General features: G+C 39.7%; 1 protein-coding gene across 1 annotated transcript; it reads right to left on the bottom strand.

Moving 5' to 3' along the window:
- Positions 1 to 6,944: 6,944 nt before the first annotated feature.
- TSNAX (translin associated factor X) lies at positions 6,945 to 41,065 on the bottom strand. Its single transcript, XM_080822691.1, has 6 exons — positions 40,877 to 41,065; positions 40,296 to 40,400; positions 37,872 to 37,986; positions 34,363 to 34,493; positions 12,535 to 12,662; positions 6,945 to 8,801 (listed from the first exon to the last, which is right to left on the bottom strand). Exons 1-6 carry the CDS (start codon positions 40,890 to 40,892, stop codon positions 8,424 to 8,426), a joined length of 873 nt encoding a protein of 290 aa, XP_080678817.1. The 5' UTR covers positions 40,893 to 41,065; the 3' UTR covers positions 6,945 to 8,423.
- Positions 41,066 to 67,198: the final 26,133 nt, after the last annotated feature.

The following is a 67,198-nucleotide window of genomic DNA, read 5'->3' as shown; positions in this document are numbered from 1 at the left end:
TACACAAAGACTAACAACTAACTATACATCATGGCGATTATAGCTTATAATATTGTTTCATATACTTAAATGTTGCTAGAAGAGATCTTAAAAGATCCACAAAAAAGAAATGGTGTGTAACCATGTATGATAATGGATGTAAAAAAAAAAAATAGGTAACTGTGACGGGATGGAAGTGGTAGCTTATGCTATGGTGGTAATAATTTTGCAATTTATAAATGTATCAAGTCAACTTCGTACACCTTAAAATTACAGTGTTGCCTGTCAATTATATATCAAGTAGGATAATATCAAATAATAAATGTAAAAACAAAAGGGAAAACTTTTACCCTAAAATTGGAAGATGACTGAAAATTAACTATGTATATTACTTTATTCCACAAAAGCAAAAAACCTTTCTCTTGAGACACAAATTATATGAACATAAGGAACAGTCATAATAGGTAATAATGCCTGACTTAAAATATCAATGTGATTCTACAAATAAGAACTTTTAATAGGGGACAGCTTTGGGACATTTATACAACAAAACTTCATTTATTGTTTAAAAACAAAGGACTGGGGTGACTGGGTGGTTTAGTTGGTTAAGCATCTGCCTTCAGCTCAGGTCATGACCCAGGGTCCTGGAATGGAGTCCCAAATCAGGCTACCTGCTCAGTGGGGAATTTGTTTCTCCCTCTCCCTCTGCCCCTTCCCCCACCTTGTGCGCTCTCTCTCTAGCTCTGCTCTCCCTCAAATAAATAAAGAAAATCTTTTTTAAAAATTTAAAAAATAAATAAATAAAAACAAATGACCAAAAGGAAATCTCGTTATTTCCTAATTCCTAAGCAACCCAAGGCTGGTAGAGGTTTAGGCTGGCCCAAGCATAAGGTGGGCCCAGTGCCTAGGCCCTGCCCACCCCTCCACAAGTAAATTGCTAGGGGCTCTGGGGATGAGGGCCCCAGAGGAAGGGCAGAGGCCAAGGACCAAGGGAGTGCAGGCCTATGGAGACGAGGTCACGACCCTCCCACCCCTGTGGTCCTCAAAGTCCCTCTTTCCCTCCCATCGCACCTCCCTCCCCACTGCTGGATTGGGTATGGGTGATGTGGCTACAAGGCTGAAGGGCTGGGATGTGGCTATAGTTTTCTGAATAGGCTTTTGAAAAGACTGTATGGATACTAAGAGGACTGATTTCAAGCTTTACTACAAAGCTGTGATCACCAAGACAGCATGGTTCTGGCATAAAAACAGACACATGGACCAGTGGAACAGAGTAGAGGGCCCAGATATGGACCCTCAACTCTATGGTCAACTAATCTTCGACAAAGCAGGAAAAAATATACAGTGGAAAAAAGACAGTCTCTTCAATAAATGGTGCTGGGAAAGTTCGACAGCTATGTGTAGAAGAATGAAACTCGACCACTCTCTTACACCATACACAAAGATAAACTCGAAATGGATAACAGACCTCAACGTGAGGCAGGAATCTATCAGAATCCTAGAGGAGAACATAGGCAGTAACCTCTTTGACATCGGCCACAGCAACTTCTTTCAAGATATGTCTCCAAAGGCAAAGGAAACAAAAGCGAAAATGAATTTTTGGGACTTCATCAAGATCAAAAGCTTCTGCACAGCAAAGGAAATAGTCAACAAAACAAAGAGGCAACCCACGGAATGAGAGAAGATATTTGCAAATGACACTACAGACAAAGGGCTGATATCCAGGATCTATAAAGAACTCCTCAAACTCAACACACACAAAACAGATAATCACGTCGTAAGTGGGCAGAAGACATGAACAGACACTTCTTGAATGAAGACATACAAATGGCTATAAGACACATGAAAAAATGTTCATCACCATTAGCCATCAGGGAGATTCAAATTAAAACCACATGGAGATACCACCTTACACCAGTTAGAATGGCCAAAATTAACAAGACAATAAACAACGTGTGTTGGAGAGGATGTGGAGAAAGGGGAACCCTCTTACACTGTTGGTGAGAATTCAAGTTGGTACAGCCACTTTGGAAAACAGTGTGGAGATTCCTTAAGAAATTAAAAATAGAGCTACCCTATGACCCTGCAATTGCACTCCTGGGTATTTACCCCAAACATACAGATGTAGTGAAAAGAAGGGCCATCTGTACCCCAATGTTCATAGCAACAATGGCCACAGTAGCCAAACTGTGGCAAGAACCAAGATGCCCTTCAACGGATGAATGGATAAGGAAGATGTGGTCCATATACAGTATGGAGTATTATGCTCCATCAGAAATGATGAATACCCAACTTTTGTATCAACATGGATGGGACTGGAAGAGATGATGCTGAGTGAAATAAGTCAAGCAGAGAGAGTCAATTATCATATGGTTTTGCTTATCTGTGGACTATAAGGAGTAACACGGAGGACATGGGGAGATGGAGAGGAGAAGGGAGTTGGGGGAAATTGGAGGGGGAGATGAACCATGAGAGACTGTGGAGTCTGAAAAACAATCTGAGGGTTTTGGAGGGGCGGGGGGTGAGAAGTTGGGTGAGCCTGGTGGTGGGTATTATGGAGGGCACGTATTGCATGAAGCACTGGGTATGGTGCGTAAACAATGAATTCTGGAACACTGAAAAGAAATTTTAAAAATAAATAAAAAATTTAAAGTAAATAAATAAATAAAATGGGGAGAAAAACGATAAACATCAGCCAACAGAAGGTAATCAGGCAACTACCTAGTTCCCAAATGGGAGAGGAGACATTTAGACCTCTAAAACTAGGAGATCCGGTGGACCAATCCAGGACTATAAAGAAAGTAGACTAGTCAAGCACTATATCTTACTAATAAGCATTCCAAGAACATTTATTGATACAAATTTAAAAAACCAATGTTCAAGACTCAGAGAAAAAAATTTTTAAAAACCTAAAGAAGAATGTAAAAAATACTATAATCAATATTAGAACATAAACCCAAAGAAAATAAATAATGAGAGTATAAATCAAGGAAACAGAAAACAGACTATGAAAAGCAAAGCCAATCTTCAACAAACGGAGCTGGGAAAACTGGACAGCTACATGCAAAAGAATGAAACTGGACCACTTTCTTACACCATATGCAAAAATACACAGATTAAGGACCTAAATGTGAAACCTAAAACATAAAAATCCTAGAAGAGAGTACAGATAGTAATTTCTCTGAGAGGCAGGGGAAATAAAAGCAAAAAGAAACTATTGTTACATCAAAATAAAAAGCTTCTGCACAGCAAAAGAAACAATCAACAACCTAAAAAACAACCTACTGAATGGGAGAAGATATTTATAAGACATACCTGAAAAAGGGTCAGTAATATATATATATATATAAACATATAATATATAATAATATAATATAAATATATAAAGAACTCCTACAACTCAATACCAAAAAAACAATTCAATTTAAAAATGGGCAGAACACATGAACAGACACTTCTCCGGAGACACCCAGATGGCCAACAGACACATGAAAAGATGCTCAACATCACTCCTCATCAGAGAAATGCACATCAATGAGATAACACCTTACACCTGTCAGATGGCTAAAATCAAAACCACAAGGAACAACGCGTGTTGGCAAGGATGTGGATGAAAAAAGAATCCTCCTGCATTGTTGGTGGGAATGCAAACTGGTGAGCCACTGTGGACAAACAGTATGGAGGTTCCTCAAAAAATTAAAAACAGGGAGGTAGGAAAAGAAAAAATGAAAAGATGGGATTGGGAGGGAGACAAACCATAAAAGACTCAATCTCAAAAAACAGACTGAGGGCTGCTGGAGGGAGGGGGGACGGGAGAGGGTGGTGGGGAAATGGACATCGGGGAGGGTATGTGCTATGATGAGTGCTGTGAAATGTGTAAACCTGGCGATTCACAGACCTGTACCCCTGGGGATAAAAATACATTATGTGTTTATTAAAATAAAAATAAAGAAAAAAAATTAAAAATAGAATTACCATATGATCCCAGCAATTTCAGTACTGGGTACTTACCCAAGAAATATGAAAACACTAATTCAAAAAGCTATGTGCACCCCCTATGTTTATTGCAGCATTACTTACAACAGCCAAAGTATGGAAGTGGCCCAAGTGTCCATCGATAGATGAATGGAAAAACAGTATTATTCAGTCATTAAAAAGAATGAACTCTTGCCATTTGACACAACATGGATGGATCTGGAGAGTATAATGCTGAAATAAGTCAGAGAAAAACAAATACCACGTGATTTCACTCGTATGTACAATTTAAAAAACAAAACAAATGAGCAAAGAAAAAGGAGATAAACCAAAAAAAACTCTTACCTATAGAGAACAGATGGTTACCAGAGGAGCGGAGGAAGGGAGGACAGGGGAGATAGGTGATGGGGATTAAGAGTATATTTATCACGATGAGCACTGAGAAATGTGTAGAATTGCTGAATCACTGTACTGTACACCTGAAACTAATATTAACTGTATGTTAACCATACGGAAATTGAAATTTAAAAAAAAGAAAAATTAAAAAGCCAAAGGTAACTCTTTGAAAAGACTAACATAATGGAGATACATCTGGCAAAACGGACTAAGAAAAATGGATACAGAGAGACAACACAAATATATAATATGAATACAGATATAGCCAGGAGATAGATGTAATAATACTAACAACACTTTGTATCAAAAAATTTGAAAAGATAAAATGGACTAATCCTGAGAAAAATATACCTTATTGAAACTTACCATTAAGAAATGATAGAAGCTTGAATAGTCCTACACAATTAAAGACACTGCACAAATTGTTTTAGAAAAAAATCCTCCCACAAGCAAAGTATTATACCCAGTTTCACATTGCTAGGAAATGGTAGGAAATTGCTAAGCAATTTCTAGCCAAAATTTCAACAAAGCAATCAATCTACTTTTACAAAGCATTAAAAAGCTAATACAAAGATTCAATTCATAAAACATAAATTTCACCATCTTAAAGTGTACAATTCAATGGGTATTAACATATTCACATGGTTGTGCAACCATTCCCACTAATTTCTATCACCTCAACAATAAATCACATACTTGCTAGCAGTCACTCCCAATCCCTACCTCCAATCTGCTAACTCGGTTGATCGTTTCAAAGAACCATTTTTTTGGTCTGATGGCCTCTGTTTTCCTGTTTCCTTCTTCATTTACTTGTACTCAAATATTTGTTATTTCCTCTTTCTAAATTGTTTTGTAGTTTAGCTTACTATTGTCTAGTTTCTTGAAGGCAGATGTTTAGTTATCGACTTGACTTCATTCTTTTTAAATGTAGGGATTTGAGGGGCACCTAGGTCGTTCAGGTCACGATCCCAGGATCCCGGGATGGAGCCCCACATCGGGCTCCCTGCTCAGTGGAAAGCCTGCTTCTCCCTCTGCTTCTGCTGCTCTCCCTGCTTGTGCTCTCTCTCTCGCTGTCTCTGTCAAATAAATAAAATCTTCAAACAAAAAAATGTACAGATCTGAGCTATAAAGATATTCCCTCTGAGTACCGCTTTTGTCGCATCCCGTTAGTTGTATATTTTTCATTCCCCTTGAAATATTTTCTAATTTCCCTGTGATTACATCCTTTGATCCACTGGTTACCCAGAAATATGTTGCTTAATTTGCACCTATTTATGAATTTTCTGCACTTAATTCTGATATTAATTTCTAATTTCATTCCATTTGTGGTCACATACTTTGTATGGTTTCAGTCTTTTCGAATGTATTGAGACTGGTTTTGTAACCTGACATTTTGTAGATTATGTTCCACACGCACTTGAGAAAACTGTGTCTTCTGTTCGTGGCTGGAGTGCTCTGTGTGAGTCGAAGTCCAACTGGTCTATAGCGCTCTCCAAGTTCTCGATTTCGTTCCTCATCGGTCTTATCCTTCCAGCTATCACTGAAAGTGAGGTATGGAAGCCTCCAACTACTACTGTTGAATTGTCTGTTTCTCCTTGGAGTTCTGTCAGATGTGGCTTCATGTATTCTGGGGCTCTGTGGTTAATATGTGTGTGTGTGTGTGTTTGTAATTGCCATATATTCTCGATAGAGTGAGCCTTTAACCATTACAGGTTGTTCATGTCCCCAGCAAAAACGAAAAATTAGCCTTAAAGTCTATGTTGTGTACCTCTTTTTGGTTACTATTTGTATGAAATATCTTATTCTATTCTTTTAATCTATTTGTATATTTAAACCTAAGGTGAATCTATAGAGTGCAAAGAGTTTGAATCAAGTCTTTAAACACTTTCTGCCAAATCACTCATTTACATAGCCAGCATCTTCTTTGAGGCACCCTCAGAAAGCCTTGAGGCTCTGTAGTGTGGATAATGAAACCCACTGATTTAATACATGCAGGAATTACTTATGAAGGAAATAACCCAATTTTATTTCAGAATTCTGCCAGTAACTTGCCATGTAATCTAGAACCAGTCTTTTTATAATAAAGATGAAAAACATTACAATAGATGATGCTATCAGACGAGCTATTTTAGAACTGAGGGACATTCAGGATATACTTCGAGATGCTCTACTATGAGTGGTCCAAGACCCACTATATTAGTTTAAGATGCAATGTGGCAGTTTATCAACAGCAATGGCACCAATCCACCTGTGGTAAATACTGCGGACTGCCTACCCAAAGGCCATTTGCCTCTCCTCCTATGATGACAATGCCCTAACTCGGTTTCTTGTGTCTCTCCTCCTCTCAGAAAAAAGGTATGTTGGCCTATCAAAGTGATCTCCTTCTTTCCACTAACTGGTTTAGAAAGATGAGAATGGTACCCAGTTTGGTCAATGATTGAAGAGATGTCCTTCCTGAAACTCTATCTCTGGACTTATTTTAAGAAATAATAAATCTCCACATTAAGCTAGTCTACATTAGGTTTCCTATTTAGGCCAAAAATTCTACAACAATTTGATTAAGTATTTCTCAATATGATCAAAAAATAAGCTTAACTTTTATCTTTTAATATTTTATTTAAAGACTTCAGTTTTAAACATCTGTAAGACATTCATCAATCCATTTATTATTTTATTTTTAACATTATAAATTTAACTTTAAGTGGCAAAAGAAAAAAAATATGTAATGAAACTATATTTTAGCAATGTCCTCAAGTAGGAAAACCAAAAAACTTATTACCACCAAAGCAAACCAACCAACCTAATTTATTGGGCATGTCTACATCTCATTTTCCTTTACATGATATATATATATTTGTTTGGGGGAAAATTTCACTTTCAAAGAATCAGCCCTTGCAAACAGAGCAGCTAGTCTTTCCACAAATAAAATCCAGTATCTAGATTCTCAAAACTCACAAAACCGAATGGAAACGTCTGGTTGTCAGCCAGTAGTGTCATGCTCAAATCAGTTTCACATCACAGGGAATAAGCTATAACTAATTCCAGAAGGCAAATTCCAATTCTAAATATTACTAGAGACTACCACTGTTAATCTCAACTGTGTTGACAATTGTCTTATTGCTGAATTGTACATGATAAATTTTCTTTGGCAACTTTTTATACTATCAAGTAACACAACTGGACAACTATAAAGGTTTGAATTAACTCAGTATTTCAAAAATTTCAAACTTCATTATAATTACTTAAATGTAATTTCTTATAGATGCATCTATAAGAAACATGCCTAATGTAATACAATGACAACGAAAGAATTGCTAAATAATCATTACTGAAAGATTTTCAGATGTATGTACAATTATATAATTGAACTCAAAACACCAGTGAAGATATTAAAACGTTAGCTCCAATTCACTATCAGACTTTCCGTGACAAAGGAGAAAAACTAGATGTAAAAACTAAAAACTGGATGTCTTGTCACTTTTCTGGAAGGCTTTCAAATGGATTCAAAATGGCCTAAAAACTGGCCAGAATATAATATGAATTTTCACTACTATACCTCATAAAATTAAGTCTATTGATAACTTAATAATTTTTCATTCTTGTCCTATAGAATAAGCCTATAGTGGAGGCTTGACAAAATATTACCAAGAAATTTAAACAGGAAGCTCAAGCCCAGACGTGTAACTAAGAAATCTTTTCTATATATAACAAAATCATCACTTAAATTATAAATGGCTTCCACTAAATATCATCACGCCAAACTTCACACACTGTAAATTAAAACAGGTATGGCAGAAAGTGCACTCTGACGCATGTTCACATTACAAAGATAAATGATGAAATTTTGCCAGCAAAAATTCAAATAGGCATATATGCAAACATCTGTATGCAAACTTTCATGAGTAAGGTAAAGAAATGATTCGTCTCGATAATTTATGTACAGGTTGTTTACAATTTAAAACAAGTACAACTGAAAACATTTCTATGTAAAAGCCACAATAAAGTCAAACGAAATACTAAATAACAGTCTTACAAACTGGTCTCTCAAGAGAATAACAACCAAGTAGGGTATCCTAAGAAATGCCCTCTTCTTGATCAATCATTTCTGTTTTAACTGAAAAGACATCTGCCAGCATATGTTTTGGAATTTCTGAACCTCTGACTTTCAAGGCATAACAAGCATTCTCCACTTTGGCCAGACTTTGTTTCAGAGTATACAACTTTTTAGAAACCTCGTAAGGTCCAGTATTGCCAATGAATGAGAACCCATCATAAACCTGACGTAAAAACTGGCTCACTTCAAAGGGGGTGTCAATGTCCCCATTCCCCACACTGTTAATACACATCCGCATCAACTCTCCAGTTAAATCAGCCACTCCCAGCAGGTAATCAACAGGTGTGATTTTCAGTCTCCAAGTACCAAACTGCTTATCCTGTGCATCAGAGGAGGGCTGGTAAAGAAAACACACACACACACAAAGAAAATACAATGTGAAAAAGAGTGAATATGCAGGTATCGCATTTATTATAAGGTACAAAATCAAGAGCAGATGAGTCATACTAGTCTGAGTAAAAAGGTCTTTTTTGTTTAATGACCATTTGGGATGTTACAAGAATGCATGCCCTGGGTAGAAAGTTGAAGTACGTGACTTCAGATAATTTTGTGATCCAATACTGTATCATTCTAAAATCAACTATTCCCAACTTCACTTGACATATGAAGTAAAATGAAAACATTCTTAAACGAAGCCTGATGACTTCATGGCATGACAGTCACTTACTTATTTAAATGACAAATCATAAAGCCCTCCAGGTTTGTGATCCACTCATGTTTTCCTAAGTCGCTTAGTCCCTTTCTGGCCTCTTCTATGCCCACGTAGCACTGACCATCGTGATTTCTCTCTTTCACTATATCCTCCTCAGTTCCTTTAGACTCCTTTGTTGTTTTTTTTCTCCACCGGCCCAACAGAGACACAACCCTGAATCGATATTAGAATCTACTCATGCTAGTGCTTTATTCAAGTGGCTGAGTACCACTGGACTAAAAAAAAAGTAATCACAACTATACAGAGTTGGTACTGCTACAAATACTCACCAATCCTTTTTACCTACTCCTATAAGTTCTCTCTCTGGTCTCTTCCGACACTATTCCAAACCTTCACCACTCTCCTCAGCCCCCTACACAAGCCCAAACCTCTCCACTGCCAGCAGACAATCTTGTCTACTTTCACTGGCCTGACCATTTGCCAGATCACCTGGCATAAGCTCTCTCAATGACCTTATCCTACAAAACAAAACAAAATAAAAAGCTCATTTATGTCCCCATCCATCTTTACCTTCTATCCTCCAGTCTCAGATGATGAGTTGTCCCTCCTCTTGTTTGAGGTTAACTCTTCCAAATGACCTTGACCCATCTCCTCCCACCTCTTCCAGGACCTTGCTTCATAAGGTGTATGCCCTTGGGCAAGTTATTTCATCTCTCTAAACCTCAGTTTCCTCATCTGTAAAATGGGATAACAGTACCTACCTCAGAGGTTTATTTTAAGGATGAGATAACATTTACCAAGCTCTTGGCACAATGCCCAACACAAAGTAAATACTCAATAAATGTTAACTGCTACCACCGCCACCATCACATCCCTCTCCTCTCTCCACGTCCACTTTTCCCTCTCTCTATTGGAACCTTTCTGGAAGCGGAGAGGCCTACATTATTATTAAAAATCTGTATGAGACATAGCTGAGTGAGGTTGCAGTCATACTGGAGGACACCTGAGGCAGAGAGAACTGCAAAGGTGTGCAGGTGAGGGCTGTGTTATGTATTGGAGGCACTCATGAGGTATTTCCTTGGGTAAAGTTTAAAGTGAGTAGTAGTACAGGACGACTACGGAAAGAAAGTCACATTAAGGAATGTGAATTTCACCTGTGAGTAACAGACAGTCACTGAGAATTAAGCAAGGAAATGAAAGACTCCAAGTTATGTTTTTATTAACATCACTCGATATCACTGGACTCTTCAGAGACCGTCTGGGCCAATCCTTTCAAGGCAGATATAAAAAGTGAGGTCCAAGAAATGCAATACGTAATAGAGCTAGTTAATGACATAACCAGATAAGTACCCAAAGTCATAATTTCCTAATTTTTCTGATGCCTCTGAAACAACATCATGACATAAAACTACCTGTTATGTTTTGTTTCTATTAACTGTTAGAACTGGCATCTTTTGAGAAAGGGTAGATTATGGGAGGGGAAGGAGGAAGGACCGCATTTTATAGTTTATATTGTTTATAAAAATAACTTTGGCTTAAGCAAATATTAATGTTCTTTGTTCCTATCATTAGATGGAAAGAGTTCCCTGGTTATGACTAAGAAGTTATTTTAGAGAAACAAGCATGTTAAAAATTTAACAAATTTCAACTAATTACCAAGGAAATAAATTCTGCTTTACTGATAATGTATATTAGAAACTAGAGAAAAGAAAATTTCTCAAAATGTAATTTTTCAAGATGTGTCTAAAGTATGTAGGGGTGAAATATCATGGCATCTATAATTTACTTTAAAGTAGTTTAGTGAAAAGTATCTCGATAGAGCAAATATGATAAAATAGTAACAATTACTGAGTCCAGGTAGTAGGTACATGGGTGTCCATATGCTACTATTCTCTCTACTTTACTGTATGTTTGAAATTTTTCTGGTAAAACATTTTTAAAAATTTAAATGGTTTTGACAGTATTCTCAGTAGGCAAGTCAGAACAAAATGCCCTCCCCTATCAAAACCCCAGAATTTTCAACACCAAGAATCTTGAGTACTACAAGGAAAAATTATTTATGAATGTGGTCTTAATTTGAAAAGTACATATGAATTATTATGATACCATAGTCATAGAATAATTTACTACCTAAATCCTGAAAATAATGCATTACTCTCAGTTTTTCTTTACATTTTTGCCCTGATTATTTACATTCTGAATTAGAAAGAACTTGAAAGAGGATGTGGTAACTGCTCTAATATATTTAAGAAGCAGGATCAAATAGGCTTACTTTATTCTTTCCATAATTCAATCTTCACTAAATAAAAAAATCTAAAGGAATTTTACTTCTCAAAATTGAATGTCCTCCTTAATAAACCTCATATAATTTTAAAAACTGAGAATATACATGGCTTCCTTAAAGTTATATTTGTCATGCCAAATTAAATCTGACCTTTCAATGTTAACATTTTAGTTAATATTCAAGAAAACATTATTTCTACAGCTTCCTCCAACTTCTGCCTGACCATCCTGGCTGAGTAATGTTTAAAAAGTAATAAAAAATTATGAAAAACTAAGATAGGAAAAAACTGTTTAATTGTATCCTTAAGTGAACTGGTATCTCAGGAAGTATCAAATCTCCCCTTTCGTTGCCTGCATATGACATACTGAAACCCAGGGGAAACACAGTATTTATTTAAAAGTCAAAGTGCAAAAATGTCTCTTTTCTAATTTTCAGATACAAGCTTTATGAATTTAGTAAGTGATTAACAGCTCTCCTATACAGTAACAATTTTGTATTAACTTTTATAATGACCACTAGTGAGCACTTATGTGTCATATACTGAACACGGCCTAATTGAAAACCTTGCAATCAAATCCTATAAAACACTCCTTTGAGGCAGATAACTTGGTGCAGGGGTTTCTGTAGCACATTTTGAGAAATAACTGGCAGAGTGGGCAAGGGCACTGGCTTAGATTTCAAAACACCTGGTTTCCAAGTTTAGCTCCGTCACACTTTATTAGCTGTGTGGCTTTTGATAAGTTATTTCAACTCTCTAAAGCCCGTTTCCTACTTTGTAAAATGAGGATGATAATTCTTACCTCATTCAGTTAATAACAAAATTAAATGAGATAGTGCTTACAAAGGGCACATCATAAATAACAGTAAAATCAAAAGTGGACTTAACAGTAATCACTTGGCAGTGCTTTAGATAAATAGCATTATTCTCCCCAACACAGCCACAGCTGCCCTTGTTCCAGCTACGAGCAAAAATTTTCAAAAGGCCATTTCCTTAACTGGGTATCTCTGAAACCACACTTTAGAAGGAACGCTGCTATCTCAATATTCTTAGCACTGCAAGCCAGCAAATCTCCCAACATCACTACACTGTTATATAAATTACATAATAAGTGTGAAATGATTTTAAATTCTTACGGTCTTATTTTCTTTTCCATATTCTTCTGTTGTAAATATCAATTGTTTATTAATTTCATCCATACTGATAAGTGATCGTGTTTTGATGAAGTGTTGAAAAGAGACAGCCTCCACATATTCCTGCAGTCCTGAAAGACCAACCAAGAAAATTACTAAGAAACAACCACTGAATTAGTCAGACTGTCATCAATAAAGAACTTCAAATTGCTCATCACCTAGTTCAACAAGAGCTTAATGGGGGGCAGCTGGGTGTCTTAGTCAGTTAAGTATCTGACTCTTGGTTTAGGCTCAGGTCATGATCTCACAGTTGTGAGATGAAGCCCTGCATCAGGCTCTGCGCTCAGTGTGGAATCTGCTTCAGATTCTCTCTTCTTCTCCCTCCCACTTGCTCTCCCTCTCTCTCTCAAATAAATAAAATCTTTAAAAAAAAAAAAAGCTTAAAGGATGCGGACTCTAATGGTAACACTAGATTCAATACTTAGACTACAAAGAATTACTTGAGATAGATGGTAGGTGTTAGTACTGAACACACGAAACATTTCTGACACTGAACTTTACAGACCACTCAAATATAAATGTACTCAAGCTCTTTCTACTTCACGGGTCTTTATAGTCTTAAAAATCTACACTCCTTCTACAGAGACACGTTAAAGATACTTAGAAAAAAAAAACTGTTTAAAGAATTTAAGAAAATGCTATTATAAAAATTCTTTAAGCTGTAACAGAAACTACACACTGGATTATTTTTTGCTCCCTGAAGCAGCAAAACAGATAATGTTTTAATCAAACGAGGCATAAAATCAAACATACTTTGGATCTTTCTTGAAATTTTAATAGGCAAAAAACACTAAATAATACAGAATTAAGTGTCAAAATACTGGTTTTTTCCCTCCTACTCCAAAATGGATCTAAGAACAGATAACTCTTTTCTGCTTTAGTAATTTAAGTTTAAAAAAACAAACAAAAAACCTAATGAGCAATACAATTTTGTACCAGATCTAAGTTCTACAAAAGTAACACTGAAATAAAAACAAATTTTGGTAAAGGTCAAAAAAACAGTATTATAAATACTTTCTTCTAGTGTTCTTAAAAAACTAAATTCTCTACCTACAATTTTCAATGTTATTTTATTATAGCATAATCTATAAAGTGGTATTTACAGGGAAAAAGTAATGACTGTCATTACTGTTAAGAAACTGTCTTAGTATTCTTTGTAAAAGCTTTGTTGTAGGGGCGCCTGGGTGGCTCAGTCATTAAGCATCTGTCTTTGGTTGGGGTGAGGATCCCAGGGTCCTGGGATCGAGCCCCACATCAGGCTCCCTGCTCTGTGGGAAGCCTGCTTCTCCCTCTCCCACTCCTCCTGCTTATGTTCCCTCTCTTGCTATCTCTCTGTCAGATAAATAAATAAAATCTTTAAAAAAAAAAAAAGGGCTTTGTTGTAAGAACAAAAAGAGAATTAATTCTTACTACAGAAAGAAAACTCAGAACTGAGTAGAATCATCGCATTCCAGCTGTGTCTCTAACACTTCTTGTGAAGAGTCCTCCCAGCGCCGACACTTAAAAGTCAGGCTTGGCAGCAACGTTATTAAGACTCCCCCCACTGGGTATCATCACATCAAATGCCACGTAAGGGTCAAAGAAACAAAGGGAAGTGGATGACCTGGTTTTGATAGCAGTAAGAGGAAACTACTAAATGAAAATATCCTGATTCATTCTGAGCCACAAGTGATGTTAAAGCAAGGTCAGAGACTGGTGCCTTCAGCTGACAGAACAGGACACAGAATAGGACACGGTTTCATAAACCATAACATGCTGAGAAATGAAACAATAAAGTTAAGTTTAACAGAACAGATAACATCTTTTACATTTACAATAAAAAATATTTGTGTAAAATTTTCGTTTTCAGAATAGGTGACCGCCCAATTCTCTTTCCCAAAGACAATCTGTACTTCTCATTTCCTTCCAGAAATAACTTCGCGCACACAAAAGGGAAGAACAAAACCTAAGGACCACTCGTAGCATCTCTAAATAAGCTCTACTATGGTCAGCTCTTAAGAGTGAGCTAAACAGAAAATATGTGCACGAAGATTTACATACAAGGATATTCATCATTATCATTACAGCAAAAAAGGAGAGAAAGTTTAAAAGATCAATCATCGATGTCACTTGTCCATTTACTGTCTCTCAGCTCCACTACTTCAGATAATGGAGGTGGACCCTAAAACATGTCAGCTGACACAGTATTAAACTCTGCTGGTAGAGAGCACTGGAAGGAAAGCAAAGGATGGGAAAGCTCTCTTCCCGGTTCTCATGTGTCCCTCCTAGCAGCCTTCTCCACGTGAGGCAACCAGCTGCTTGAGGTGGCCAGCAGCACACGGCATTTCCTTGAGAGCAGCTTCCCAATGAGCCACCACTTTGGGCAAGGAGTTTGAGAATTCTGGAAATTCTGGAAATCAGCTCAACACCTCAGCAGACTTCTCTGCCATCCAATGGGCCACGTCTTCAAGGGGTGAGGGAGGGTGGGGGTGAGAGGTATACCCTTCTAGATTTGCTTCTTTCTTGAATGCCCTGCCTTAGCTCTGGGGTAGTGGCTGCCCCCTCTAAGATTCCTATACTTTTTAGAACAGACTTTTGCTCTTATCAGGTAATCCCCTGCACAGTTCATTCTTTATATTAAACTTGCCCTATTCAAATTACTGTGCAGCTTGTTTCCTGTTTGGACCCTGGTGAATATAATAGGGAATTAGGAAAATAAAGAATGGTATTATTTCTCCTTTACCCCCCTCACTACAGAGGAGGTATTCTATCTTTTGAGGCCAGTCGCTGTCTCTACGATCAGGATAAAGATGCAGTCCCAGCAAGAAGCTTAAAACGGATTCTCCCTTCAATGTTCCACCTTGTGTTTTCTATCAGATGCTAATGGTCAGTATTCAAACATGCTCAGATCTCTCCTACCATTGGACTTCTTTCCTTCCAACTACCGCCGCATCTCTCTTCTCCCCTTCAGAGCTAAATTTCTTGAAGTAGCTGGATACAACATTCCTCAATAACCTCACCTCACACTTCTCAGCCTACCTCATCCTACCCTGAGCCCGTCTCTACACACCAGCTATCATGAAGATTGTACTATTTAATAAGGTTAAGGGACATTTTCTCAGTCTCAATCTTAGCGGCAGTCAGCATTTTGACCACTTTAAAGGAGGAATTCTTTGAGTTTTGTTTTTGTTTTTTAAGATTGTATTTATTTATTTGAGAGACAGAGAGAAAGCAAGGGGAGAGGGGCAAAACAGACTCTGCACTGAGCAGGGAGCCCCACAGAGAAACTGATCCCAGCACCCAGGGATCATGACCTGAGCACCCAGATCATGACACGACCCCACACCCCAAGAGGAATTCTTTAAACAAGTTTCTATTTGGTCCCTCTGATAGCATCATCTGCTAATTTCTATTTTTTCTACCTCTCTGGCCAGATCCTCTTACTTTCTGCATCTATTAGTCCCAGGCTCTCTCAAATTCACCTACACCTGGCTTCAATGACTCCTGCCATCCCTCAACTTTACATCTCCGGCTTAGAGTCCCATATATCCAAATACATACTTGACAATCTCATCAGAGGGACTTCAAAATCACAATCTTCCTTCCAAAGGCAGTCCCCCTCTATGTTTTGCCAATTCTGAGGCCTTCCCTTCATCCATTTTTTGACCTGTCATCCATTCTCATACCACTGAATGTTTGTCTTTTTAATAAAGAACAGTCACCACATCACTTCCCTGCTTAACGCCCAAACAGCTTTCCATGGCTCTGAGAATACAGAGCAAATTCATTAACACGGCTCAGTAAGACGCTGCTCAATTTCACCCCCCCACCAACCCCGCGCCTCTATCAGCCTCAACTCGTGTCACAGGCAAGTTATAACTCGTAAAAGGTTAAATTTCAAAGATGGGTACACAAACCCATATTTGTAAAATGTCAGAATTGTTTTTAAAATCCTTAAAAAAATTCAACAAATGCACAAGACTTACATGTATTCTGTAATATGAATTTTCCCTACAGTTAGTATAAATCACTACACTTCAATATTTCTCGGTAAAAGCTGTCCCCAAATTCCTAGGGTTGGCTTACACTTCGGGGCCATGTTAAGCAAAAATAGCAGTACTTTCAACGTCAGAATCAAACACAAGCGGCAAGGTTCTTATTCTACACATGTTTACTGATAGGGATGGGAGAGAGCATAAGAACTGTGACTATAACATGCATCAGTTGAAGGTGGCAACATAAATTTTCCTGAACCTTCAAGCTAAGGCTCTCAATGACATTGCCGAGCAATCATTATCTCAGATGAATGGGTGTAAGTCAATGTAAACTTGACGATGGGGGACAATCACATCTATACACCTATAAACCTCGAGCAGGTTTGCGGTCAAGATATGAATTCCTATGTGCAACTCAAGGTAGAAGATATCAGAAGTGAGGTTATCACTTAAACTGAACCAGCCTCTTCTCTATTCTATGGCAATACTGTATGTAGTGGTTAATCTTATATGCCAATTTGGCTCACTATGCTGATCACCTGCCTGGTCAAACATCAGTCCAGATGTGGCTGTGAAATATTTTTTAGATGTGATTAATATTTAAATCAATAAGACTCTGAGTAAAGCAGATCACCCTCCATAATAGGGGTGAGGAGAGGCTGTTCATCCAGTCAGTTGAAGGCCTTAAGAACAAAGATTAAGTTTTTCCAAAGCAGCAGCAATTCTGCCCCAAAACTGCAACAGAGAAACCTCGCCTATATTTCCAGACTGCAGAGTTCAGATTCGAGACTGCAACACCGGTTCATTACTGACATTCCAGTCTGCCAGTCTATTCTGGAAATTTCGTATTTGCTAACCCCTACAATCACAAGAGCCAATTCTTTAAAATATATAAATCGATTCCTTACTCGCTCTCTCTCCTGCTTCTCTGGAGAATCTCTACTGTGAAATGGTAGAATGGCATACCCGGTAAGGCAGAATGCTTCACCTGAATGCACATAACGTAAATGTGTACAGAGTACAAATTAAGTATAAATTAATTAAAAATTAAATATAAGTATAAATTTTAAAAAGTGTAAGTATAAATTAAAAATTTATATTTTTAAGTATAAATTTAAAAAAAAAAACACCAATGGAAAATAGGGAAAACGTGGTACTTAAAACAGCTTCAAAAGGATTCTAACCCCCTAAGCTCTCTAAGCAAAGTGGCTTAAATCATTCTAATGGGAACGAATATTGCTGTATTGCACTATTTTGCTTATAAACACTGGCAAGGGCAAATCCTGTCTAAGAACTTGACCCCGTTCAAGACTGAAATTCCAGGACCTACTTCATGATGCGTAAGGATAGCATCCCAAAGTAGATGTCCCTTTGTTTAAGATTCCTTTAAGGACTGTTGGGACACGCAAGGGTAGAAATGGAGCTAAATGCAGAACAGGGACCATAGAGCTGAAATGCCTTGCATAATCAGAGAGAAATAATTTTAAGTTCCAGAGTTCAGCTATGGAGGGAGAGGGGGACAAACAGTGAATACAGCAAACCAGTATTATAAAAATTATTCCTGATTCTTAATGAACTTTATTTAATCAAGATGCTATCTACAGGAGACTATATGGTAAAACAACACTCCTCTGTGAATGGAAAAAAATATTTGGCTGAATTCATTAGTTGTCCAATTGTTTTATCCAGTTGAGCCAATCAAAAGCATGGAAAATGGTTCCAGTGAATACATTCTTTTTTTTTTTTTTTTAATTTCTTTTCAGCGTAACAGTATTCATTGTTTTTTCACCATACCCAGTGCTCCATGCAATCCAGTGAATACATTCTTAAAATGATTTGTAGTTAGCAAAATCAACTAAGTACAACAAACCTCCATGCCTGCCCTTTAGTTGTAAAACAGAAGTACTAGACACAATGATCCCTATGGTAATTTTCAGATTCAGAATGGTAGGAACTATTCTTCCTACTAAAATGTCAAAAACAACAACAACAACACACACACACACACACACACACACACACACAAAACCTGTTTAGTAAAACTAAATGATATGGCAATTAAATAGAACCGTCATTTGCTTCTGGAACAAAGCACTGCTGAATGACATAGAAATTAGCAGCGTGCTGTTGCTCAAGTGTTTGCATTCTTACACATAAATGCATATGAAATAGTATTAAACTCACCCAATAGGATAAAAACATAAAACTTCCCATTTTAAGTGGGTACTTTTAAGTGCATAGTTCCATGGCAGTCATTCACACTGCTGTACAACCATCACCACCATTTCCAGAACTGTTTTCTTACGAAACTGAAGCTCTATACCTGCTTTTAAGATTTTTTTTTTTTTAATTTATTTGACAGAGAGAGAGATCACAAGTAGGCAGAGAGGCAGGCAGAGGTGGGGGGGGGAAGCAGGCTCCCCACCGAGCAAAGAGCCCGATGTGAGGCTCGACCCCAGGACCCTGAGATCATGACCTGAGCCAAACGCAGAGGCTTCACCCACTGAGACACCCAGGCGCCCATGCAACTCTATACCTGTTAAACAACTCTCAATCCCCTTTCCCTCAAGCCCCTAACAACCATCATTCTATTTCCTATCTCTGGATTGGCCTACTCTATGTACCTCACAGAAGGGAAATCGTAAAGTATTTATGCTTTTGTAATGGGGTTGCTTCAGTTAGCACAATGCCCTCAGGGTTCATCCATGTGGTAGATTGTGTCAGCATTTTCTTCCTTTTTAAGGCTGTATAGCATTCCACGGGACGGCCAGGGGACGTTTTGTTTACCCACTCATCCATCAATGGACACTTAGGTCACTTCCACTTTTGGGGTACTGCAAATAATGCTGCCATGAACATGAGCGTACAAATATCTGCCTGAGTCCCTGCTTTTAATTGTTTGGGGTGTATACCAGAAGCCTCCAAAAAGACTTTTTAAAAATATAAATAAAGTATGAGTAGTAGCTTACTAAGTACCGAGGGTCAGTTATTGTAAGCTAACATATCCGGTATTTATATCCATCTTTTTCATGTACATTATAGCCTCACGTGACTATACTATTATGCTTCCTTTAAAGATAAACTGAGGCTCACAGAAGTTAAAAAATTAAGAAATTCACCCATGTCACAAAGTAAAAAAAAAAATCTAATTCAAAAGTTCATATCCTTCCCACCACCTTAACTGCTTCTTTACAGTCAATTCCATATAAAACCTAATGAATTTTTTTTCACTTTTTCTCCCACTAAATCCCCAGGTCAACTATTCTCCATGCTCTGCTCAACATTATTCTCTAGTCTCTCACACCACATACTTTCATGACTCCATGCTATTCTGTACCTAGGCTGCCTTCTCTCAAATCCTTTTTACCTATTTAAAAAAAAAAAAAAAAAGGTTTAAATGTTCTGATATGCCCAGTCAAGGAAGCATTCATTTCTTCATACCATTTGCATAAAACTTACACTTCAGCTAAAAGTTTCAGCCAGCTCTGAGTTATGAACACCTATTTTTGCACCACAGAGTTTTGAAGGAAAGAATGACACCTTTACAAACTTCTCCTTTCCCCACTCCCAAAGGTACCTTGAGAAGAGACTCAAATGTTTAGAAAATTCTTTAAAATCATTTCTCCCTGGTTCTTCCTCACTAGTTTGATGGAACTGTAAGTGCTATAACAAAAATATTTTAAAATCTGGTGTTCAAATGTTCAGAATAATCTAATTATACTTAATTTACAGTACTTTGGATTTAAGTCCCTAGTGGAAAGAAATATTCTTACAAGATTGAAGTTCAAACTGATGAAGTTCAGAATTAGAGGTCTTAAAGTTATCTGATTTCTTTTTTATGGGAAAAAAGAAAGGAGGGTATAGACCAACAGCCTTCAAAATTCATCTGTGGTGTCAATCTACATAAATATGGATGGCTGTCAAACATTACATTTTCAAGTATATCTAAAGTCATTATTTAAGTTGTCCTTGGAATGTGTTTGATTAAAGTTACTTCAGAGATGAGGTGGCCATTTCTGCTGCATGGTAAGTAGGTTTCATGATATAACACACAGAAAGTTCAAGGACATCTGGCCCCAAACACTAAAAAGCAGTTTTGGTCACATCTAGGTAAAAGGATGTTTAAATAAGTTATGTTTCAACTTGATGAAAAGGACATCCGCTATTTTCAGTGAATAATCCCCAAGGTGAAAAATTTCAACCTACTGCCATATTCCATCAAACAATGTCTTCCCCTTCTGCTTTTACCTTGGATGAAATCCAATTAGAATTATTTACAGACTCAGCTGCCAGTAAGAGAGAAGTCTGTAGGTTGCTTTTATGTAATTTGTTATTTTTCTTTTTGTTCCCCTATTAGAACATATACAAGGAAACCCAATTAAAGACTTCTGATTATTTTTACTTATTCTTATAATATTTAAGCAATATACATCCAGTCCAAATCTCCATCAAAAATCATATATAAAGGTAAACAGACAAGACAGAGGTTTCATTCTAAATTCAAATTTTGTACTCAACTACTTTTTCCAGCTTTCAGTGTTTTAAAAAATTGCTTGCCATATGACCCAGCAATCCCACTCCTTGCTATATCCCCAAGAAACTGAAAGTAGAGGCTCACACAAAGACTTGTAGACAAATGCAGTACTGTTCACAGTAACCCAAGAGTAGAAACAACCCAAATGTGGGGCGCCTGGGTGGCTCAGTGAGTTAAAGCCTCTGCCTTCGGCTCGGGTCATGATTCCAGGGTCCTGGGATCAAGCCCCACATGGGGCTCTCTGCTCAGCAGGGAGCCTGCTTCCCCCTCTCTCTGCCTGCCTCTCTGCCTACTTGTGATCTCTATCTGTCAAATATATAAATTAAAAAAAAAAAAAAAAGAAAGAAACAACCCAAATGTCCATCAGCTGATGAATGGATAAACAAAATGCGGTATATACGTAATGGAATATTATTTAATCTTAAAAAAGAATAAAGTTTTTTTTTTTAAGATAGCTCTATTTATTTATTTATTTGTCAGAGAGAGAGAGAGAGAGAGAGAGAGAGCACACACACACACACTAACAGGGGGAGTGGCAGGCAGAGGGAGAAGCAGGCTCCCTGCTGAGCAGGCAGCCGGATGCGGGACTCAAACCCAGGACCCTGAGATCATGACCTGAGCCAAAGGCAGACGCTTAACTGAGCCACCCAGGCATCCCAAGAACAAAGTTCTGATACATGCTACAACATATATGAGAGCCTTGAAAACATTACGGTAAGTGACCAAAGCAAGACACAAAAGGCCACATACCGTATGCTTCTATTTTTTTTTTAAGGTTTTATTTATTTATTTGACACAGAGAGATCACAAGTAGGCAGAGAGGCAGGCAGAGATAGAAGGGAAAGCAGGCTCCCCGCTGAGCAGAGAGCCCAATGCGGGGCTTGATCCCAGGACCCTGAGATCATGACATGAGCCGAAGGCAGAGGCTTAACCCACTGAGCCACCCAGGTGCCCCTGTATGCTTCTATTTATATGAAATATTCAGAAGAGACAAATCCATGGAGACAGAAAGTAAATTAGTGGTTATCTAGGCTTGGGTGTATTGGCATGGGAGAAGGAAGATGGGGAGTGATGGCGAATGGGTAAGGGGTATCCCTTGGGATGCTGAAAACACTCTGGAATTAGACAATGGTAACAGCTGTACAACTGTGATTACAGTAAAAACCACTGCATTATACAATTTAAGTGGGTTAATTTTATGATGTATAAATCGTATGTCAACTTGTAAAACTGCATTTATAACTATTTTTAAGAACACCACTTGAATTTTTTCAGAAGTTAGCTCTATTAGATCACTGAAATGTTAAAGTCAGATCCAGGTTTGAGTCACATGCCACTCTGCTAAAATAAATCTACCTGCAAATACATAAATTATACACTGAAAATACATCCATAAGCCTTGGCTTTGTAAAATACACGCAATTATACTACCAACAATAAAACTTAAGCACAATTTCACTAATTCGGATTTTGTCTAATTTGGATATCGTCCATTTGCGCACGGCTTTTACTTTAAAACTGAAGAGTGTACGCTGAAAAAGTATGACTGAGTTCTTAACCCAAAATGAAAATGAATTTTAAAATTTAGCATACTGTGGGGCACCTGGGTGGCTCAGTGGGTTAAAGCCTCTGCCTTCGGCTCAGGTCATGATCTCAGGGTCCTGGGATCGAGCCCCGCATCGGGCTCTGCTAGGCGGGGAGCCTGCTTCCCCTCGCCTCTCTGCCTGCCTCTCTGCCTGCTTATGATCTCTTGTCTGTCAAATAAATACATAAAATCTTTAAAATTTAGCATACTGTTACAGATTAATTCTGCTAAATTCCAGAAGGGAAGAGATTAAACATTTGTTAACAGTTACATGCCAAACAAAATAGGAAATGCTTTCCATAAACATACCTCATTTAGTTTTCAATACAACCCATGAGGCAGCTATTCCTGTCCCCACATACAGGCGAGGAAGCTGAAATTCAGACAGGTTGTATACTGTGCTCCAAGGTTACAAATCTAAGGAGTATCAGAGCGAACACATAAACCCAGGTGTGTCTGACAGCAGACGCTCTCTTTCTACCTCACTTCAGTGAGTAAATTTTATCTGTTTAAATAACAAACCTGAATGAGTTGAAAAGTTAATAGTAATCTGGGGATCTTCTAAATCCCTCCAAGCTGACTCTGCTAGTACCAAAGGATCATGGTCTCTTCCTATGTCACTTAATCACTATAGTAATCCCTTAAACGCCTCCTGTCAGCATTTTCAACTCCTTTGTTCCTTGCAGTGATGTTCAAGATATTTTAACAGGAACATAAATTATTATATAAATCCATATTAATACCAAATTCTAAATAGACTCTTTTATTGTCTTACTACATTAAGCTATATTTATTATAAAACTGCTTACCAAGTGCTGTAAGACAGAAGTATAAGTTACTTACCAAATCATTTCTTGATTTTTAGATGCTGGTTGAAAGGTCTTTTTAATCTTTCTCTAGCTAAATGAAGCCACTGAGGCAAGATGTGATATTGGGAACATCATCAAACTCTTCCCATGACTTTCTCCGTTTCAATGAGTCATTCAGTGACTGGGGATCCTGCCTATGTGGGGATTCACAGGCCTGCCTCTACCTCTACTCTCTCCACTACTCATCAAATCTCTGTTCCTCTCTCATCATCCTCGCTCTAGCCACTGAGATATAAATAAAGAGGGTAGAAGGGAAAAAAGAGAAAGGTTTGGAAGTCACTTATTGGGTGGGAGAGGTGTGCTGTCCTTCAGTCATTCGATAAGACCCAGATTCCTGGGGCAGATTCCTTCCCCCAGATCCCTCCCCCAGTGCAGAGCCGCTCCCCTCACCATCAGGGGGTATGTCTCAGCTAAAGCAAAGCTCCCCTGAACCTACCTCAAAGACTCTTACTGCAACCTGAGGAAATATGATTTGCATGAAACACCTGTTCACATCCCTGCTTCCCGGCAGACTTCCCCAATGCTATCCACTGTCCCTTAGGGCATTTCTGCGGAGGTTTACAGAAAGTGGCCACAGCTCAGCTGCACAGCACAAGTCCCCCCAGCTGCACCTCTGGACTTAGCCCAGAGCAACTCCCCCGTCTCCCCACCCCGGAGTAACATTAATTTCGCAGCTTGCCCCCTAGCTGCACTGCACAAAACCAGAAAGCAGGTCATGGGCTAAACTATGTACATCCCCCAAATTTATCTGATGAAGCCCTAACCCTAGTAACTCAGATGATTAATTCAACCTGACTGGTGTCCTTGTAAGAAGAGGAGATTAGCACACTGAGACAAACACCAAGGATGCCCGTGCGTGGAGGAGAGACCATGTGAGGACACAGAAAGACAGGAGCCATCTTCAAACCAGAGAAAGGCCTCAGAAAAACAACAACAATCGTGCCTATTGGACTTCAAGGCTCCAGAAATGTGGAGAAGTAAATTCCTACTGTTTAAGCCGCCCAGTCTGTGGTGCTTTACGATAGCAGCCCTAACAAACTACTATAGTATCTTGGATCTATACTGTTTGGCTTATGAGATAACGCCAGACATGCGGAAATATGTATTATTTACTGACTTTGCTACTCACCACAGTTGGTAATACACTACTTACCAAGAGACACAGAAGTATTCTTTTAACAACCAAAATGGCCATAGTCTATTGAGCTGAGTATCTTGTCCTACTACTCCCACTGTCATCTGCTCCAACTAATTAGCAAAACCCTAACCACAAATTAAATTTTTACCTCATTCACGTCTATCGCTATATAGAAAAGATCAAATTTACTCATCAAGTAAACTTTCAGAAATGATTAACAATCACGATAAATGTCTCTGGTTAAGGTCCCACTCCCATTCCCCTCACAGTCCTTCTTTTATCTTCAGTCTCCCATCAATTCCAAACCACCGCCCCAACTCCCATCCCTTCTCTCTTAGCACACAACTGTCTCCCTCTACACCCACCCTTAACTGCCCATCTCTGAAGAGGTGGCTGTCCTCTCCTTTAAGGCTTGTCAATTCACCTAAGCTCTGGATCTCACCCTCTCCTGGTTCTTCTGGGATCCGATTCCGTCAAATATTCTATCCCCTTTAGTTAAAGTTCCACAGGACCCAGTCTTTGACTTTCTTCCCACCCTATACTCTCCTTGAACAATTTTATTCATGTCTGTAAACCCAACAACAGCTTATAAGCCGATGACTCTGAGGCTGAAACTGAAGATCAGTCCTACACTGTATCATCAGCTCTCTAGACCCTATATCCAATTGCCTATTAGGCAACAACCTGAATGCCCCATAATTTCCAAGTAATCATCCAAAACCCATTCCACATTCCAGTTTTCTTCTCTTAAATAACATCCTCAACCAAACAGCCCAACCAGAAACCTAAAGGTGGTCCTGAGACTATTTCCTTCCTCTGGCACATTTAAAAAACCGTATGCTAAAAGTATGCTCCTTCCTTTCCATCCCCATGGCTAACACCAGCCAGGGGGCTCTGTTCATTTCACACCTAGAATGACCACCACAGCCTCCTTACTCACCTCCCCGCCTCTAGCCTTCCTCCAAATAAAATAGGAGGATGGCATAAAAGAAAGGCACAGGCCTGAAATGAGGCTCACAAGCTTACTCAGTCTCATTAGCTATGTGAACAAAAGTCATTTATGAACTTTACTGCACTTCAATTTCGTATCTGTGAAGAACAGACATCTACCTACACTGCAGGCTTTATATGGAATAATGCATCAGTATCGGGACAAGGGCCCTCTGAAACTGCTGAATTAAACTGAAGCGAGAATAACTAAAATAAGAATGAGGGCATTATCTTTGGAAAAATAAAGCTCATAATATATCTTCCATCATTTATCTTAAAAAAAAAAGAATGAAGGTGATTAATTTTTGTTAGACAACATTTTCTAACTTCTTTAAAGAAGTCAGTGGTTTTTCTGCTACCGTTTTCTTTGCAGTGTATTAACTCGTATTAAAATTCTTTTGAAATGTTACCCTAGCCCAACATGCACTATAATTCTAAGTAATGGCAAATTATATTAATGGAACACGACTGTTTATCCTACTAAGGCATATTAAATTAAAATAGTTTGTCATGGAATAAGAAGCTCTTTGACTTGGTGCAGTCACACAGAACTAAGAGAGAAGCTGTCTGTCTCTTCCATGCTCCCTCCTTAGCTCCCTCCTTATCAACTGACAGACCTCAGCTCAAAAAAGGAGCTTTCTCAAACAGGATTTCAGAAAAGCAATAGGAATGTTCAAAGGTGAAAAGAGGAACTAGGCTAAAAGACCTCGTACTTGGACAGTCTAAGTTGTAGGAACCAGACATTTATCTAGAAGAATGTTTACAAACAGAGTTTCTGTAACCAAGAAAATACCTCATGGTCATACTATTCACCACAGGGGTCTGCACTACGATATACACACTTACTAAACTGTGATTTCATTTTAAAACATTTTATTCACCCATTTGACAGTGAGAGAGAGAGAGAGCGCACAAGCAGGCGGAGCGGCAGGCAGAGGGAGAGGGAGAAGCAGGCTCCACGGAGAGCAGGGGAGCTCAATCCCTAGAATCGTGACCAGAGCTGAAGGCAGATGCTTAGCTGACTTAGCCATGCAGGTGCCCCTAAATTGTGATTTAAATAGTCAGGAAAATGGATACTGAACCATCTCACATTTAAATGCAAATTTAAACTGTATCCATTTTACTTACACGTACAGGTAAAATTAAAGGAAGTACCAGTATCTTTACCCAGATATAGGATCTGAGATAGTCAAGTAAAAGCCTTCGGCTTTGGAAAAAACAATTATAGTAGATAATTAGTAGTATTATTATATTAGAGTATTATTAGTATTATAGTAGTATTATTATAGTAGATTATTATAGTAATACTAGCTATCAGAGAAGAGGTGGTCTAGCAGAAAATGTATCAGAGCAGATAAATCAGATTTCAATTCCAATACCATCACTAAGCTCATTTAGAAAATAAGGTAGCAGGACTAGGTATCCTCTAACCACTCTTTCAGTTATAAAATTATTCTCAAATTAGGTAAATGAATGTTTGCAAAGAAAATTAAAATATATTCAGAAAAAATTTTTAAATCCATCATCATGCATATACCTGGATTTTCCACTAAACCAAATGGACATCAAATAGCCATACTGGGCAGGAAAAAAAACAGACTATTCACCAAACACATTTCATTACCCTGGCATAGGAAGAGATCATATTTCTCATTCTCCCTTGAAGTTAGATGTGGCCATGTGACCCGCCAAGAAAATGTGGGCAGACGTGAACTATCTTTTGCAGGATAAAAAACTCAGGGATCACCCTGCGCCCTTCTTTCCCACAACCCACAGGCTTTATTTGGATGCCCTAGCTCATCTTGGAAACCATGTATTGATAATACCAGAGCCCCATGATCCTGGGTCCCTGAATGACTAAGCTGGCAGAGCTCATGCAAACCACCACCACAAAGCCTGGACTTTACAGTGAGAAAGAAACAATTTCTGCTTTGTTAAACCACCAAAACGTCATGGTTTATTCATCTATTTCAGTTATTAGCTTTATCTTAACTAACATCTCTGGTATAATGAATCTCATGTATAAACAGATAAATTCAATTTTCAGCTATATCTTTCCCTTCACTAAATTCTTCTTACTATCATTCCAAAGGCTTACGACTCTTTGTATCCTAGTTCATTTTCTCAGTGAGCCTTCTGAATTTTGCTAAGAGGCTGAACCTGTATCAAATTTCTCTGTACTGATAAAACAAGGTTAGAATTTCCTGAATATTAATACCGATCCTATTTCTACTATCATTTGTAGGTAATAGCCACTGGAAACAGGTTTTCTTTTGGAAGAAACAAGAAAAGTCAAGGAAAAATTTGCAGAAGTAAATCATCAGATAAAGGATCTGGTTGAACAAAAAAAGAAAAGCCCTTTTAAAATGGTTTTGTTCTTCACTCTGTCAACTTTTATCAAAACCTGTTATTAAACTTTTATAAAAATTAACTTTTTAGAAAAAATTTTATATAAAAATTTTTATAAAATATTATTTTTATTAAAAAAACTTCCATAAAAATTAAATTAAACTTTTATAAAAACCTGTTGTTTGGGGGCGCCTGGGTGGCTCAGTGGGTTAAAGCCTCTGCCTTCGGCTCAGGTCATGATCCCGGGGTCCTGGGATAGAGCCCCACATTGGCCTCTCGGCTCAGCAGGGAGCCTGCATCCCCCTCTCTCTCTGTCTGCCTCTCTGCCTCCTTGTGATCTCTGTCTCTGTCAAATAAATAAATAAAATCTTAAAAAAAAAAAAACTAAACCTGTTGTTTTTATTGAAACCTGTTGTTCACACCAGTGAACAACAACAAAATCTGTAGAGACGTGTGGAGTCCACTTTCTAATACAGGAAAGAGAGACACTATAATATAAAAAGAAACTTCATAGTATGTCAGAAGGTTTTAAGTGCCATGGACAAAAAAGAGCAACATAAGAGCTATAATGTGTGCTGGATTGGTAAGGAAAACCCTAACACTGGGGGGAAGGGGACTTAAAGCAAGATTAAGACTTTACTAGGAGTGAGGTTCTAAAGCCAATAGATAAATTAAATCCATATGGTTAAGAAACCAATGGTACCACTTACTAGCTTATCTTGAGCAAGTTGCTTAACTCCTACGTAACTCAATTCTCCCACCTATTTAGCAGTAAGAATAACATCTATAACTTAGGGATACTGCAAAGGTCATAAAGAACAACAGCTTAAAAAAAATGTCTAAGTGGCCCAAAATATCCACTTTACCCATCTTTCACATTCCTGAACAGGAGAACTAAAATATTAGCTAGGGTCTGAACTTAGTTATGTGCACCAAAACATCTCAAAATTAAGTAACAATTTTTATCATTATCGGAGTGATATAAACTAAACAAAAAAAATTTTTTTTTCTTTGAGATGGAGAACATTTTCCCCCAACTGTTAATTTTTCAACAAGAGAAAAACACAAAACAAAAACATGACAGAACCCAACATTTTTTTAAGTGACTTATTTCAAGCAACTAATTATTCGTTCATTTGTTTAACCATCCCTTGGGACAATCTGTAATCTACTCCGATAAGAAATGTGTAGAAAACAGACCTAACTTTTTGTTGTTGTTCAATTATTAGGAGGATACTCAACGTTTGAGCTCACACAAGTATCCCTCAGGGAAATGCTCTGCGTGCCATTAGCACTATTCTTAATGAGGAAAAGCACAGAACTCCTTTAGTTCAATGCCAGAATTGTTTTATCTTCAAGTCAAAAGAACAACTATTTGGAGTAACACCAAAACAAGCATTTAACAATTACAAGCAGCAAGCTATTCATAAACATCATATTGTTAATGCTACTCTAATTATAAGTAACCTTATTTTACCAAATAAAATACCTGTCAGCAAAATTTTAAATCCCAGATACCTCTTTATCTAACTGCTTTATTCCTTAACTTTAAGAAAAAAAAACCAACAATTTTATTGTTTAGGTTCAAAGAATCTCATTTTATTTTAAGGACTTAACTAGAGAAAAGTGAGATACAGGGAATCCTTAAATTTTTAAAACATGAATAAGCAATCTTCATAAAACCTTACAAAAAATAGATAAAAGCCTAAAATAGAACTGGTGCTTCCAACAATCCTCAATGATACACTGAAGAGGGAAAATCTGAAAACTGCTTCCATTTTATTAATGCCCTATCTAACCTCTTTCCAACAGTGCAATGTCTCCTTCCTAAGTGATATGCTATTGACTCAATGAAATGTTCCTTTGTCTTTTTGATTCATTTCTCCATCGTGTTCTAAAAGCCAAGAGCAGCTTTCTAGGTTTCTTTTTATGTCACTACCCATATGGTCCTTGGTCTTGTTTAAAGTCTTTCCTTACCCTTTACTCACTGACGAAGAACATACAAAATAGATTACTGGGAGAAATAAAGCAAATCTACACTGTCCCGTCAGAACTTTAAGTTATGAGGATTGGTAGCGCTTAACCTCGAACTAATACGGCATTGAGACGTTTAATCTAGACACATCATATGACGAAGCACCAACATTGCAAGGAACATATACCCAGTTTTTCCAGAAGTACGAAAGTTTTTAAAAATGGACTGAAGTCAAAAGTGAAGACTACTACAGCCACCTTTTACTGTATGTACCACACTGTCATGAAGTTTTTATAAGATAAGCTTATTGCATGGTGTGACAGAAAAACGATCAAGCTATGCAAGTTACTCAAACTCTTGCCTTTAGTTACCCAAGTTGATGGGATACTTAGAAGCCACAGAATGTGATTTGTTCACTTTGACGCAGTAAGACATTTAGACCATACTGCTCTTCAGATCAAGGACTTTCTAGAAACTGGGAGACCCAACTTGCTCCCCACCACCAACTCCACCACCCAGTGGCCCTTTGGATTACCCATGCATACGCAGTCATACGTAGCAGGACCACTCTGACTGAAATTAAGTCTGCCACCCATCTGTCTCTAGTGTGGTTCAAGCTACCTGCAGCTCCTGGGGAGTAACAGCAGCAAAGTCACCGGCATTCCTCATGGCAGTGTAATACTCACGTATCAAGAAATGATAACACCACTGCTCCTACTTATTGATTTTTTTTTTTTTAAAGTAATCTCTACTCCCAACATAGAGCTTGAACTCAGGAGCCTGAGATCAACAGTCACATGCTTTTCTGAAAGAGCCTACAGGAACCCCAATGCCACCACTCCTGATCTATACCCCTGAGAAGATCTATAACATACCTGCAGCCTAGAAATGCCACTTTTGGATTCCACTCAACCCTGAGAACTAACAAGGGGAAATGGCTGGATGTTCAAGCTTACCTCCTTCCCAATCCACTTCCACTAGAAGAGGCAGATAAACATTTCAGATCAGGGGCACCTGGGTGGCTCAGTGGGTTAAAAACTCTGCCTTCGGCTCAGGTCATCATCCCAGGGTCCTGGGATCAAGCCCTGCAAATCAGCCTCCCTGCTCAGCTCAGCCAGAACCTGCTTCTCCCTCTCCCTCTGCCTGACACTCCCATTATTTGTGCGCACGCTCTCGCTCTGTCAAATACATACACAAAATCTTAAAAAAAAAAAAAAAAACTCCCCTAACAAGTGGAAATGTCAGGTTACCCAAGAGAAACCTCACCAAAAGGATTCTGACAGAGAATATCATCAATACGAATGACATAGCTGTTTTCACTGAACATGGCATTTATTTTCACCATAAGACTGCCACAAAGAGATTTTTTTTTTAAGTTTTATTTATTTAACTAGTCTCTACACACAACACGGGGCTCGAAGTCACAACCCCAAGATCAAGAATCACATGCTCTTCTAAGACAGCCAGGCACCCCTATCCCATAAAGAGATTATTGATATGATCTCTTGATACAAAGAACGGGTCTGGGAAAAGGAACTCAGAATTTGTCAATAGTGACTTTGTTTTTAAAAAAAAAAAAAAGGGGGGGTTTAATTTATGTAAAGTATATAAATCTTACATGTGTAACTCAGTGAATTTTTAAGTATGTGTACACTCTGAATGTCACCCAGCTAAAAATACAAAATACTTCTATCACTCCAGAAGGTTTCCTCATGCCTCTAATCAATAACCCCTGGCCCCAACCTCCACTCCCAGGTAACCACTATCCTGCCTTTTGGCTCCTTAGATTAATTTTGCCTCTTTTTCAACTTCACTTAAATGGAATTATACAGTAGATACTCCTTTGTGCCTGCTTATTTTGCCCAACTGAACATATGTGAGATTCATATTTGCTGGTATGCATGTTTATAATTTTTTATTGCTTTATAGCTATTACACTGTACAAATATACCGTAATGTATTTATCCTTCCTCCTGTTGATGGACATCTTGGGTCATTTTTCAGTTTTAGGATATTATCACTACAGCTGTTACCAGCTTTCTGGCATGTCCTTTGGTGACATAAGCCTCATTTTTATTGTGTACATACCCAGAAGGGATCATGCAGTAGACACATATTTTTAGCTAGATACTGCCAAAGCTTTTTAAAGTGGTACTGTCAGTCTTTATAATCTAATCTTGCAGATGAGTAAATGGTATCTCATTTGGCTTTACTTTGCATGACTCTAGTGAATAATGTTCAGCACCTTTTCATATGCTTTTTAGCCAGATGAATATTCATTTTGAGGCCCACTGATGTTTTTTGTCCATTTTTTTCTAAAGTAATCTCCACACCCAACTGGAGTTTGAACTCATGACCCAGAGATAAAGAATCACAAGCTCTACCCACTGAGCCAGCCAGGCACCCCTGTCCAATTTTTAAAATTGCCTGTTTTCTTGGTGAGCTGTAGGAATTCTTCATAAGTTCTCTACGTGAGTCCTTTATCCAAGGTATGCACGTGTCTTCTCTCAGACTTAGGCTTGTCCTTTCACTTTAATGATGTCTTCGGATAAATGACGTCTTAATTGTAATGAAATCCAATTGCTCCATTTTTCCTTTACCAGTTAATGCTTGTGTCCTTCCAAAAAAAATCTTTTCTACTACAAGATCATGCCTATATTCTCAGGGTTTCTTCAAGAGGCTTGTTTTAGCTTTCCCTTCACCCTTCTCAATGGCAGTTACACCTTCTCTCCCAACCCTGCCAAACCTGTCATGTCCAAGGGTTTGCCACGTGACAGCACAAACTGAGTTCATTAAACCTTGTTTATTCTGTGCGCTATTACTTAAAAAAACAAATCTCTGATAATAAATAACAAATGATGATGGGAATGGATCTCTTTTGGGAATGTACCAGAATGACTCTTCATACAACTGAGTTTTCACTTTAGTTTCTAATAATACACTCCAGCCTTAACTTGCTCTTACTGATTAAAAAACACATTTTAGGTGGTTGTGGAAGGTGGGCAAAAGTGGGATGTAATGCACAGCACGGCAACTATAGTTGATAACAATAATAACAGATCTTAAAAGTTCATCATAAAAATACAATTCTGTAACTATGTATAGTGATGGATGTTAACTAGACTTCTTGTGGTGATCATTTCACAATATATACAATGTACACCTAGAACTAATATAACTTTGTAAGTAAGTTATATCTCAGCAAAAAAATAAATACACACACACACACACACAAAAAATAACAGGTGACCCAGACCACCACAGGTTTGAACTGCAATAATCCACGTATATGTCAATTTTTTTGATATAGTTTAGTACTATAAATATATTTTCTCTTCCTTATAATTTTAGGAACATTTTCTTTTACTTTACCGTTAAGAATACAGTAAATACACTTAATATACAAAATACGTGTTAACAGACTGTTCATATTATCAGTACCACTTCCAGTCAATAGGAGGTCATTGGCAGTTAAGTTTTGGAAGAGTCAAAAGTTTTATGTACAATTTTGGCTGTGGGAGGAGTCGGCACCCCTAACCTTAACCCATTGTTCAAGAGTCAACTGTATATATAATTACTAAGCAACAACAAAAGACATCTGAATATTCTACAGGTTGACATTTCTGAAAAACAAGTTGAAATTATAAATGTTCACACTAAAACTGGACACACTGAGCAGGTATCACATAAATTCATTTCTCATGATGAAATGTCCAGAGTTCAATGGAATCAGCTATTTGATAGCAACAGAGAACTTTCATATACTTCTATAAATATGAATCAACCTTTGACTTTATCTTTTTGAATTATCTGGTATCTCTTCTGTCAATGAACTCACATTAAGAAAAGGATGAAAAGAACCAAGCACTTTAAATATTTATGTGACTGATTTGTACATATATAAAGTGATTTGTATTTATATAAACCCAGTACTATCCTAAAATTCCAGTATGGAGTCACACCATGAGATGTTTGGTCCACCTGGCTAGGCAATACATTCTCTTCTATGAGCCTGATTAAACAGAATCTCAGAGTCACCAGTGAGATATACCCACACTGAGAAGTGAGATGTGCCCTGTGTGAATACGACCTACACGCTCAAGAATAAAGTTCCTTCTGTTAGGTCTGTTTTTCCAATGACTTTATTAAAATCTATCAATGACTATTCTACATAACTGGAAAAATAAAGCCAATTAATGTTTCTAGGTTATCTTTATATTATTATTCCGAAGTCCCAATTTTTAAAGCCAGTAACCTTCCACCAAGTGTCAATTAAAATTCATGCAACTCACACATAAATCATGTAACAGTGTCTTTGTTTCTTTTAATGTTACCACTGAAGTGAACCGACACTTACCTGTAGTAATGGCTCTATGAAATTGATGCATGTCTTCTCCTGAGAGCTCTTGGGCTACTTGCAATATCTTTTGTCTAACACCATCCAATTTAATTTCTGATTCAGTCAGTATCTCTTCCATATCAGGAGCACTATAATCAAAATATTGGCACTTTCAGAATATCAGCCAGATGCTTTGTTAGTGAAAAACTTGAAATAATCTGGGGCACCTGGGTGGCTCAGTGGGTTAAGCCTCTGCCTTCGGCCCAGGTCATGACCTCAGGGTCCTGGGATAGGAGCCCCACATTGGAGCCCCGCATTGCACTGCATGCATCACCATCACCAGGCTTTCTGCTCAGCATGGAGCCTGCTTCCCCCTCTCTCTCTCTGCCTGCCTCTCTGCCTCCTCGTGATCTCTGTCAAATAAATAAATAAAATCTTTAAAAAAAAAGACGGAAATAATCTAAGTATCAATGAACACAGAGCTAAATAAATATTGTATCTGGATGCTTCTAACTTAAAACCACAATTCTATTTTATTAAAAATATGTAAAATCAGGGGTGCCTGGCTGGCTTAGTTGGTAGAGCATACAACTCTTGATTTCAGGGTCATGAGTTTAAGCCCCACACTGGGCACAGAGCTTTAAAAAAAATTTTTTTAAATATACATATATACACACACACACACACACAAAATTTGTGTATGAAATATGGAATCTGCTGACGGTACCTATCTTTCGGTATTGTGACTGACTTCTTTCATTCAGTATCTTTACTTTTATACAATTTATTATTTTCCTAAAAATTACTACTAAGTTTACTATAATACCAATGTACATTTTTGGTTTAGAAATACTTACAAGATGACTTCATACAATAATATGTTTTTTTCTAAAATATTAAGATCTCCTGTCACAGCTCTATTATTTCTTTAAACTGCTGAATACTGATGTCAGTTCTTTCAAAATTGCAATTTTTATTGAAAAAGTGTTCATAATTAGTCAAAACAGTGTTGCTTCTTTCCATAATACAAACTCAAGTTCAAGAATTACTTAAAATCTTTCAGTAATGTAAGCTGAGAACTCATTTAAAAAACAAGCAAAAACTAATTTTAGAGTCAGGTGATAATACAAAGTTTACAGCCCCACATTCCAATAAATCTATGTATGGCAAATACACTTCCACTTAATAGAATAAAATAAATAAAACAATAAAAATTAAGCCACTACGGGGCACCTGGGTGGCTCAGTGGGTTAAGCCTCTGCCTTTGGCTCAGGTCGTGATCCCAGGGTCCTGGGATCGAGCCCCGCATCGGGCTCTCTGCTCAGCAGGGAGCCTGCTTCCCTTCCTCTCTGCCTGCCTCTCTGCCTAATTGTGATCTCTGTCAAATAAATAAATAAAGTTTAAAAAAAAAATTAAGCCACTAGTATGTTATCTTAAAAACTGTAAATGAGGGGCGCCTGGGTGGCTCAGGGGTTGGGGCCTCTGCCTTCGGCTCGGGTCATGATCCCAGGGTCCTGGGATCGAGCCCCGAATCGGGCTCTCTGCTCTGTGGAGCTCTCTCTCTGCCTGCCTCTCTGCCTACTTGTGATCTCTGTCTGTCAAATAAATAAATAAAATCTTTAAAAACAAAAAAACTGTAAATGAAAAAAACTGTAAATGAGTGACTAGAATACTTCAGCAATATTTTTTTAAAGATTTTATTTATTCATTTGACAGAGAGAGAGAGAGCGCGCACGAGAGAGCACAAGCAGGGGGAGCAGCAGAGGGACAGGAAGAAGCAGGCTCCCCTCTGAGCAAGGAGGCAGATGCGGGGCTGGATCCCAGAACCCTGGGATCATAACCTGAGCCGAAGGCAGACGCTTCACTGACTAAGCAACGCAGGCACCCCCAGTAATATTTTTAATAATAAAAAGACCATAAATTATATCTGGACTTACTTAAACACTTTATAAAATACATACTGTAAATCCTTCTAGAGGCATTTGTAATTTTTTTTTTTTTAAAGATTTTTTATTTATTTATTTGTCAGAGAGAGTGAGCACAGGCAGACAGAGAGACAGGCAGAGGCAGAGGGAGAAGCAGGCTCCCTGCTGAGCAAGGAGCCCGATGTGGGACTCGATCCCAGGACGCTGGGATCATGACCTGAGCCCAAGGCAGCCGCTCAACCAACCGAGCCACCCAGGCATCCTGAGGCATTTGTAATTTTTAACAAGAGTCTCTCTTGGGGAGCTACCGGGTGGGCACTTCTTAACCTCATGTAAAACAGAGAAGCAAAGAAAGCCAATTAAATGAAATAGGAAGAAAATAATGAGGCAAAGATGGAAGAGAGCAATACCTAGCTGCATTCACAAGCTACTCCTGAATCTTTATAATTTGTCTCCCTCTTCTGCTTAGGGTTGTTTAAGCTGGTTTCTTTTTCTTTCTTTCTTTCCTTTCATTCATTCATTTGAGAGAGAACACACATGCACGTGACCAGCAGAGGAGTGGTGGGCAGAGGGAGAGGGAAAGGATCTCAAGCCGACTCCACACTGAGTGCAGACCCAACATAGGGCATGATCTCTTGACCCTGAGAGCATAACCTAAGCCGAAACCAGGAGTAGGATACTTAACCAACTGAGCCACACAGGCGCCTCATAAGCTGGTTTCTTTTGTTTGCAACCAAGGAATCCAGGATATATACAGAGACTACCTAGAAAAATAAAATGAAATATTCTTACAGAAAGAAATTTCAAAGACAAGATGCCTCAGAGTTGAAGGAAAAGGAAGTTCCAAAAAAAACAATTAAGCAGTCGATGGGATCATATGCTACAAAAATGTAGAATAAGTAGAGTATGTACTAGATTCAGTAATATGAGGGTAACAGGTCAACTACAATAGTTGTGAGGCAGAAAAGCAGATTGCAATGACTTGAACAATGAATGGGAAGATAAAGCAGATTTCAACACCGATCTAATATTAAAATTTCGCGTGTATCATCCAAAGAAAGCTTTAATGTAGCAGGCTCTAATAAACCATTAGAAATTAAGTATTTTCACAAATAACATCTACATCACTGAGGGATCTTAACACAAAACCCCTAGCTACTCTGAAAATAAGAACTTTCCCTTACTATAGTGATTCAAATATTTATTCTTAAAATCTACTTGCTAGTGCGATGCGTAGGTGGCTCAGTCCATTGTGTCTGACTCTTGATTTTGGCTCAGGTCATGATCTCAGGGTTGTGGGATTAAGCCCCACATTAGCTCCATGATGTGCATGAAGCCTGCTTAAGATTCTCTCTCCGTCTCCCTTTCCCCTCTCCCCCTCAGCTCACAATGGCTCACTCTCTTGGAAAAAAACAAAAAACAAAAAACAAGAAAAACAAACTACTTCCTGCTAACCTCTTCTGATCCCAGGTTCACAGAATAAATCACAGAATAGTCTAACAGATAGTTACTGTCTACTAAGGTATAAAGAATTACAAAATACTATTATAATACATATCAAACTGTATGCAACTGTAACAAATTTTAAATATATTTACTCACCTTGTAATCCTATGGAGGAGAAAAATTGTCCTTTTACTTTCAACAGTTATATCCCGACTAAGTTTCACAAGTCTCTCATATTTGTCATGTCTTGCATCAAGTTCCTGCTGAAATGCTAACACATTATTACAACCATAAGAATGCATATTCTATGCTTCAAGCCTATAAAACAACACCATTATGCACAATAAAGCAACTATTATTTACTCTGTAAAAATGAGGAGCATACCATCTCATTCATTTTTAAAGTACTGGAAATCAGAGACTACTAGTAACCAAAATACTATTTCTTTAAACACAGGTATGCTTTAACTGGGTTTTACCACTCACAGCCTCACAATAAGTTGTACATATTGTAAAAAAACAAACAAAAAAACCTCATCTAGTAAACATGAGATCGTTATCACAGGAGACTTACAAAAATTACTTCCAACTACCTAAGTTACATAACTATTTTTTAAAATCACCCTACCACATGCAATATTACCTCCCCCCACAAAAATCTGGATTTTCTTTGAATTAAAAGTTTATAACTTTTAAGGACACCAACTTCCTGAATTTCCAAGCCCCAGTCACTGAAATACCCACAAACCACTTAACCCTTAATCACCACTTTATTTCAGAAGCATTGCCATGCCAAAGACCTAGCAAACTGCCTATCCTGTAGGGAGCACAGAGATGTATTTTGCATAAATTAGAAAAACCCCAGAACTTAAATAAACTATTAATCAAATTAACAGGTTGACAAGGACCAAATACATCTGCTCTTTTATTATTGAGATAATAATTAAGCTGGTATTTTGTCTAATATATCAAGATAATCAAAAGCTTTCATTATTTATTGTAAATACTAATGATCACTGTGAATTAGGTACTATAAATACAAAGTAAAATAAGACAATTCCTATCTTCAAGGAGCTTAGTCCAGTAAAAGATAAAGATGTAAACAAATTAAAAAAATACATAATAAATATACGTAAAGGTGCAGGAAAGCACGAACCATATTTTTCTTGTTCACTACTAACACAGGCTAGTAAGAGTAGATGCGCAATAAATATTTCATAACTAAACAGATGAATGGATAATGAATAAATGCAACGTCTCTCTATAAATTTGCTTGAGAAAAAAAATCAAAAAGGCTTCCAAGGAAGATCCCTTGAGCTACGTCGTGAAAACCACAGTTCACCAGATGAACAATGGGGAGGCAAATCAGAAACAATTTCAAGCTTAAAGAACTATGTGTGAAAAGTCAGACAGAAACATAACAAAAGCAACATAAGCTTGGAAACAAGCAGCTCCGTATAGGATGTCAAAGTGTAAACATGGGGAATATGCGACCCACTGCAGTTTTTTCACTGTGTGTGGCGTTTTTATCAACGTGCTCTCTACTCAATCACAAGTTGTCTTATACCTCCCAGTATCCCTGTAGATGCCGTGTTGGTTTTAAAATATGCCCCGAAATTATGCTGAGACTCCCTTCAAAAGGTGAAACCTAATTCCCCTTCCCTTTAAACATGAAGCAGTTTTTAAACTGCCTCATTTCTCACAAACAGAATGTAGCAAAAATGACTGCACGGTCATCAGGACATGAGGAGATTGTGGTTTCCTCCTCCCTCTGACTGGGGAAGCCAGATGCTGTAACGTTAGGACACCTGAGTAGCACCACGGGGGGCCTCCCTGTGAAGACTGAGTGCTGGCTGCTGGCAGAAGGCCTAACTTGTCAATTGCTTCGCATCCTCCAGCTCCGATCGAGCCTTCAGATAAGTGGAAGTTAGAGTCTATAGCTCAGGCCCTCTCGGGTTCCTGAACCGCAGAAACCATAAGGTACAGGAGGGTGGATCCAGGATGGCAGGAAGGAGAATTTTATGCTCATCTGTTCTGAAAGGAGGAGCAACTTGACCCAGTCAAAAAGACTGCGAATAACCTATATACATGCACTGACACATTATATACCTATGGCATCTGCGTACCAGATAGATGATTTACTGACAGATTAGTTCCCACTCTGCGCAAAGTGTTACGGTCAAAACAAAAACGTACTCCTTGTCTTCAAAAGTCTCATGGAGGAAACAAAACCAACACATGCTTAAAAGTGAACTAATTAAATATGTGTGTGTATTTATACACCTGACTTACATACAGTGGATACGTATTTGTACGTCGGGTTTCTGATGTGAATTAATTAACGTTTACCTGTAGAACTGTAATGCGGGGGGGGGGGGGGAGGTCAACACTTGAGCGATCACGACTTTAATGGCAGACCCAGCATCACAGCAAACCTCCAGGAAAAGTTAAAAAAAAAAGCCACACAGGCACCTCTTCCCTTCTGACGGCTGTTTCTGTGTGTGCACAACACGTCTAAGCCAACCTGCTACACCCGCTCCGTGCTCTTCCCCTCGCTAACTTCCATCCCAGGGAACTTACATTTGAAGGCCAACATCACGGGTGAAGATGAGTTAACATCCTTCCCTTCTCTTCTCTGGTTATGTGGGAAATTGTCATGCTTCCTTTTCCTGAACCCTCCTGAGCCTTACGTAGAGAAGGAGAAAGAAGTTGGAGAGGGCTCTCCCACCACCAAGAGCGGACGCACGTCCGGGTCTGCTAGCCCCTTCCTTCCAAACGGGCGGCCGCGGGGCCCTGGCCTCCGAGGCTTTCTCGGCGGACTGCAGAACATCAGCCCTGCCTTTCTTCCCCCAAACCTGGGGCTCAACTCACCCGGGCCTCCACCAATGGCTTCCCTGGTCTGGCACAAGGTGGAGCAATTACTGAACTAAGATTTAAAAACACAACTCGAGGATTTAAAAAAAAAAAAAAAAAGGGGGCGAGGTGTGAACAGGGCCATGTGGCCGGGAAATCACCGGGGCCGCCCCCCCGCCCCCCGCCCCCCCGAGCGTGCAAAGGGAGCGGGCATCCCTCAAGGGTGAAGAGCGGTGGAAAATCCGACAGGAAGGATGGAGGTTCTCCCCCTTGGAATAAATAACGCCCCGCGCCGCTGGGGACGCCACCTTCTTTGCTGCTCATGTCGTCAAGGCCTACGGCGAGATGAGCGGAGACTGAGCGCCTCGGAGCCAGAGGGGTGCGTAAGGTGCTAGCCGGAGAGCCCGCCGAGAACCCCTTCGCAGCCGGCCGACGTCGACGCCCTGGCCGGAAGCGCGCGCTCGCAACCACTCACGCCTCTCCCTCCGCCCTCGCACACTTCCGGCCTGCGTCCCGGCCCGGCCGCCCCTGGCTCCGCCCCGCGCGCGGCCCGAGGACCTCGCGCCCGCGCGCCGCGGTCATGCCTGCCCTCGGCTGTGCCTGAAGACAGAGCGACTCTATACGGTTCACTGCACAGTGTGTTAATAAAACAGATGATGGAGGCGAGGCCAGTGTGCAGGTAGAAAAGCGGCGGAAGATGTACTTTTTTTTTTTTTTTCTCTCAAGGCACCTTTGGAATACCCCCACGTTCCCGCACCGTGGACCCAGCCTTCCGCGCGGGGAGTCATGGGGGTTGTAGTTCGCCTGCAGGAGCCGGCCCTCCGGCTCCCCGACCAGGCTGAGGAAGGAGCGAGCCCTCGGTCGCCTATGGGAAGGTCTTCTTCGGCTCGAGGCCGAACCCTACGGAGCTGGGAGTTTAAACTTCCCATTCCTGGCGGTGACGCTAGCAGGTAAAGGAATGGGGATATGCAAATCAGTAGGTGGATGGCATTAGCGGCGTTCTGACGAAGGTAAAGCCCGCCCTCTCCTCCTCCCCCTGCCCCCCGCACCCCTGCTCTCCCTTGCCCCCCCCTCAGCCGGCGTTCCCCCTTCGGCGCCTCCTCCTCCGCCGGGTCTCGCGTTCCTCTGTTCCTCCTGGCTCCGTCACGGCCTGGGTGGGCGACCTTGAGGACAGTTGACGTCTGTCCTCGGTTTCCTGATCTGTGAAATAGGGATAGAAGACCTGCGTCCTAGGCTTATTCGAGGACCAAGTGAGTTAATACTGAGGCTCCCTGAAGAGTGTCCTTTGGCAAAGTAAATGCTCAATGAAATAGTAGCTTTCGGGGTCCCTGGGGGGCTCAGTGGGTTAAGCCTCTGCCTTCGGCTCAGGTCATGATCCCAGAGTCCTGGGATCGAGCCCCGCATCGGGCTCTCCGCTCAGCGGGGAGCCTGCTTCCCCCCGCCCCCCCCCGCCTGCCTCTCTGCCTACTTGTGATCTCTCTCTGTCAAATTAAAAAAAAAAAAAAAAAAAATAGCTTTCATAGCCTTCTCCCAGCGTCGCGCTCCAAAAAAAGAAGAGCGAGAGGTCGGTAACAACAGGTATGCGGCACCAAGTTGTGAGCTTTTTATTTGGGGCAGGTACCGCCGTATCTTACTAGACTTCCTACTTTTTATAGGCCGTCCCCCCCCGCAGCCGCACCCCCCGCCCCGAACCCGTAGCGCTTGCAAGATTCCATAAGTGTTTCTCGAAGAATGAGGCTGATGGGTAACTAAGTAGCCATCCGACATCTAGATACAGACTCAGGGTAAGGCTTGGTGGTTGGGTGGCCTAGGCCTAGTGGGGAAAACGAGTACATTTTATTACACTGTCTCTGAATACTCTCCGTGTTGTGGGCACGTGTGGTACACGCCGTCCTTGTTTATTCCTCCTTGTTATAATTTAGGGACAAAGGACTAGTAAATGAGACGGTTTGGCTAGGATACGGCGGTATTTTCAAGCCGGAGACAGGTGTGTCCCAGGAAGGTTTTCTGCTCTGGCTGATCTCCGGAGTCTCTCCCGACTCGGAAGCAAGAAGGTAGCCACCACCCGCCCGTTTCTTTGCAGCTCTTCCAATACGTGAACTGATTAAACAAATTCCTTCTGTATGAAATAGGCTGCTCAGGACTCTTGCTTTGTAGATTTGGGGCAAATAATTCTGAGTTTATGGGAAGCCTGTGCTGACATCCACCAGTATCCCCCTTTATTGGTTAAATTGAGGGGGGGAAATCCTCTGGTATAAATAGAATCATTTTCGTGTGACTCCCTCTAGGTCCAAAGAAGCCAGTAACTTATGAACATCTTTAGAGTTAATATTTATTTTATCACAGTCTGAGAAAAGGGTATTTTTTTTCTAATTCTACTGGAATAGCAGCTCCGAAGACCTCAACTGTCCAAAACCTAGCTCAGCCCTATTTCTTTCTCCAGCCACCACTCGCTGTTCAAGTGTTGAATTACAGCCGTGTTACTTGAACTGCTTTTCACTGCTTCCCATACCTGTTAGGATTAGAACACAAAGTTTCATAACCCGTAATGACTTCTTAAAGTAACCAAATGAGGTGAATCCCGGGGACACTTTCCCGACACTTATTTGCATACGCAGTTTCGGCAGGTGACCCATCTGTAGCTGCTCCCTTGTCAGGAAATACCTTTCAACCTCTGGTAACCTGCGGAAAGCATCTCCACCTTGTCTCCTTGTTTTGTGACTTCAGAGGCGCTCACATAGTTTTGGTATTTGGCAAAACATATTTTTGTTTGTTTTTAAAGGAAAACTACTTCCCATGTTGGGAAACGGAAGGTAAAAAGTAAAGTCCTTACTTTTTAGAAAGGTTCTCCTTCCTCCTCTTGTTGCATTCTAATTGCCCACATTTGACTCTGAATAAAGCTGTAAGCTTTCCAGGCACCTGTTTTTATAAATCCTCACACTTACCACCTTTATAGGAAAAAAAAATCTGATATCAAAATTGGATTGAGGTTTTAAAAAAGCATATAATCAACCAAGAGAAGAAATACAGCTTCTCAAGATATTTTCTGTTTTAGCCTTTACCTTAGTACATAGTTGTTAAATAAATCCTGGTTGGGGGGGGGGGGGTCTTATGGGAAATTGTCAGAATCTTGAGTGACCATTTTAAAAATAAACATAATATTTAGAAGCTATCTATAGGGTCTGAAGTAGTATTGTGAAGTGTATACATACCAACTCACAGATTTATCTTTCAAGCAATTCTAGGATGTAGTAGGAGAAAATAATTTTCCTTCTGATTCTTTACTGGAGAGGGGACTGGTATTTGAGGGAATAAAAAGCGATGGGCAAAACCACAACGAGATACCACTTCACAATCAGGAGGATGGCTATAATTAAAAAAAAATTTTTTTTAAGTAAGTAACAAGTGGTAGAGGAGATATGAAGAAAATGGAACTCTCATTGATGGTAGGAATGTAATATGGTGCATTCACTGTAAGAAGACAGTTTGGCAGTCTCAGTAATTTAAACATGGAATTAGCACATGACCTAGTAATTCCACTAATAGGTATATACTTGTACATGAAGGTTCCCAGCAGCACTACCTACGATAATGAAGAGATTGGAATCCTGGAAACCAGCTAAATGTCCAGCAACAAAGGAAAACAAAATGTGGTAAAGAAATAGGTAAAATAAATGTAAAATGTATTTTACATAAATTTAAAATAAAATAGGTAAACAAAATGTGGACCATCTCTATAATAGAATACTATTTAGCAATAAAAAGGAATAAGATACTATCCATGCTACAATATGAATGAACCTTGAAAACATACTAAGTGAAATAAGCCCATCACAAAAGATCACGTACTATATGATTCCATTTATTTGGAATGTTTCAAATAGACAGATCTGTACAAAGTAGATTTACAGTTCCTTGGGTTGAGAGGCATGGGGTGGGGGAAGGAATGGATAGCTCAAGTATATAGGGTTTCTTTTTTAGGTGATAAAGATGTTCTAGAATCGTGATGATGGTTGCATGTATCTGTGAATATATTTAAAACTATTGAATTTGTCACTTTAAATGAATGAATTGTAAATAAGTGAATTTTGTCTCAATAAAGCTGTTAAGAAAATTTTTTGGAAGACTGTTGGGAAACATTCATTTCAAATCCTGTAGGTATATACATGTAGATACATAGACATACTTAAGTGTCATTGAGGAAGAACATGAAACAACGTGGCTTAAACTTACTTTTAATAATCTATAATTAAAAAGATGTAAAGTACTTTAACCTTACAGATCTGATAATCTTCAACAAACATTTCCATGCCTAATTTATGCCTGGCAATGTGATTTGTGCCATAGAGGACCCAACCGTTTTCTTAATGATTCAACAAATATTTATTGAGCACCAGTCATGTCACAGGTACTGTTCTAAGAATTGTGCATCCTTGTTCACATAAAGTTTATTTTCTAGTGAGATGAGACAGACAAGGACAAAAAAAGTATACAGCATTAGAAAGTAATTGTTGTTGGGGGCTCCTGGGTGGCTCAGTGAGTTAAAGCCTCTGCCTTCAGCTTGGGTCATGGTCTCAGGATCCTGGGATCGAGCCCCACATGGGGCTCTCTGCTCAGCAGGGAGCCTGCTTCCTCCTCTCTCTCTGCCTGCTTGTGATCTGTCTGTCAAATAAATAAATAAATAATCTTAAAATATAATTTTAAAAAAAGAAAGTGATCATTGCTATTGAGAAAAACAAAATGAGGGAAAGAAAAAGGTGAAGGATAGGGTTGCCAGGGGTGAGAGTGAGTTGCCCTTGAAATAGGGCAATTGGAAGATACCTCACTGAGAAGGGGACGTGTGGCCATAGATCTAATGGAAGTGGACAAGTGGGCCATACAAGTAGCTGGGGCATTTTCTCTTCTGTGTATGCTAGTAATTCTCCCCTTTCTCTTCTATATTATTATTATTGTTATTGTTATTATTTTTTTTCTTCTGCTCTCTACTGTATCATTCCCATCACCATACAAACTTGCTGTCATATCATCCATCTTAAGAGTCTCCTGACCACTTCCACCTCCCAACCTACCTACCATTTCTCCACCGCTTTGCAGTAAAACCTTTATACTACCTGTATTCCCACTCTTCCGGTCTATCTCGAATCAGGCTATGGCTGCTTAGAAATTGCTGCTACCACTATCACTAATGACTTCCACATTGCTAAATCTGGTGATCAATACTTATTCCTCATCTCACAACCTATAAGCAGCATTTAACAGTTATTCCTGGTGCCGCGTCCAGACACCACGTTCTCTCGGCCTCCTCCCCCCTCCCTAGCCTGTTCCCAATGCTCTGTTGCTCATCCTTATCTCCCCAAACTCAACAATCAATTGCTGAAAAGACTTCCTCTCTGTTATACTTACTGACATGTTGATTTCATTCTGGTGGTTTTAAATGCCATCAATAATCTAATAAAACCCCACTTTATGTCTCTGCTCCAGAAAATTCATATCCAGTCCAAACCCATAACCCATTATCTTATTCACCTATTTCTTGAGTGTCTAATATTTATCTCAAAATGAACATGTCTGAAATTGAACGTCCCAGTCCCCCAAAGCCCGTCTCTTTTTAGCATTATTTCCTATTTGAGTTAATGTAAATCTCTTTTTCCAGTTGTATCAGACTGAAAAACTAGAGTCATCCTTGACTCCTCTGTCTTTCACATTCTGCATGCTGTTTGCTATGGGCTGAATTGCATTCCCCCAAATTGCTTTATGGGAAACTCAACCCTCAATGTGACTGTCTTTGGAGATAGGAGTTTTAGGAGGTAATTAAGGTTAAGTAAATTCATGGGGTGGGGTCCTAATCTGATAGGATTAGGGACCTTACAAAAAAAGAGAGAATGATCTTTCTCCGTGTGCATACACCAAGGAAAGGCCATATGAGGACACACACAGCAAGAAGGTGGCCATCTGCAAGCCAGAAAGAGAGGTCTCACCACAACCTAACCACCCTAGAACCCCAATCTTGGACTTGTAACCTCCAGAGTGTGAGAAAAGAAATGTCTGTTATTTAAGCAACCCACTCTATGGTATTCTTTTATGGCAGCGCAAGCAGACTAAGGCACTAATCACTACTATATCCGGTTGGTTCTACCCTCAGCATGTGTTCATGTTACAGCCTCTTCCCCAAATTCTGTTTTCCCCTTACCCAAGTTACTGTCATCTCGCACCTGGAATACTGCAGTGCTCTTCTAACTGAATATAGATGCCAGTCCTCCTCATCCAGACGTAGTCAGTTTTCTCTCCCCTTAGAACTGAGTTAGCTTTTTTTTTTAAAGATTTTACGTATTTATTTGACAGAGAGAGAAATCACAAGTAGGCAGAGAGGCAGGTGGAGAGAGAGGGGGAAGCAGGCTCCCCGCTGAGCAGTGAGCCCAATGCCGGGCTCAATCCCAGGACCCTGAGATCATGACCTGAGCTGAAGGCAGTGGCTTTACCCACTGAGCCACCCAGGCACTCCCTGAGTTGGCTTTTTGACTTGTTTTGACTAATCGAATTTGGAGGAAGTGATGCTGCATCAATTCCAAGCCTAGACCCGACAATTTCCATTTTAGCTCTCTTGGAACCATAAGCTACCATGTAAGACGTCCGACTATTCTATTGGAGAGAGAGGCCTGACCAGCTCCTTTCCTCACAGCCAACCCAGCCGAGCTGCCAGCGATGTGAGTAAAGCTTCCTAGGACCTTCCAGCCCCAGCTGAACTCCCTCCTGAATGCAACAGGATGATGACGCCAGCAGTCACCACCATGGAGCAAAAGGACCATGCATCCAACCCACAGAATCATGCAAAACAAAGTCATTTTAAAGCCCTTAAGTTTGGGGCGCCTGTGTGGCTCAGTTGTTAAGCACCTGCCTTCAGCTCAGGTCATGATCCCAGGGTCCTGGGATCGAATCCTGCATCAGGGTTCCTGCTTAGCGGGAAGCCTGCTTCTCCCTCTCTCCCTCCCTTGCTTGTGTTCCTTGCTTGTGTTCTCTCGGTCAAATAAATAAATAAAATCTTAAAAAATACTATAAAGCCCTTAAGTTTTAGGGTAGTTTGTTATGCAGCAATAGATAACTGATACACACTGGTGTCCTGTTTTCAATTTTGCCCAACTTTTAGTATTTTTTCCACACAGCAGTCAGTGATGTCATTAAAATATAGATGATATTATTCCTCTACTTAAAACTGCAAGGATACTCCTCTACCACAGAGAAAAAGTCAAAGCTGTTACAAGACCCTACGTAGTTGGCCCTAACCATCACTGCATTACCTTGTTCTCATCTACTATGTGCTGCCTCTGCTCCATCCTGTTTGACCTTCTGTTCTCAAAAAGCCTAGACGTGGTCCTGCCTCAAAGCCTTAGCACCTTCTGTTCTCTTAGCATGAATGACTCTTTCAACAGATTTCTTCCAGACTTGTTCTTTTCTTCATTTCCTCACTGAAAATGCAACTTCTCATTGGGTCCTTCTGTGGTGACCCAAATAATGGCCCTCCAAAGATGTCCACATCCTAGAAAAGGGAAACCTTTTGCACTGTTGGTGGAAATGCAAACTGGCGCCGCCACTGGAGAACAGGATGGAGTTTCCTCAAAAAGCTAAAAATGGAATTACCCTATGTATTTACCCAAAGGATAGAAAAATACGGATTCGAAAGGGTACATGCACCCCAATATTTACAGTAGCATTATGGAAGGAGCCCAAACGGCCATCAACTGATGAATGGAAAAAGATGATGTGATACATATATACAATAGAATATTACTCACCCATCAAAATGGATGACCTCTTGCCATTTGCAAAGACATGGTTGGAGCTAGTGTATTATTCTAAGTAGATTATGTCAGTCAGGGAAAGACAAATGCCATGTGATCTCACTCATATGTGGAATTTAAGAAAGAAAACAGATGGACATTTAGGGAGGGGAAGCAAAAGGAGAGAGGGAAACAAAGCATGAGAGACTCTTGGGTGGGTTGATGGAGGGAGGCGGGGGGGATGGATTTTAATGGGGGCACTTCTGATGAGCATTGGGTGTTTTATCTAAGTGATGAATCAATATTGAACTGTTTGTTAACCCACTAAAATTTAAAATTAAAAAAAAAATCAAAGATGTCCTCATCCTAATCACTGGAACTTGTAAATATGTTACTTTAGTGGCAACAGTGACACTGCAAATGTAATTAAATTAAGGATCTTGAGATAGGGAAATTATTCTGGATTATCCAAGTGGGCCCAATGTAATCAGAAGCATACTTACAAGTGAATGGTGGAGGCAAGGGAGTCAGAAAACGAGATAATGACAGTAGAAAAAGTAACAGTGATGAGATTGTTGGCTGGAGGTCTTGAACCAACAAATGCAGAAAGCCTCAAGAAGCTGGAAACCAGCAAGGAAGCGGATTCCTCCCTAGAGCTTCAGGAAGGAATGCAGCACTGCAAACACTAGATTTTATTTTTTTTAAGATTTTATTTATTTATTTGACAGACAGAGAGATCACAAGTAGGCAGAGAGGCAGGCAGAGAGAGAGGGGAAGCAGGCTCTCTGCTCTGCAGATCGATGTGGGACTCAATGCGGGACTCGATCCCAGGACCCTGAAATCATGACCTGAGCCAAAGGCAGAGGCTTAACCCGCTAAACCACCCAGGCGCCTCAAACACTTGATTTTAACCCAATAAAATTTTTGATCCACTTCTGACATCTGACCACTAGAACTGTAAGATAATAAATTTGTGTTGCTCGAAGCCATGAGTTTGTGATCACTTGTTACAGCAGCAGTAGAATGTATCTAGAGACATAAATTCCTAGCAATCCTATCTAAAATGGCAACCATGTCCTTCCTGGCACTTCCTGTATCCCTTCTATATCCCTATACCCTCCCTCTATCCCTTCTGTATACATTTACATGTGTATATGAACTTGTACTCTTTCATACCACTTTTAACAATTTTTTAAATTGAGATATAATTCACATACTATAAAATTCATCCCTTAAAAGTGTGTAATTCCGTGAATTTTCATGGATTCACAAGGTGGTACAACCATCATCAATACCTAATTCCACAACAATTTCATCACCCCAGAAAGAAACCCACGTCCCTTAGCAGTCAATTCCCATCCTCCCTCCTCAGTTCCTGGCAACCACTAATCCATTTTATGCCTCTATGGATTTCCCTATTCTAGATATTTCATATAAATGGAACCATGCTGCACGTGGTCTTTTGTGTCTAGCTTTCACGTAGCAGAACATTTTCATGGTTCATCTACCTCATAGCGTGTTATCAGTACTTCATTCCTTTACATGGCTGAATAATATTCCATTTTAAAGGTGTACTGCGTTTTATATATCTATTTATCAGTTGATGGACATTTGGGTTTCTGCTTTTGGACTATTATGAATAATGAACCTTTGCCTACAAGTCTCTGTGTGAATATATGCTTTCACCTTTCTTGGATATACACCTAGGAGCAGAATGGCTAGGTCATATGGTTCCTCTCCATTTTTAATTGACCTACTAAGTTATATGAAAAACCTTCTTCCTCTGTTAAAGAGCACTGAATATATATACTAATTGGGGAAGAATTTACAGCAGTGAGTTTTCTGTTTGTTCTATAAACTATGGTTATACTCTATCTCTTGATTTATTACTTTTTTTATATTCTCCATGAATAGAATTTTACTTAACTTTGGTTAGATTCATTCCTAGGTTCCTGGTAGTCTTTGTTAGCTTATTCTATGAACCTTACACTTTTTATAAATAGTGTGAGTGGGATCTTGTTTATAAGTATGCATTATATTCATCATAAGAGAGAAAATGTTATTTAGAAATATATTGTTTGTCATTGAATGTTGAATATGGGGATTTTTTCCCCCTCCTCTCCATATAACTCACATTTTCTATAACAAGCTTACTGTTTAGTGTAAAATGGATGCAGTGAACTTGTATTCCTTTGTCCTTCCCGGCATCCCTTCCTTGCATGAATTAGCCCTTCACACTCTAGTGGTAAATTGTGCTTCACCATTTCTGACATCACTGCTGTGTGGAGGCTCTTCAGCATTCTAAGCGTAGGCTTCACTGGTCAAGAAGTGATAGTACTGAGAGAGGAGCATTGGCCGGGAAAACTGGACAGAGACTCTCACCTGTCCCTTTGGGGCCCTTCAAATGACTAAACCAGTGGTTCCCAAGAAAAGGTGATTTTCCTGGCCAGAGACATTTGACAATGGCTGAAGACCTTTTTGGGTGTCACAATTAGGTAGTGGGATGCCCAGGCTCCTCCTAGCATCTCGTGAATAGATGCCAGGGATACTGCTAAACATTTTATAATGCACAGAACAATGCCACAACACAGAACTATCCAAAATTGCAATAGCACAGAGATTGAGCAATCTAGCAGTAAACAGGGAGGGAGTGGAGGGCAGGGGCAAATATACTACCCGACCTTGACTATCAATATGATTGGGGCACCTGGGCAGCTCAGTCGGTTAAGCATCCAATTCTTGATTTTGGGCTCAGGTCATGATCTCAGGGTTGTGAGATCGAGCCCCACTCCCTGCAACCTACTAAGCTTCCCTCTGTCCCTCTCCCTCTGCTCCCCTCCCCCACTCCCTCTCTCTCTACAATAATAAAAAATAATAAATCTTACAAAAAAAAAAAGGAAATAGGATTGCTGTTTCACAATAGGTGCTGGGAGAAATACGGTTAGAATAGTATTCCCAGGCATCCTTTATTGTATACTGTGTGCAGTGATCAAAATTATCAGCAGACTGTCACAGCCCTTTATAGGCAGGACCACTAAGGATTTAAGGATTTAAGCTCCACAGAAATAAAGATGGAAGTTGTGCTGTTAAGCAAAACACTGCAACCAGCCACAGTGTTAGCCAGATAGCCAAAACATGAAATATGTGTTAAGGAAGAGAAATGCCAGTTAGAGCCTCAAAACCGGCTGCAGAAACAAGAACTGTAGGCTCTACCTCTATTTCCTTGCTGTTGTGTCTTACATATTTTTTTTCTTTTTTTTACCCATGTCATTGTAAAAACTTATAATAATGTTTGTGACATTCGTATGTCCATATGTATGGAGATGATATTCACCATAAACTAGGATTAGAAGTGAACTAAGAAGATCTTGAACTCAAGGAACAATGGCCCACAGTATCACTTGGAATATTTTTTTCTTCCAATTCTACCAAGAGGCACAAAGATAAAATTCAAAATAAGACTTTCTTGAGAAATCAAACCTTTCTGGATGCCTAAGAATAGAAATCACAAGCTTTGGATAGCACGGAAGACCCCAGAAAAGGTATCTGCATGTAGATAACTAATAGACCCAGAGAATTAAGAATCTCACTGATGGGCATGCCCGGGCTGCTTCATCAGTTAAGCATCAGACTCTTGTTTGGCTCAGGTCATGATCTCAGGTCATGAGATGGAGACCCACACTGGGACTTAAGATTCTCTCTCTCCCTATCCCTCTGACCCTCGCCCCACGTTCTCTCCCTCTCTGAAAGAAAGAGAGAGAGAGAGAGAGAGAGAGAGAGAATCTTACTGATGGCTATCACAGAAAACGTTTTTAAATGTTAATATAACCAAAATAGGTGAATGGGAGTGGGTGATACAGGCTTCCAGTTATGGAATGACTCAGTCATGGGAGTAAAAGGACAGCATGAGGAATATAGTCAATGATATGTGATAGACTTGTATGGTGACAGATGGTAGCCAAACTTATGGTGCTTATGGTGAGCCCAGCATAATGTCTAAACTTTTTGAATCACTATGCTGTACATCTGAAACTAATGTAACATTGTATGTCAACTATACTCAAATATATATAGATAGATTGTGTGTGTGTGTGTGTGTGTGTGTGTGTGTGTGTGTGTGAATGTAATCAGAGTCAGTTGGGAGTACGCTACCCTTTAGAAAATTATCAGTGAAGACCAGAGTTTACTTCTTAAATGTGTTTTCCACTGTTTGAGGGAGTGGGGAGATCTAACAGCTACATTTTCAGGATAATCTCTAAGGGTGAGGTCATATGACTAGATTTCAAGGTTTGTGCTCGGGTTAAAAGCATCTTCCCCTTATTAAAATTACTCCTTCAATTTAGGAGACCAGTCCAAAACCCCTTAACAAATTCCTTTTCTACCAAAGACAACCGAAACAGTGGGAGAAGATATTTGCAAATGACATATCAGATCAAGGGCTAGTATCCAAAATCTATAAAGAACTTATCAAACTCAACACCCAAAGGACAAATCGTCCAATCAATAAATGGGCAAAAGACATGAACAGACATTCCTGCAAAGAAGACAAATGGCCAACAGACACATGAAAAAGTGCTCAACATCACCTCACACCAGTCAAAATGGCTAAAATAACAAGTCAGGAAATGACAGATGTTGGTGAGGATGTGGAGAAAGGGGAACACTTCTACACTGTTGGTGGGAATGCAAGCTGGTGTAGCCACTCTGGAAAACAGTATGGAGGTTCCTCAAAAAGTTGGAAATAGAGCTACCCTACAACCCAGCTATCACACTACTGGGTATTTACCCTAAAGATACAAATGTAGTGATCCGAAGGGGCACGTGCACCCGAATGTTTATAGCAGCAATGTCCACAATAGCCAAACTATGCAAAGAACCTAGATGTCCATCCACAGATGAATGGATAGAGAATATGTGGCATATATATACAATGGAATACTATGCAGCCATCAAATGAAATGAAATCTTGCCATTTGCAATGACGTGGATGGAACTAGAGGGTATTATGCTATGGGAAATAAGTCAATCAGAGAAAGACAATTATCATATGATCTCTCTGATATGAGGAATTTGAGAGGCAGGGCGGGGGTCATGGGGGGTAAGGAGGGAAAAAATGAAACAAGATGGGATCGGGAGGGAGACAAACCATAACAGACTCAATCTCACAAAACAAACTGAGGGTTGCTGTGGGGGAAGGGATAGGGAGAGGGTGGTTGTGTTATGGACATTGGGGAGGTGCTATAGTGAGTGCTGTGAAATGTGTAAGCCTGACGATTACAGACCTGTACCCCTGGGGCAAATCATGCATTATATATGTTAATAAAAAGTAAATGAAAAGGGGCGCCTGGGTAGCTCAGTTCTTAAGCGTCTGCCTTCGCCACGAGTCATGATCCCAGGGTCCTGGGATCAAGCCCCGCATCGGGCTCCTGCTCAGTGGGAAGCTTGCTTCCCCCTCTCCCACTCCCCCTGCTTGTGTTCCCTCTTTCACTGTGTCTCTTGCTGTCAAATATATAAAATATTTTTAAAAATAAAAAATTTAAAAATTAAACAAATTCCTTTTCTGATAAACTAGTTAGAATGGATTGTATAGTTACAAAGAAAAACTCTGGCACAGAAATTGCTACGAGGAACAGTTGCAGGGCACAGATCCTCAAGGAAGTGGTTATTGAGCTTAGTGGGATCCAAAGGCACAAAATTAGTGAGAGTGTTTCTTGGGTAGACATGGAGAGTCAAGGGTTTCTCAAATTATTACCTCGGCTGACTGTAATAAAGTGCCTGCAGAAGGAAGACTGAGTGACAGGTGTCTCGTTCCTTCTTTCAGTGCTGAAAAAAAAACATTTTTTAAAATATTTTATTTATTTATTTGACAGACAGAGATCACAAGTAGGCAGAGAGGCAGGCAGAGGGAGAGGAAGGGAAGCAGGTTCCCTGATGAGCAGAGAGCCCTATGCGGGGCTCGATTCCAGGACCCTGAGATCATGACCTGAGCTGAAGGCAGAGGCTTTAACCCACTGAGCCACCCAGGTGCCCCCAGTGCTGAAAAACTTTAAAGCAAACTAGTAACAGACTAAAGATAAAAATTCTTGGCTCACCATAGAGAATCGGGAGCCGTCTTTAACTGTGCTAAAAGAACTTTTAGATTCCTCAGCTCAGAACTGAGGTCACAGAAAATCAAACTCAAATTTTGACCTGGTGGATTGCAAAATTGCAACGTTAAATTGCTTTTTACAGGGGTACCTGGGTGGCTTAAGCGTCTGACACTTGGTTTTGGCTCAGGTCATGATCTCGTGGTCATGAGATTGAGCCCCACCTCAGGCTCTGTGCTCAGTGGGGAGTTTGCATGAGAGTCTCTCTCTCTCTCCCTCTCCCTCTGCCCCTCCCCTCTGCATGCACACGTGATCTCTCTCTCTCCCTCTCTCTCTTTATTTCTCTCTAAAATGAATAAACAAATTTAAAAACAAACAAAAAAAGTTGGGTGTTTGTTTTTTTTACAGTATCACCAGACCTCATGCAAAATTAGGACACTAATTGGAATAGAATGGAAGACCCCAGGAATTGACACAGAGGAGAGTTTGGATAATTTCGACTGCTGCACATTCCACTGAGCATTCCTGGCAAGCAGAAATGTAATCTCTCACTCCACACATCTGATGAAGTTGTTTCTGCTTTGCTTGGAGATCAAATAATGACCTTGCCTCGGATGGTTACCTTGTAAGAGGTGGCCAAATTGCCTCATGCCTCTTCCCATCACTTTCCTTTGCCTCTGTGTCTGCAGTTACGGTAACATTCCAGCAGGCACCTGGAGTCAATTACAAAGTCAAACCCTAATGGGAAAGGCTCCCTAAAGGAGAAAGCTCATAAAACAAAAGACTTCTGTTCATTTCTATGCCAAACCCCTGAGGAATACCCAAGTAATGCATTGTGAGAGTGTTAGATTAGGGAAGAGGGAAGAACTTGAGATAGAACCAAATTTGCTAATAGGTGCTCAAGCAGATGAGAGTGATTTTAATAGTTTGCTTACTCAGTTATCTGAAACCTAATTCAGTGGTGACCAACACTAAATGGAACGAAGTTGCAATAATTCCTTTTTATAAAATAAAGGAGATAGGAATGCTAGATTGGATTTATCAGATGCATCTATTCACTCATCCTTCAACAATGTTCCGTAAGAGAACTCTAAATACATTTTCCCCGTTACAGCATTGGAAAGTACAATGGGGGCGCCTGGTGGCTTCATCCATTATACGTTCGACTTGGTTTCCTCTCAGTTCACTCTACCAGGTCATGGGAGGCAGCCTGCTTAAGATTCTCTTCTTGGGGCACCTGGATGGCTCAGTGGGTTAAGCCTCTGCCTTCGGCTCAGGTCATGATCTCAGTGTCCTGGGATCGAGCCCTACATCGGGCTCTCGGCTCAGCAGGGAGCCTGCTTCCCTTCCTCTCTCTCTGCCTGCCTCTCTGCCTACTTGTGATCTCTCTGTCAAATAAATCAATAAAATCTTCAAAAAAAGAAAAACATTCTCTTCCTCCCTCTTCCCCTCCCCCACTCACTCTCCAAATAAATAAATAAATAAATAACATTGTTAAAATATGTATATATATATATAATGGTGAGAGATGGATCAGAATTTTCCAAGTGCTACAGTGACTGTTTTCAGTAGTCAGGAGATGTAGGTAGGTGATTCTGCCATTGAAGTGAGCTCCTTGGTTTCAATGAGGTTAATAGGATCCCAGGCAATAGCCAGAGAAGACCTAAAAAACAAACTGGGCAGGATTCTTATGGCAGCAGGCCAGGAGTCATAGTCAGAATGGTTCTAGATCAGACAGACCCCAGGACCGAACTGCCTGCTAAGTTCCCAGCAAATAGAAGCCTCAACCGAGCATCCGTGATCAGCTGCTTGTCAGACTTACAGGAAACGCTGGCTTTACGTTGCCTACGTTTCTGCACAGTAACCCACATGTGTATGTTTATAGTGAGAACAGAAAAATCTTTAACTTTAAAAATTTTAATGGAAGTATAAATACCACCAAAGCATAAGGTTGTTTATGTCTATTTACATGTTTGTTTGGCATTTTTAATCTGTTGTATGTATCGGGATGGTTTCAAAGTATCTACAATATTTTTCCTAATATACTGAGGAAAATACTATTTAGAAAAAGAATAACAGTGAATATCTTTGGTTGGTGGAGCATGGTGTGTTCCCATCTCTCCATTTTCTAAATGTTTTATATGTCCAGGGGCACCTGGGTGGCTCACTAGGTTAAGCATCTGACTCTTAATTTCAGTTTGGGTCATGATCTCGGCGTTGTGACATCAAGCCTTACATGGGGCTCCGTGCTGGACGTGGAGTCTGCCTAAGATTCTCTCTTCCCCCCTCCCCCGCCCCTCCCTCGTGCACATGCACACACACATTCTTTCTCTCTATAAAAAATTTTTTAAATTTTGTATATGTCCCAAACTGGACTTGTATCTGAATATATTATTATGTTATTGCATTATTATGTTATTATTGTGTTACATAATATGTTATTTTGCCCTGCCCAATATTACTTCCTGTAGGCATTTGTTCTTCTTATTTGTATAATCCTAAATCAATCTATTCTCTCTCCTAGAATTTGACTCTGGAACAGACACGCCCTGGGAGGAAAGGTAGTTTTAGCTGAGTCATTTGCAGGTCCGTGACTTCCCTGAAACTGCACTGGTTCCTATCCTCCCCAAGGATTCATTGTTCATCGCTTACTTATTTATTTTTTTAAGTAAACTCTATGCCCAGTGTTGGGCTCGAACTCTCAACCCCCAGATCTAGACGATGAAATTGCCAGCAAACATGCTATACCGCCTGAGCCAACGAGGCGCCCCTTTGTTCATCTTTTATTTTGATGCTGGCTGCTCTCCAGAATCTTGCATAAATTCTTCAATATTGCTTAAATTAGTTTCTATTGCTTGCCACATAACAACTTGGATTTAGAAATCATAACCACAGAGTGGATTGCAGGATTTGTGGAGGACACTGTATTGGTTATAAGAAAGAGAAGCAGAAGAGAATCATTGCAGCCCATTGTACACTGTGGCAAAATGTTATTACTTGCCATCGGGGCCCATGAGCAGTCTGAGTTGTTCTAGGGGAAACAGTAAACATTTTATTTTTTCATTTTTTAAGTAATCTCTACCGCCAACATGGGGCCCAAACTCATGACCCCGAGATCAAGAGTCACACAGTCTACCAACCGAGCTGCCCGTCACCCTGCAACAACCCATTTTGAAGGAAATGTAGAAAAGGAGTTATGAAGGGTAATATTGTTGTTTTTAATAGATACAAATAATTGGAGAAAATAGTAGAAGCATTTGCTTGCATCCGATAGGGACAGCAGTACACATGTACTCTCCTGGCTCGGGGCATTGAGCTCTTGTTCTTTGCCACCCGTGATTGACGGACTTGCTATTCTCCAGGGTTGCGTTCTAATTTACTACATTGATAACGGCATGACAGTGGGACCCAGAGCCAGCGGGTCCCCAAGATCTCATGTCTGACACATATTTCCAGCATTCGAAAATAGAGATCTGTGGAAATACAAGACCCTGCCCCATTCCAGAAGTTATGCCTTCGGAAGATAACCGTGTCACGATATGTTCACCCGTTCACAGAAAAGATATTTCATCTTTTGCCCGCAGCCTCAGAGACGGTGGGACAACAGGGGGATTTTTGAATTCTGGAGACAGCATTTTTAATTTCCTATTTTCCTGCTCCAATACATTTTGCCAAGTGGCTGAGAAAGCCGCCAGATTGGATTTGTGTCTAGCTGGATCAAACTGCAGTACAAACAGTCCTGGTGTTGGGTCCTTGAGCCTCAACAGATCGAATACTTTGCAAAGAATCTGAGTTAACTTGGATGCTGTAAGAAGGCTGTTGCAAGTCCCAACAGGAAGATCACAGTGCAGGGCCTGAAGATTTTGAAACGAGATCAAACCTCTTCTTAAATGACTATTTTTCTTTAAAGAAGCCACCTGCTTCACTCACAAAAATTCATTCTTCCTTCTCTTACAATGTTCAAATTCAATGACACAAATAAACTTTCTAAGCACCATTTTATTTGTATTCCCCCAAATTTTCATGTATTTTTTCTTCTTTTTTTTTCTGTTTAAGCATCTTTAAATTTCCAATATGATTTCTTCTTTGACCCATTATTTTAAATGTAGTTTTAAATTTCCAAACATATGCTATTTTTTATATTGTATTATATATATAATATATATTATATTATTATATTATATATTATTTTTTTATTTATTTGTCTGTTGGTATTTTATCAATTTAATTGCATCTTGATCAGAACAGGTGGTCTTTCTGAAACCAATTCTTTTTTTTTTTTTTTTTAGATTTTATTTATTTATTTGACAGACAGAGATCACAAGCAGGCAGAGAGACAGGCAGAGAGACAGAGGTGGAAGCAGGCTCCCTGCTGAGCAGAGAGCCCGATGCGGGGCTCGATCCCAGGACCCTGGGATCATGACCTGAGCTGAAGGCAAAGGCTTTAACCCACTGAGCCACCCAGGCGCCCCTCTGAAACCAATTCTAAAATTTGTTGAGATTTATTTTATAATTAATACATCTTCCATTTCACTGTGATGACTGTTGATGAAGTATGTTTTCATATGTTCAGTAGTCATTTGGATATTTTCTCATGTGAAGGGCCTGTTGAAGTCTCCTGCCCATTTTTAAATCCCGTTCAATGTTTTTAAAAATCGCTCTGTAGATTTTTTTCTTTTCTTTCTTTCTTTCTTCTTTTCTTTCTTTCTTTTTTCTTTTCTTTTCTTTTTTTTTTTTTTCATATTCTGCACAGAAGCTCTTTGCCAGTTATATGTTTTCAAAGTATCTGCTCAACTATTTGGACTCTTTTTTTTTTTTTTTTTTTACTCTTTGAGGGGTGTTTTTTGAAGACTAAAGTCCTTATTTTTATTACAGTTAAATTTAACAATCTATCCCTTTATGGCTAGGGTTTTTTATTTCTCTTTTAAGAAGAGGGGCACCTGGGTGGCTCAGTGGGTTAAAGCCTCTGCGTTCGGCTCAGGTCATGATCCCAGGGTCCTGGGATTGAGCCCAACATCGGGCTCTCTGCTCAGCAGGGAGCCTGCTTCCCCCTCTCTCTCTCTGCCTGCCTCTCTGCCTACTTGTGATCTCTGTCAAATAAATAAGTAAAGTCTTAAAAAAAAAAAAAAAAGAAGAAGAAGAAGAAGTGTCTCCCAGGGCACCTGGGTGGCTTAGTGGGTTAAGCGTCTGACTCTTGATTTCAGAGCAGGTCTTAATTTCAGGGTCATGTGGTAGGGCGCCCCATCAGACTCTGCCCTCAGTGGGGAGTCTGCTTGAGCTTCTCTCCCTCCCTTTCCCTCTGCCCCTCCTCCCTGTTTTCACACTCTCTCTCCCCAAAATAAATAAATGAATCTTTCTTTTTTAAAAAACAAGTGTTTCCCTATGCCAAAGTAATGAAGATATTTTCCTGTATCAATTTCTAGAAGCTTTGTTATTTTGCCTTTCATACCTGGAGCTACTATCCACTTGGAATTGATTATTGCATGTAGTTTAAGAGCCAAATTTTTTGTCTTCCCATTCAGATATTCAATTATGCATAATTTATTAAAAAGCCATTCTTGGGGTGCCTGGGTGGCTCAGTGGGTTAAGCCTCCGCCTTCAGCTCAGGTCATGATCTCAGGGTCTTGGGATGGAGCCCCGCATTGGGCTTTCTGGTCAGCAAGGAGCCCGCTTCCCCCTCTCTCTCTACCTTCCTCTCTCTTTGCCTACCTCTCTGCCTACTTGTGATCTCTCTCTCTCTATCTCTCTCTGTCAAATAAATAAATCTTTGAAAAAATAAAAATAAAAATCCATTCTTTAGCTACAGCTCTGTAGTGTCACCTTTGTCATAAGTTATGTGTCCATGTACTACACTGTCAAACTTATCATAATTTTGTGTTAAGTCTTGGTATTCAGCATAGCAAATATTAAACCAAGTTTCTCTACAGGAACAAACACAAAAAATAAACACAAATTTGTTGAGATCCATTATTCTTTTAGACAAAGCTGAATTTGCACTGCTCTTGTTTTGTCTAGGATTTTTGCTTGTCTTCATGAGAGAACGTCCTTTAATTGTCCTTACTGGGTTTTGGTTTCAAAATGATGCTCATAAAACAAATTGGGGCATGGATCTTTTTTGTCTTATTCTATTTTTCTGGAAAAATTTCTGTAATATTGGCATTATTTATTCCTTAAATGTTGGTGGGCTTTATTGCTGAAATAAATAGTCCATGAATTGTGTGTGTATGTGTGTGAGGGTGTTTTTATTATGAATCTCTTTAATAATTAGAAGACTTCATATTTGTGCTTCACCTCATGTCTCTTTTTGTAATTTGTATTTTTCCAAGGGTTTTCCCATTTATCCAAAATTTCCAACGATTTAGCACAGAAGTCTTCCTGATTACCTTTTTTAATGTCTGTAGGCTATTTACTAACGTCTCCTCTTTTATTCCTTATGTTGGTTATTTCAGGTTATTAGCACAACCTAATCACCCAGTGAGCAGTGAAACAATGTATATATTAAAGTTAACTCCCTACAAATTATATACACTTATATGTGGATTTTACCCACAGACAAATGTGTGTATTCCTATTAAATTGAATCATTTTGCATTAAGAAGTGAAATTCTTTATCTTCGATAGCAGTTTTTTTTAAATCAACTTTTTATAAACATAGCAGTGAACCAGCTTTCTTCGGATGAGGGTTTGCATTATCTTTTTCCATCTTTTAGGTTTTCTGTACCCTCCTATTTTAGATATGTTACTTATAAACAGCATATAACTGGGTTTTCTTCTTTGATTCAATGCACCTATCCTTGTATTTTAATTGGACCAGCTAATATAATTACATTTAATGGAATTACTGGCATAGTCACTCTATTTTCTTTTTAAGATTTATTTATTTATTTTACAGAGACAGAGAGAGTGTGTGTATGTGTGAGCAGAGGGAGAACACAGCAGAGGGAGGGGCAGAGGGAGAACACTCAGCTGAACTCCCCTCTGAGCAGGGAGCCTGACTTGGGGCTTAGTCCCAGGACTGCAAGATCATGACCTGAGCCAAAGCCAAGAGTTGGCCACTTAACCGACTGAGCCACCCAGGTACTCCTTGATATATGCACTTTAAATTTCCTTTTTTTTTTTTTTTTAAATAATCTCTACACCCAACGTGGGGCTCAAACTCAGACCCCAAGATCCAGAGCGGCAGGCTCCGCTGACTGAGGCAGCCAGGCGCCCCTAAGATACTCATTTTAAATCTACCACCTCTCTCTTTGCTGCTTTTTATTAGTTTCATCTACTCGGTGTCGTTCCTTTACTCCTTACTTGCACTCTTTTAGATCGGCTTATTTTTTTTTAAATTCTTTTCCCCCACGCCTCGTCCATTTTTTGGTCTTGCATTTATGTATTTTAATATTCTGTTAGTGGTTCCCTAAAGATTGCAGCATAGGGGCACCTGGGCAGCTCAGTCTGTTAGGCAGCTGCCTTCCCCTCCGGTCATGATCTCAGGTTCCTGGGATCAAGCCCCCGTGGTCAGGCTCCCTGCTCAGCCAGGAGTTTGCATCTCCCCCTGCACATGCTGTCTCTCTCTCTCAAATGAATAAAATCTTTTTTTAAAAATTACTTTTTAGTTTATTTACATTTCATTTTATTTTTTAAAAATTTAATTTATCTATTCGGCAGAGAGACAGTGAGAGCAGGAACACAAGCAGGGGGAGTGGGAGAGGGAGAAGCAGGCTCCCTGCTGAGAGGGGAGCCCCAGTCACAGCTTGATCCCAGGACCCTGGGATCATGACCTGAGCCCAAGGCAGACACTTAATGACTGAGCCACCCAGGTGCCCCTCAAATAAATAAAATCTTAAAAAAAAAAAAAAGATTGCAGCATATACCCTAGATTTATAAAAACCTACTGTTATTTGTTACTTTTACCCTCCTCTTGAACAATGCATGTACCATTTTCCTTTTTTTTTAATTTGGATGCTACTGTTGTCATATTTTTTTTTTAAGATTTTATTTATTTATATGGCAGACAGAGATCACAAGCAGGCAGAGAGAGAGGAGGAAGCAGGCTCCCTGCTGAGCAGAGAGTCCGATGTGGGGCTCGATCCCAGGACCCTGGGATTGTGACCTGGGCCGAAGGCAGAGGCTTTAACCCACTGAGCCACCCAGGCGCCTCTACTGTTGTCATATTTTAAATGTTTTATATATTTTAGATCCCATAAGCTATTATTAATATTGATATTATTATTAATTAGTATAGATAATTGTATTGATTGGATTAAGTGAAATATTTACCATTTTCCCTATTCTTTATTTCTTCTTGCATTTCCAGTTTTCCATCTGGGATTATATTTTCTCTTGCCTGAATAATGGGTGTGGCTCTGTATTCTCACCAGTACTTACTGTATTTTGTCTTTTTGATTCTAGCCATTCTGACAGGTGTAAAATGATCTCTCATTGTGGTTTTCATTTGCATTTCCCTGATGATTAATGATATTGAACATCTTTTCATGTGTCTGTTGGCATCCTGTATGTCTTCTTTGAGAAATGAGTATTCAGGTCCTCCGCCCATCGTTTTGTTGTTGTTGTTGTTGTTTAACTAGGCTCCATGCCCATTGTGGAGCCCAACATGGGACTAGAACTCACAACCCTGACATCAAGAACTGAGCTGCGATCAAGAGTTGAATGTTTGACCAACTGAACTACCCAGACTCCTCCTTCTGCCCATCTTTTAATTGAATTATATGGTTTTTTGGTGTTGAGTGCAGGAGTGTACATGGCCAATTCTATCAATTTTTGTTGGCCCCCCCAAAATTTTTTTTGCTCTTGTTGAAGGATATTTTCTCTGGATATAGAAATCTAAGTCTGTAGTTATTTTCTTTCAGCCTTTAAGATTTCAGCATTATATTCTGACTGGCATTGCTTCCAGGCTAGTTGTCAGCCAGTCAAATTGTGGCTGTTTATTATTTTTTTGATAAGTATTCCTAGAGTCCTTTTGTTTTGGTCTTTTGGAACAGATGGTAGAAAAATAGAACAACAAGCATGTTTACTTGTTTACCAGTCTCTATGTAAGCCACTGGTGTAAAAGGAGGCAAGGAAAACACATTTTTATTTTTTTTTCAAAGATTTTATTTATTTATTTGACAGACAGAGATTACAAGTAGACAGAGAGGCAGGCAGAGAGAGAGGGAAGCAGGCTCCCTGCTGAGCAGAGAGCCCGCTGCGGGACTTGATCCCAGGACCCTGAGATCATGACCTGAGCCGAAGGCAGCGGCTTAACCCACTGAGCCACCCAGGCGCCCCAAGGAAAACACATTTTTTAAAAAATGTTAAGAGTTGTGTTTTTAATGTATTGCTTATTTCTTGTTATTTGAAATCATCTTCAAATTATATAAAATCAGCAAAACTCGGCAAGCAATAATGTCTCTACTGGTCATATCTGAAGAGCTGTAAGAAAGTTTCTTTTTTTGTACATCTTTATTTTTATCTACAAAATACATTGTAGGATTGTTTATTTGTTGAAAAACTGGATTACGTTTGCAGTAGAGTTTCCTGTAGTCTGGATTTTGCTGATTGCACTTCCACGGTATGGTTTAATATATTCCTCTCTCATCATCTGCAGTGTTCTGTGTTTTGGTAGTTTCTGAGATGCAGGTTGGATAGTTTGGCAAAGATACTTCAAAGATGGTGCTATCTTCTTCCACGAGGAAGTACATAATGTGTGTTTCCTTTTGTGTGATGTTAGCAGCTATCAATGAGCCGTGGTAGGACACATTAATTTATTGCAGATGAATAATATTCAATTCAGTTGTTTCCTCTGATCATTTCTTAGCTGGGATACTTCTCTAAGAAACGACTTCCTCTCATCTATGAGTTCAGAGTGTATATAGGAAAAGCAGAAAAAATGTGTGATTCTCTCCCTTTATTTACCAGTTTTCTAAATGACGAATTGCCTTACCACATCCTCTAACAGTGATCTGTAAGGAGCTTATCTGGGGGAGGGGAGAATAATTACTTATGAGCTTGTGGATTTAAATATATCTAGCATATTTCAATATCGTCCAGTTATCTTGGTTCTCGAATTGTCCCAACTGTGTCTTGAATTGCCACCTGTTAATATTCTCTTCTTTCTTAATTCTCCAACAATTTTCCACTAGCATTTGATTAACTTCAGCTTTATTTTTATTCCTTGTTTCATGTGTCTCATAGAACTTTCATTTAGGATCCCGGCAGTGGCTGGTGGAGTGCGTTCCTCCATGGAGGAATGACTGGACAGAGGAAAACAGAGCAGAGGTCGAGTACCACCAAGGACAGCAGCCTGCCACGCTTGCTATGAATCACTTTCATTCTCCATTCTTAAATCTCGTCCACGCAAGACTGAAACTTCGTCTCTACCTCATCCATGGATCTTGCTCCCTGATTCTTGCTTTGGGTGTATCCATCTGCCATTTGTTTTATGGGGCCAGAATATCTGCCTCTCCTTTTTTTTTTTTTAAAGATTTTATTTATTTATTTGACAGACAGAGATCACAAGCAGGCAGAGAGTCAGGCAGAGAGAGAGGGGGAAGCAGGCTCCCCGCTGAGCAGAGAGCCTGATCGACCCCAGGACCCTGAGATCATGACCTGAGCTGAAGGCAGAGGCTTAACCCACTGAGCCACCCAGGCGCCCTTATCTTTATTTTTTTAAGATTTTATGTGTAAGCAATCTCTTCACTCAGTGTGGGGCTCAAACATACAACCCCAAGATCAGGTGTCACATGCTCTACTGACTGAGCCAGCCAGGCGACCCCAGAATGTCTGTGTTTAAATCCTAGCCCCGACCTGAGCAATTTTCGTAACCTCTTTGTGCCTGTTTCTTCATTTGTAAAGTAGGAATCATAGTGGCACCTACCTCATAGAGTTGTGAGAACTTAATCTGCAAACATAGAGCACTGCTTGGTACAAAGTAAATAATATGAACATTCCAGCAGCTGTTACTATTATTGTTATCATTATTGTGTGCTCTATTTTTCATGACGATCATTTCTACTTGTTCTTTTTTTTAACTTCTCATACAGTGTCATATGACTAATACTTCCTGTGAGAATATTTGTCGTTTATTTGAAATTCAAGATCCATCCATACCAATAATTCTGCTTTCCGAATTCATGTGGCATATGCTATTCAGCTTTGTTGTTTTTCTACGTAACCACATACATGTTAGAGAAGAGCCAATGCCCAGGCCTAATCTATCTTCCTCTCCGTGACTTTAAGATAATGGAGGAGATGAGCCTCAGGGCAGAGAACCCCAGGTACGAGGGGACAGTCTACCGCCCTATTTTCTGCCACCACACCCGGAAACTCCTGGTTGGGTCAGACTTTGTTCTTAAGTCACAGCAACACGCTCCTGTGCTGGAAAGAAACAGTCTTTGTGGCATGTGACATATACCAGTCCCAGTGTTCAGGGTGGGAATAGGTGTAGGTGTGAGTTTAGGGAACCGTGGTCAGTGAGCGCCTCTCTTTTTCAGCACCTCACCGCACCCCAGCAGGCTTCTGGGCCGCCCTGGTGCTACCCTGAGACACCAGCTGGCCAGGCTGGCCTCCCACGTGGTCCTCCCAAGGCAGTGAGGGGGAGAAGCAAGTGTAGAATTGAAAAGCTCTGGTCTGGCTCTCTGGGCCCAGTCTGTTCTCCTCCCCATGCCAAGGCCCCTGCTCGCCCTCTGCCCACTCACACCAGTATATGAATCCTCCCACCTCTACTGGGGTTTCTCACAATCTTTAGGTCGGAGCCTCAGAGCCTCGCTTCACTCTCATTTCTGCTTTGGGAAGACGGAGCCACCATTAGGTACTCCTTACCAGGAGCCTGGAGTCTCCTCTTTGCAGAAATTGTCTAGTTTCTCTTCAGTTTCAAAGATAAACTTGATTGTCAAACCTTGTGAGTTTCTTGGATGAAAGGTGCTTTGAAAGATACGGTCATCTGCAAGTTCAGTCTGACTTTACTCTCTCTTACAAGGACACCATCGACTTGGGCTCTTTCAAACAAGCTTCAGGGAAAGATCAAACAGTCCCCGCTCTCCGCCCCAAAGGAGATAATTTTCCCCTTTCTTTGCTTTTTTCTTCTTCTCCTCCTTCTCTTTCATTCACGTCCTTCTCCTCTTCTCCAAGCACAGTACCTTGCATATAATGGCCACTTGATAAATACATGTTGATTTGATTTGGATCTTTAACTCTTGTCATGTGATGACAATGAATTAATGAATTAAACCATCTATGATAGATGAAGTAAATGAATTAAACCGTCTATGGTAGAAAGTATCTGCCTTTCCTAATTTTACATCTGAGTAGCTGAAAATTCTGTTGAAGGGTGTGTACAAGTATAAAACAAATCCCTTTTGTGATTAGTCAAGCTACCTGACTTTAAACAAGTTTTATTTTCATCTGTATTACTGGTAAACCACTTGGCCTACTTCTTGGCTCAGATCAAGTTTGAGCAACATGTTTAGCAAGGGGAAATTAGTAAATCCCCAAATAAATCAACCTGTTTGGGCAAAATAAGCAAATCTATGATGACATGAGCCAAGCAGGAACTTCCCCGGCAACTTTCCTATGAATATGACACATGCTCAGTGTCTCAAGTTCTCGCCCACTCCTGCAGGGAGCCGAGTCGTACCTGCCTCAGAGCACGTCGAAGTTTACACAAGTTTACGAGCACGTGTCATGCTGTTGCTTTGACTCAGAGCTAAGTGATGGACAGATTAACGTTACCTGGAGAATATCCAGTCTTAATCTCAAATCTGCCTCTGGTTTTGGTGAGACT

The sequence above is a fragment of the Martes martes genome (genome assembly GCF_963455335.1).
Source record: "Martes martes genome assembly, chromosome: 14".
Classification (NCBI taxonomy): Eukaryota; Metazoa; Chordata; class Mammalia; order Carnivora; family Mustelidae; genus Martes; species Martes martes.
This window is presented reverse-complemented; position numbering and strand designations above follow the sequence as displayed.

Coding starts and splice junctions, on each gene's coding strand:
- TSNAX (XM_080822691.1), bottom strand. Junction 37,987..40,295: donor CGTGATGTTGGCCTTCAAAT/GTAAGTTCCCTG, acceptor ATAATGTGTTAG/CATTTCAGCAGGAACTTGAT. Junction 34,494..37,871: donor CTCCTCCATAGGATTACAAG/GTGAGTAAATAT, acceptor TTTTGATTATAG/TGCTCCTGATATGGAAGAGA.